Here is a 72,089-nt window from a genome sequence, read left to right as displayed (position 1 = left end):
CCCCTTAGACTGTGAGGTCTACAAGGAATGAAGACTGTGTCTGACTTTATTATCTTCTATCAACTCCAGAGCTTAATACAGTGTTTGGCACATAGTAATTGTTTAATAAATACCTTTATTATCATTATTATTATTTAGTAACCCAGGAAAATTTTACAGGTGTGCATAGGTCAGTCCATTAAACCAACCCACCCCCAACTACTCCCTAGCTTGCAGCTGGCCTTCCCTTGCTCCATTCAATAATAAAATGAAACCTAACTAATGATTTTCTTTAGAGGTGAAACATGAGGAAATGTGTTGTAAGATAGCATTGCTCTATGAACCTTTGGAGGAGATTTTGCAATCAGAATCCTACAAATGGAAAAGTGTTACATGTGAAAGTAATTTAGCTAGTTCTCTTCCAACAAGTTATATTCTTTCGGTTCACTATGTTAAGACAAGCTTATGTTGTATTATTCAACTTGTGTTCAATCTCACGTGCATGCACACAGCAAACAGTTTCTTCTGACACCACATTACACTGTTTACGGACAGACACATGTGGTCAGAAGAATATTTCCTAATTTCTGCCTTTATGTTCTATGCAATACATTTAATGAAAGCATGCATTATGGAAGAACTGACCATTTAAAAGAACCAGATTTGTATGTCTATCATTATTCTTTTTCTACCCCTTTCCCTGGCTGCCAGAAGAAGAGGGATGAATGATGATAATTGTAGTTTTTAAATAATAAATAATTATAATGATGGCATTTATTAAGCACTTACTATGTGCAAAGCACTGTTTTAAGTGCTGGGGGAGATACAAGGTGATCAGGTTGTCCCATGTGGGGCTCACAGTCTTAATGCCCATTTTACAGATGAGGTAACTGAGGCCCAGAGAAGTTAAGTGACTTGCCCAAAGTCACACAGCTGACAAGCAGTGGAGATAAGATTAGAAGCCATGACCTTTGACTCCCAAGTCCGTGCTCTTTCCACTGAGCCATGCTACTTCCCATACTTACTATGTGTCAAGAACTGTACAAAGTGATGGGGTAGATACAAGATAATCAGGCTGGACTTAATCCCAGTGACTCACAGTCTAAGTAGTAGGGAGTACAGGTGTTAAATACCCATTATACAGATAAGAAAACTGAACCACAGAGAAAACAAGTGACTTGTCCCTGGTCACACAGGAGACAAGTGTTATATCCTTGATTAGAAACCAGGTTCTCTGACTTCCAGGTCTGTGCTCTTTCAACTATTTCATGCTCTTTCTCCAACTTCACGGCAGCACGTTTATTTATGAAGCAATGGCAATTGCCCTGAAAAAGTATCACAAAATCAGAAGTGATAAACATAAAGTAATACCTAACTTTTCTACCTGGAGCATAGAAAGGATTTGAAGAAGGTAGGATCATAATTACCCCAGCATGGATTTGGTAAGTCAATTTGAGCTGGATACCTTTCTTTTTGACTAAAGCAGCTGGGAATCATTTAAGGATATACTCTGCTCACCTTTAGTGTTTATCTCTGACCCAATTTGAGAGCACTAAGAGGCTCTTGGATCAATGTTATGAGCTTTTCAATTACAAATTCTCCAATTACTGGCCTAAAATCTCATGTTTTATATAAAAAAAAATCTGAGGCGAAGTGCCACTGATTTTCACAGAGCAAATTTCTCATTCTTATTCAGCGATTATTGCGCATTTGCAGAATAAGCAACCTTAGAAGACACTGTGTCTAGAAGATAGTCCCTTCTGAAGGCAGGGCTGTTCTCTAGGGTAGAGTCACTTAGGTAACTACTTCCAGCCACATCCTGGAGTGTAGGACGATGGAGCTCCGCTGCAGCTAGGGAGGTTCATGGAGGATGGGCATTGTGGTGTGTCAAGTCACAGCTTCCTAGTGAACTGCTCTCCTTCCTGCTGTCCCATGTGACAGTACCTAGTTGAAGTTGCACTATCTCAACAGGGTGCTGTCTCTTAGGGTCTGTCCAGAGTCCCTTGGGGAGGGATGGGATGCTGATGGTGGCACAGTAATCAGGGAAGCGCAGGAGGAATTTAGAGCAAAACTGTTTCTTCTTAAACCACCTCTCTCTCTTCTTTACAGACTGCCTCCCTGAGTCTACTCTACTCTACTCTACTCTACTCTACTCTACTCTACTCTACTCTACTCTACTCTACTCTACTCTACTAGCTACTCTAGGAATGTTCCTGCCCAACAGAGTTCACTGGCTGTGCTCTTCTGTGGAAAGACCCCTTCCTATGGAAAACTCACCACAGAAATAGCTCTGGCTTATTCTTCTGATCCTCATTCTGAACCCGACCCAGTGTCACAATCTGGGAGACTTCACAAGATCACAGTACTAAGCAGAAGAATAAAACATTCATACAACCTTAAGTTGGCTTGGAAAGAGTTATACCTTTAGAATATGCCTATTCTAAATGTACCTTTAGAATATGCCTATTCATTACCCTATTTATTTTGTTAATGAATTGTACATTGCCTTGATTCTATTTAGTTGCCATTGTTTTTACGAGATGTTCTTCCCCTTGTCTCTATTTTTTGCCATTGTTCTTGTCTGTCCGTCTCCCCCAATTAGACTGCAAGCCCGTCAAACGGCAGGGACTGTCTCTATCTGTTGCCGACTTGTTCATTCCAAGCGCTTAGTACAGTGCTCTGCACATAGTAAGCGCTCAATAAATACTATTGAATGAATGAATACTATTGAATATGCATTGATTAGCAATTGTAAGTTTGGACTTGACAACTTGTCGCTGAGTCAATCTTTGAAATAATTTATGCCATCATGCAGCTTTATCCCTCAGCCAGACATCTATGTAAATAAGAGAGGTAGTGAAGTAAAATAGAAGGAAAAGTCTTCTTTTACCTACTGGATGATAAATTATCCTACTTTATATTCCCTGGGCAAGACTCAGTTTACTTCATAAACATTTTAGTTGTTCTACTTATATTAGTCGGTAAATCTCCCTTTAGAGTACAAACTCCTGAGGGAAGATATCATTTCTTTTACATTTACTGTAGTCTTCCAATACTTAGTTGTGTTTTTCACACACTATCAGGCTCATTAAATGTTATTCAACTAGTTAGTTCATTTTCTACTCAGGGACTGTAACTATAGTTGTATTGTACTTTCTCAACTACTTAGAACAGTGCTCTGCACACAGTAAGCACTCTATGAATACGAATTAACTGAATTAAATTGAATATCCTCCTATTTTCTATTGCAAGCATCAATCCTCACTACTTTGATTGCATAAATTGTCTCACTTCTTCCCACTATATAATGGAAACAATGACCTCTCCCTTCCATTCCAAGCCATAACATGACGTTTTTAGCCTACTTCTCTATCAGTATTCACCCATGTCAAAGAAGCCCTCCACAATAATCATATCAATCAATTGATCACAAATCAATCAATGATATTTATTAAGCACTTCCTGTATGTAGAGCACTGTATTAAACATTTGGGAGAGGACAGTCCTCAAGGAGGTTATGATCTAGTGGGAGTTTACAATCTAGTTTACTATCCATATTTCTTGATCATTTGTTTATTTGTTTAATACCTTTTATTTTAATCATGTTTTTTCTGTAAGCTCATTGTGAAGAGGGAACACGTCTACCAATTATGTTGTATTGTACTTTCCCAAGCACTTAGTACAGTGCTCTGCACAAAGTAAGTGCTCTAATAAATACCACTGATTTATTTTATTTATTTTACTCTTTTTATCTATTGTAGATGAAGAAAAGTTATATCTACTTAACTCTCCCTTTGGAATATGAATTTGAGAATAGAAGTTGTTGATGTGATTCATTTTTTATGTTCCTGAAACACTTAGAAAAGTGGTCTACAATCAAGCCATCAATCATATTTATTGAGTGCTTACTATGTGCAGAGTTCTGTACTAAGCACTTGGGAAAATACAACAGCATTAGCCCACACGTTCCCTGCCCATAATGAGTTTACAGTCTAGAGGGGGAGATAGGTATGGCTGCAAATAAATAATTTGAAATACATCATTTAAGATATGTATGTAAGTGCTGTGGGGTTAGGGGTGGGAATAATATTAATTATCCACTAAGTGCTCAAAAATATATATAAAAAATTGAATGGATTCATTCAATCATATTTATTGAGCTCTTACTGTGTGCAGAGCACTGTACTAAGCATTTAGCAATGCTCTAAGTCCTTTTGTGACCTTAGTGTAATATTTTGAAGGTGGAAATAGTGGTGGTCTGGCATATAGGAAGGGGGGAGAGAGTTCCAGACTAGGGGAATGAAGTGGGAAAGGGGTCGGGGTGAAATAGACTAGATCTGGGCACAGTGAGCAAACTGCCACTGAAGGAGCTGAGTGTGCAGGCTGGACTGTAGCAGGAGATTAGTGAGGTGAGGTAGGCATTCATTCATCCAGTTGTATTTATTGAGTGCTTACTGTGTGCAGAGCACTGTACTTAGTGCTTGGAAAGTACAATTCAGCAACAGAGACAATCCTTACCCAACAATGGGCTCACAGTCTAGAAGGGGAAGACAGACAAGAAAACAAAACAAGTTCTACCTGAGTTCTAATTGATTGGTAGGTTTGCATAGTGAGGAAGGTGAAGAATTAGCCACCTACAAGGAAATGACATTTTAGGGGGTCATTATGATGGGGAGGAAGGAAGAGTGCAAGGTGGAGTGAAGTAAAAAAAAAACCACCGCTAAATAGCAATAAGAATAATAATTATGGTATTTGTTAAGCATTTACTATGTGTCAAGCACTGTTCTAAACACTGGGGTAGATGTAGGTTATCTTACCGGACACAGTCCCTGTCCCCCATAGGGCTCACAGTCTAGATAAGACGGAGTAGGATTTAAACCTCATTTTACAGATGAGGAAACAAGCACATAGAAGTTAAACGACCTGCCCAATGTCACACAGTGGACAACTGGCAGAGCCTGGACTAGAACCCGGGTCCTCTAAATCTCAGGAGCATCATCTTTCATTCATTCATTCAATAGTATTTATTGAACGCTTACTATGTGCAAAGCACTGTACTAAGCGCTTGGAATATACAATTGGGCTTCAGATAGAGACAATCCCTGCCCAATGACGGATTTACAGTCTAATCGGGGGAGACAGAGGGACAAAAGCATAAACACAACATAAACACGATAAATAGAATAAAAAGGATGTACATCTCATTAATAAAATAAATAGGGTAATAAAAATATATACAAATGAGCACAGTGCTGAGGGGAGGAGGAGGGAGGTGGGAGGAGCAGAGGGAAAGGGGGTTTAGCTGAGGGGAGGTGAAGAGGGGAAGGGGGAGGGAGCAGAGGGAAAAGGGGAAGCTTTGTCTGGGAAGGCCTCTTGGAGGAGGTGAACTCTCAGTAGGGCTTTGAAGAGGGGAAGAGAGTTAGTTTGACGGAAGTGAGGAGGGAGGGCATTGCAGGACAGCGGAGGACGTGGGCCAGGGGTCGACGGCGGGATAGGCGTGAACGGGGGACGGTTAGGAGGTGGGCGGCAGAGGAGTGGAGCCTACGGAGTGGGCAGCAGAAAGAGAAGGGAGGAGAGGTAGGAAGGGGCAAGGTGATGGACAGCCTTGAAGCCTAGAGTGAGGAGTTTTTGTTTGGAGCGGAGGTTGATAGGCAACCACTGGAGGTTTTTAAGAAGGGGAGTGACATGCCCAGAGAATTTCTGCAGGAAGATGAGCCGGGCAGCGGAATGAAGAATAGACTGGAGCGGGGAGGGAGATTTATAAGAGAGATTAGAGAGAAGACTGACACAATAATCCAGCCGGGATATTATGAGAGCTTGTACCAGCACGATAGCCGTTTGGATGGAGAGGAAAGGGCGGATCTTGGCGATATTGTAAAGGTAAGACCGGCAGGTGTTGGTGACGGATTGGTTGTGTGGGGTGAATGAGAGAGCTGAGTCAAGGATGACACCGAGCTTGCGGGCTTGAGAGACGGGAAGGATGGTCGTACCATCCACAGGAAGATGACAGGGCTTGGGAGGGAATATAAGGAGCTCAACTTTGGACATGTTGAGTTTTAGGTGGCGGGCAGACGTCCTGGAGGCAGGAGATACGAGCCTGAAGGGAGGGGGAGAGAACTGGAGAGGAGATGTAGATTTGTGTGTCATCTGCATAGAGATGATAGTTGAAGCTGTGAGAGTGAATGAGTTCACCGAGGGAGTGAGTGTAGATGGAGAACAGAAGAGGGCCAAGAACTGACCCTTGAGGAATCCCTACAGTTAGAGGATCGGAGGGGCAGGAGGAGCCCGCAAAGGAGATCGAGAATGAATGGCCAGTGAATGGCCAGAAAGATAAGAGGAGAACCAGGAGAGGACGGAGTCCGTGAAGCCAAGGTGAGATAAGGTATGGAGGAGGAGGGGATGGTCGACAGTGTCAAAGGCAGCAGAGAGGTCAAGGAGGATCAGAATGGAGTAGGAGCCATTGGATTTGGCAAGAAGGAGGTCACGGGTGACCTTAGAGAGAGCAGTCTCGGTAGAGTGGAGGGGACGGAAGCCAGATTGGAGGGGGTCCAGGAGAGAATGGGAGTTAAGGAATTGTAAGCAGCGAGTGTAGACGACTCGTTCTAGGATTTTGGAAAGGAAGGGTAGTTGGGAGATAGGGTGATAACTGGAAGGGGAAGTGGGGTTGAGAGAGGTTTTTTTTAGGATGGGGGAGACATGGGCATGTTTGAAAGCAGAGGGGAAGGAGCCATTGGAGAGTGAGTGGTTAAAGATAGAAGTTAAGGAGGGGAGGAGGGAAAGGGCAAAGGTTTTTACAAGGTGAGCAGGAATGGGGTCTGAAGGACAGGTGGAGGGGGTGGCACTTGCGAGGAGGGAGGAGATCTCCTCTGAGGATACTGCAGGGAAGGATGGGAAAGTAGGGGAGAGGGTTGGGGGGTGGAAGCAGAAGGGGGAAGGGTGACTTCGGGGAGCTCAGACCTGATTGTGTTAATTTTCGTGTTAAAGTAGGTGGCCAGGTCGTTGGATGGTGAGGGATGGGGGAGGGGGAGGATCAGGGGGCCTGAGGAGAGAATTAAAAGTCTGGAACAATTGGCGGGGGTGATGGGCATGGGTGTCAATAAGGGAAAAAAAGTAGTTTTGCCTGGTGGAGGAGAGGGCAGAGTTAAAGCAGGAAAGGATAAATGTTAAATTGATAAGGTTGGCTTGGTGCTTGGACCTTTGCCAGAGCGCTCAGCAGCTCGAGCATAAGAGCGAAGGAGGCTCTTTCCACTAGGCCATGCTGCTTCTCAGATAAGAGGTAAGGTTTCTGATCAAAGAACCGCTTAAAGAATCTCAGGTAGTGAATAGATTCAAGTAGGAAACCTGAAAATATCTGTCTAGTGGGAGGTAAAGACTGCAGTGACTCCTGAGTTGACCAACTTGGCAATCTCCTGCTGTTCTATGTTGCTATAGCACAGAACTGATATTATGTTCTAGTTACTCTGATTATAAATTGGTTTTGTAATGATAACATTGGTATTTGCTAAGCAATGAATATATGCCATACATTATACATAGCAATGGGGTAGATAGATGATAATCATGCCTGGCATAGTCCCTGCCACATAGCCTAAGGGGGAGAACCTATATTAAATGCCCATTTTACAGATGAGGAAACTGAAGCCCACAGAAGTTCAGTGATTTGCCCAAGGTCAAACATCAGATAAATGACAGAGTGGGAATTAGAACCATGAATTTCTGACTTCCAGGGAAATGATTCTTTCCAGTAGATCATGCTATTTCTTTCTTCTTGTCTATCAACTTCTACAGGTGTGGTCTAACTCCTACTTACCTGCTTGTTGCACCAACTGCAACACCTGAAACAAGTTTGACAGGGAAGAGAGAGTGAGAGTGACTCTGCAAACCCCATTATCACTATAATCAGTTCCTTCCTGCAGTTTTTCAGTATAGAAGTTCTCAACACTGGTCCAAGACTTGTCTGCCATCTAGATGTAGACACAAGTCTTTATTTTGATAAAAAGAAAAGGAAGGTTTTTGAAGACATGATAAGATGGTCTGTTTGAAGAAAGTTGGGAATACACCAGCTCTCTTCCTCTGTACTTTCTGGTTCCATTTTGATGAAAATGGGAAGAACAACAGGGATCCAAGCCCTTTTTCCATGACTGCCTCTTCAGTGTGGCTTCCTGCTGCTTGGCTGATTAATGGCTGGACCTCCCACAGAGTTTATGTAATAGGTGTCAGCAAGGTGTTTACTCTCTGCTTTACACCCGGTTGTCATGAAGGTCAAAGCAATAGGGCGTCTCCCCCATAGGTTAAGCATTCTTTTGACAGAGCACTCGAGTTATTAGAGGTACCTTAATGATTTTCTTCCCAAATACCCGTCATTATGATCAGGATGGTATTCCATAAAGGCTAGGAGGCACACTAGGTAGTTGCCTCAGCAATCTGCACATCTTGACTGGGTTTCAAAGGCCTGCTGAACATGACCCTTGATCTCTAGTTAACCAACACACCTGTGCACCTGGAAGCATGTGTCTGCCTTTCAAAATGTTTCCTTAAAACACTTCAAAATGAAAACACCGTAACCTCTATAGGTCTTTTCCATGTAAGCACACTCCATAAAAACCAGTTCCTTTGATAGAACAAAATTCTTTTGAAATTAAAAATTCTTACTTCAGCATGGCAGGAATACTGACCTTGGACTCAGCTAATTGAAACACACACACATACCAGCCCCAGGTAGAATTTTAAAAGTTGACAGCCAAAGAATTCCACAGGTTGAAAGATTTTAACTCTCATCTGTTATTCGGCTTTCCTGATGACCTTTCTGACTCCATCTGAGGAAGGGGAAGGAACACATTAAGGGGATTTTCCTAAAAGGCGGTCCTTCAAAAGTGTTGCCTTATGTTTATCAATACCTGTAGAAAAGTCATCTAAAACAAATTTTTGGTGTACTGCTTGATTAAGGACTTCTGAGTCCACCGGTACAAAAAAGCTAAGCAGTTTGGAAACTGCAAACTAATGTATATTTTAGAGGAGATCTAATTTTTCCAAATTAATAAAATGTGAAATTCCTTTTTTAATCTGGAGAAAAGGCTAATGATAACTTGTTGGATTCTAACAAGTTGTTCTGTAAAATGGGGATGTTATTCCTTCCCTTCATGGGGGCCTGTGAAGATTAAATGTAATAAATCACTTTGAAATTGAAAATAGAATAGTATTATCATTTTCACAACAGCTAAGGAATATAATGAATTGTAGCAACATTTGTTATGGAAATGAAAACTTTCAAGACCACAAAAAACCCCTGTGTGTACCATTCTAATCACTATATAATCCCCTTCGTTGGGGGCTGTACGATGAGATAATTAACCTTTACGTCGTTATGTGCCTTTGCCTTCAGCTCTGGATGCAGGACTCAGAATTATCTCATTCTACATACCCTGGTGGCAGGAACCATTGTTTAATTAAAAAGCATTAGGAAAAATACTACTGCATACGCAGCAGTGGATTAATTTTGAACTATTTATTTCAAAGATGTGTTGACTTTTTATACTTCAAGTACTTAATAATCTATGGCCTATTGGATACCCCATTTCCTTTTGTAAAGCCAAACACATGGAATGCCTACTCCTATTACTTAAAATTGATTAAATTTAAGGTATATTTTAAACCAGCTAGTTGTAAGGATATCTCTCTCCTTATCTGTCCTCATTCCCTAGCTCAGTGTTAGACTCATAGAATTGGAAGAATTCTCAAGAATTCATTTGGTCCAATCTTTTGCCCAGTGAATGAATTATCCACAGGAATTGGTTGTCTTTCCTGAGTACAGCTTTCCCCTTTGAGGAAAAGCCCTTCAAAGAACAGAATACTGTCCATTATCATGTATGCACACAGCCTTGCTCCAACATTTAAAGCTTCAACAACTGCAAATAGAGCCATGAAGCTTGGTGGAATTTTTGGACCCAAGACTATCCTTTAAAAAACACTCACCCTTGTTTACAGAACATTCTATTACAAACCACTCTTCCACAGCACTCAAAGGTCTGTGAACTGATAACCATAAAAACGTTTATACTATACATATTTGGATTCTCCCCTCACCTGATTTAATAATAATAATAACTGTGGTATTTGTTAAGCGTTTACTATGTGCCAAGCACTGTTCTAAGTACTAGGGTACATATAAGCAAATTGGGTTGGACACAGACCCTGTCTCACTTGGGGCTCACAGTCTCAATCCCAGTTTTACAGATGAGGTAACTGAGGCACAGAGAAGTGAAATGACTTGACCAAGGTCACACAGCAGACACACTGTAGAGCTGGGATTAGAACCCATGACCTTCTGACTCCCAGGCCTGTGATCTATACACTATATGCTCCTTCTCAACTACACCATGCTGCTTCTGAGGATGTGTTGTCTCACTGTTGATAAACTGTATGCATTACAAGGACTCATGCTTGTTGTTCCTATCTTAGTAATTATAATGATATTTTTTAAGCTGTTACTATGTACCAGAAACTGTATAAAACACTGGGATTGATAGAAGAAAATCAGGTCTCAGGAAGAACTGGTATTAAATCCTCATTTTGCAGATGAGGGAAGTGAGCACAAAGAAATGACTTGCCTAATGTCACACAGCAGATAAGTGGCGGAACTGAGGTTATTCATTCATTCATTCAATAGTATTTATTGAGCGCTTCCTATGTGCAGAACACTGTACTAAGCACTTGGAATGTACAAATCGGCAATAGAGACAGTCTCTGCCCATTGATGGGCTTACAGTCTAATCAGGGCAGACAGACAAAAGCAATAGCAATAAATAGAATCAAGGGGATGTACATCTCATTAAAACAGTAGCAAAAAATAGAATCAAGGGGATATACATCTCATTAACAAAATAAATAGGGTAATAAAAATATATACAAATGAGCGGACGAGAACAGTGCGGAGGGGAGGGGAAGGGAGAGGGGGAGGAGCAGAGGGAAAATGGGGGGAAAGGGGCCTTAGCTGAGGGGAGGTGAAGGTGGGGTAGAGAGGCAGCAGAGAGAGCAGAGGGAAAAGGGGAAGCTCAGTTTGGGAAGGCCTCTTGGGAAGCCTGGAGTGAGAAGATTTTGTTTCGTGTGGAGGTTGATAGGCAACCACTGGAGTTTTTTTGAGAAGGGGAGTGACATGCCCAGAGCGTTTCTGCAGGAAGATGAGCCAGGCAGCGGAATGAAGATTAGACTGGAGTGGGGAGAGACAGGAGGAAGGGAGATGAGAGAGAAGGCTGACACAATAATCCAGCCAGGATATTATGAGAGCCTTTACCAGTAAGATAGCCATTTGGGTGGAGAGGAAAGGGCGGATCTTGGCGATATTATAAAGGTGAGACCGGCAGGTCTTGGTGACGGATTGGGTGTGTGGAGTGGTGAATGAGAGAGCTGAGTCAAATATGACACCGAGGTTGCGGGTTTGAGAGACGGGAAGGATGGTCGTACCATCCACAGTGATAGGGAAGTCAGGAAGAGGACAGGGCTTGGGAGGGAATATAAGGAGCTCAGTTTTGGACATGTTGAGTTTTAGGTGGTGGGCAGACATTCAGTGGACACGTCCTGGAGGCAGGAGGAGATACGAGCCTGAAGGGACGGGGAGAGAACGGGGCGGAGATGTAGATTTGTGTGTCATCTGCATAGAGATGATAGTTGAAGCCATGGGAGCGAATGAGTTCACCAAGGGATTGAGTGTAAATGAAGAACAGAAGAGGGCCAAGAGGTTAGAACCCAGGTCCTCTGACTCTTTCCACTAGGCCATGCTGCTTCTCTGGCACTTTACCATTTGCTGATTACTGCAGACTAAGGGTAAAGTGATGGAGTTAAGAAGTTGGATGGGATTTCTATAGCACGTTCAGATCACACAATCACAAAGAAGTTAGAGAATTTCACTTGTCTTATAGATTTTGGACAAAATCTAAAAGTTGGTCTGAAGTATGTAGTCATGTTGACAAGGTAGTCTTCATTATTCCATTTTATGCTTCTTTTTTTTTTCTTTAGCCTTGCACCACCACATTGAGTGTAGTATTTGAGTGGCCTTCGAGCTTTATTTCACTGATGGAAATATGAACCAGTATGTTGGCAGTTTGAGTGGAGATGACAGGTCAGATTCTGGAGACCTTGTGAAGATAGAATCAGGGGGATTTAGTAATAGAGTGATAGACTAGGAGGTTAAGAGAAGCAACATGGCCTAGTGGATAGAGTAAGAGCCTAGGAGTCAGAAGGACCTGGGTTCTAAGACCAGCTCTACCACTTGCCTGATGGGTGACCTTGAGCAAGTCGCTTCACTTCTCTGTGCCTCAGTTACCTCAGCTGAAAATGGGGTTTACGACTGTGAACCTCATGTGAGACAGACTTTGTCCAACCTGATTAACTTATATCTATCCCAGCACTTATGACAGTCCCTGGCACCTAGTAATCACTTAACAAATACCATAATGAAAGAGAGAGATAAATGGTCAAGGCTAAGATTTTGTTTTTGATATATTGGAATGAGATGGTGTTGTCAACTATGATGGTAAAGCTGAGGTGGTGAAGAGGATCTGCTGGGGATCATTTCAGTGTCACAAATAGTTGTAATACTAAATGCATGATAGGGTGGACAGCACAAGGGTCTAGAAGTTAAACGATTGAGTTCTAGGCACAGTTTTGGTGGTATTCTGGTGTGTAACTTGGACATGTTAACCTCTCTGTGCCTCATTTCTTCATCTGTAAAATTGGGAATATTTACCTCTACTGCACAGGGGTAATGAAAGGATAAAATATAAAGGTCATTTGGAAAAACAAAAGGTATTATGATTCAAGTTCTGCTACGAATAATAAGTGCATGCTCATATCTCTCCTATTCTAATAGGAAATATGTCCATGTCTCCCTTATCCTAAAAGAACCCTTGCTGGACCCCTCAGTTACTCTCCAGTTATCGTCCCATCTCCTTCCTACCATTCCTCTCCAAACTCCTTGAGTGAGTCATCTAGACCTGCTATCTAAAATTCTCCTCCAATTCTCTCCTTGACCCCTTCCAAACTGGCTTCCATCCCCTTCACTCCACAGAGACTGCCCTCTCAGAGGTCACCAATTATCTCCCTCTTGCCAAATCCAACAGCCTCTACTCCATCCTAATCCTCCTCAATCTCTCATCTGCTTTCAACACTGTGGACGACCCCCTTCTCCTGGAAACGTTATCCAACCTTGGCTTCAGTGACTCTGTTCTCTCCTGACTCTCTTCTTAGCTCTCTGACCACTCATTCTCAGTTTCTGCAGAGTCCTCCTCTGCTTCCCACTACCTAAATGTGGCTGTCCCTCAAGGTTCAGTTCTGGGTCCCCTTTTATTTTCCATCTAAACCCCTCCCTTGGATAACTCATTTGCTCTTGTATCTTCAGCTACCACCTCTATGTAGATGATACCCAAATCTACATCTCGAGCCCTGATCACTTTCCCTCTCTGCACTAACATTTCCTCTTGCCTTCACATCTCTACTACCCCAAATCTCTCCTCCCTTTCCTCTCCAAACTCCTTGAACAAGTCTTCTATAGTCACTGCCTCAAATTCCTCTCCTCCAGTTCTCTCCTGGACTCCCTCCAATCTGGATTCCGTTTGCTTCACTCTAATTAAATCACCCTCTCAAAGGTCACCAATGACCTTCTTCCCAAATCCAACGGTTCCTACTCCATCCTAATCCTCCTCGACTTCTCAGCTGCCTTTGACACTGTGGACCATTCCCTTTTCCTGGTTACCTCATCCAACCTTGTCTTCACCGACTCTGCCCTCTACTGGTTCTCCTCTTGTCTCTCTGGCAGTTCATTCTCAGTTTCCTTCATGGGATCCTCCTCCCCCTCCCATTCCCTAACTTTAGGGGTCCCTCAAGGTTCAGCTCTGGATCCCCTTCTATTCTCCTCTACACTCACTCCCTTGGATAACTCATTCACTCCTACAGCTTCAACTACCCTCTCTATGTGGCTGATACCCAAATCTACATCTCTTCCCCTGCTTTCTCTCTCTCTCTCCAGACTCGCATCTCCTCCTGCCTTCAGGACATCTCTACTTGAATGTCCTCCCACCACCTCAAACTCAACATGTCCAAAACAGAGCACCTTATTTCCCCTCCCAAACCCTGTCCTCTCCCAAACTTTCCCATAACTGTAGATGGCAAAGTCATCCTCCCCGTGTCACAAGCCCTTAACCTTGGTGTCATCCTTGACTCCGCTATCTCGTTCAACATACATATCCAATCTGTTACTAAATTCTGTCAGTCTCATCTTCACAGCATTGCTATTTTCCTACCTTTCCTCTTCATCCAACCTGCTACCACATTAGTACAATCACTCATCCTATCCCACCTAGATTATTGCATCAGCCTCCTTTCTAACCTCCCAACCTCCTGCCTCTTCTCTCTTTATCCATACTTCACTCCGCTGCTTGTAATATCTTTCTACAGAAACATTCAGGGCATGTCACCCCCTCCTCAAAAATATTCAGTGGTTGCTTATCCATCTCCATACCAAAACACTTCATTATTGGCTTTAAAGTTCTCCATCCTCTTGCTCCCTCTTACCTCACCTCCTTTCTCGCCTTCTACACCCCAGCCCACACACTCTGCTTGCATGTCTTCCTGCCTTCAGGACATCACCTGGATGTCCTCCCACCACCTAAAGCTCAACTTGTCCAAGACTGAGCTCCTTATCTTCCCTCCCAAATCATGTCCACTTCCTGATTTTCCCATCACAGTGAATGGCACAGCCATCCTTCCCATCTCACAAGTCCTCAACCTTGATGTCATCCTTGCCTCCACTCTCTCACTCAACCCGTGTAGCCAATCCGTTACCAAAACCTGCTGGTCTCACTTTCACAATCACCAAGATCCTCCCTTTCCTCTCTATCCAAGCCACTACCAGGTTAGTAAAATCACATACCATCCCGACTAGATTACTGCATCAGCATCCTTTCTGATCTCCCAACCTCCTGTCTCTCCCCACTTCACTCTGCTGCCTGATTATCTTCCTACAGAAATGTTCTGGGCATGTCACCCCTCTCCTTAAAATCACCAGTGGTTGTCTATCAACATCTGTATCAAGCAAAAACTCACTATTGGCTTCAAAGCTCTCCATCACCTTGCCCCCTTCTACTTCACCTCCCTTCTCTCCTTCTACATCCCAGCCTGCACACTCCACTTCTCTGGTGCTAACCTCATTGTGCCTCGTTCTCACTTGTCCCACCATCCACCCCTGGCCCACATCCTACCTCTGACCTGGAATGCCCTCCCTGTTCAAATCCACCAATCACACTTCCCCCCTGCAAAGCCCTACTGAAGGCACACCTCCTCCAAGAGGCCTTCTGAGATTAAGCCCCACTTTGCCTCAGCTCCCACTCCCTCTGCATCACCCTAACTCTCTCCCTTTGCTCTTCACCACTCCCCCTACCCCACAACTCCCAGCCCCGGGCTCAATCCACTAAACCATGCTGCTTCCCCACATACTATGTGTACTATGCATTTGGAAGAGTACAAGAGACTTAGCTGACACTTTATCTGCCCGTAATGAGTTTACAGTCTAGAGGAGGGGACAGACATTTAATCTAAGTAATATAGAATTTACTATGTGTATACTTGGGATTGTGGGTGGGGTGAATATCAAATGCCCAAAGGTCACAGATCCAAGAGCATAGCTGATGCAGAAGGGAAAATGAGCTGGGGAAAAAAGGGCTTAACCAGGGAAGGCCTCCTAGAGGAGATGTGAACTTAATAATAGTTTAAAGGTGGTAAGAGTTGTGGTCCAATGTATATAGAGGGGGAGGTAGTTCAAGGCTAGGAGGAAGATGTGGGAAAGGGGTTGGAGGTGACATATACGAGATCGGGACACAGTAAGCTGGTCCTAAAGGAGCAGAATGGACTGTAGTTGGAGATCAGTGAGGTGAGGTAGGATGCCAACCTCTGTACTAACCACTGGAAAAGACACAAGATGATCAGGTCCCACATGGGGCTCACAGTCTAAGTAGGAGGGAGAACTTTTATAGATGAGGTAATTCAGGCACAGAGAAGTTAAGTGATTTGTCCAAGGTCACATGGCAAGTAAATGTTAGAGCAGAAATTAGAATCCAGGTCTTCTGACTCCCAGTCTCATTTTCTTTCCTTTAAGCCATGCTGCTTTTAAGAGCATGTGCTGTGTTTGCCTCCTTTAGCCAATTGTAGGCAGAATCAAGACTAGAACCCAGGTCTTCTGATTCCTAGAACAGTGCTCACTCCACTGAACAAAAAGCAGAACTAAAAACAGTGAGCACTGCCCTGGCAGGGAGTAAAGAGAATGGATTTATGTTGTAGTGGATGATAAGGGTAGATTAATCACTCAATCAATGGTACATATTAAGCATTTACTGTGTACTATCACTGATGTCAGATAAGATAAACTAGAAAGAATATAGATTGTAAATTCCTCAGAGCAGTGATCTTGTCTGCTTGCTCTGTGTAAAATAAGGTGGCTTCAACTACAGTTATCTGAAGCAACTAGGTGTACTGGAAAGAGCCCAGCCCTGGGATTCAGAAGACCTGGGCTCTAATCATGGTTCTGCCACTTGCTTGCTGTGTGACCTTGAGCAAGTCACTTAATTTCTCTGTGCCTCAATTTCCTCATTTGTAAATTGGGGATTCAATACCTGCTCTCCCTCCTACTTAAACTGTGAGCCCCATGTGAGATGGGTGTATCTAAAGCTTAGAGCAGTGTTTGACACAGAGTAAGTGCTTAACATATATCACAATAGCAGTAATAATAAAAAAACAATAATTATCCTCAAGTGGACCTCTCTCAGAATCCACACTGCTTAATCTTCTTAGTTGACCATCCATCTACCCCTCGTTTTCTCATGAGCCAGTGCCAGATTCCATGTGACTTCTGCCCCCTACTATCTACCATCATGCACCAAGCTCTCCAATTTCCAGGTGAGTGAGAAACATCTCAACTGTGGAAGAAATGACATTTCAGTTCTCAATCCCTCCTGGGCATTCATTTTTATGCCTCTCTCGGTTGCTTGAAACAGTTTTCTTACTTGTGTAGAGTAAGCCGGCTCATTCTCCTCCTTCAAAAGCCTCCTTAAAAAACCCATCTGTTCTGGGAAGCATTTCAGCTACAGTAACCACTCACCACCCTGTATTGCTCATATTGTATTGTATCTGTTTGCATTGTCTCATGTGTCCCCTGTGTGCATTTACATTGTAACCTCCCTCAAGGCAACATTCTGTTCTGTCTGCTGTGTGGTATACAACCTGATGTCAGCTCCACCTGCACTTTTGGCACTATATAAATAATGGATAACAACAATAACAACAACAACAACAACAGCACTGCATTTTCCCATTGAAGGTTAGCGAACATTTCCCGTGGTATCACAGCAACACTATATAATTCAATGAGGAAACTTTAGAAAATACAATTAATTATTTAAGTAGGAGCACCCATTAATTTTAAAGTAATTTGAATTATTTGGAAAGATATCCAGTGTGGTTAAGGAAAATAAAAAGTATCAGTGACTGCCCATCTCTAATTACAGCTCTGTACAGTATAAAGTTGAATAGACTACTGAAACAAAATAACTACTATCACCTCATTACAGTATAACCATCACCACCTTCTACAGTGAAAGAGAAATCAAGTGAGAAGCACAGGATGGAAAATTAGCTTTACGTGTGGTAAATAAGCAGTCTAAGTTCCTTGTGCCCTCAAACATTTGACAAATTCTTGCGGTTGTCAAAAGATCAAGTTGACAAACAGTGAGTCACCTACTATTCCTCCTTGCTCAATAAAAGAAGCCCATGTCAGGAGGATGTATTTCTTTGTAGAATGCTACATCTGGAGATATTTCCATTTTTTCAAATGTGTTTACTGCTACCTGCAGGTCCCATCAGCTCTTCAGTGAATGTTCGAAGGGAAATGACTTCCTGGAAAACAACTCTTCTTTCTTTAGCATTCTCTTCACTCAAATCCAACTAATAGAATCTTTTTTACCCCCACACAATTTATAGCAAAGATTATCTGATATGTGACTACTTCTATGAAGGCACAGTGTTTTTAAAAAGTACAGTTCAGGACCTGAAAATTTATAAATTTAATCAATTAGCCAATCAATCATAGTTATTAAGTGCTTATTGCATGCATAACACTGTTTTAAATGCTTGGGAGAGTGCATTATAACAATATGACAGAGTTGGCTGATATATTTCCTGCCCACAATTAGCTTATAGTCTAGAGGAAGAGTTTAATTTAAGTTTAATAGAATCATTAATGATCAGCAGATCAATGTCGTCTCTCTAGCTCTAACCCACATATTTGGATTCCTGGCTTTTGACAGGTACAAGCATTTTCATAAGCTGAAACTCATGGCAACTCACAAAAATCATACCTCCTCTCGATTCATTTCCCCAAATCCAAAGGTTGATTTCCTAGGACACAGATACTCCAAACTATGTTAGGAAAGAGCTTCCTATGAATCAGAACAAAGAATGCTCTGTTGGTGAAGATGAAGAGAAGGTTCTTCTTAAGGGAAGACATAAAATTTTTCTTTTTTTAACTTGAGCAATCTATCTTAACCTGCAATTGCAAGAAGAATGGCTGAGATGGAACTGACTGTAGAAGCAGTTTATCTTTAGAATTATACTAAAAATAGTCCTACTCATCAATAGCTGATCATTTCTGGATCTCTTTAGAATCCCAGAGCAGCTAAAATGATAGCTGATAAAGGCCATATTCATTCATTCATTCAGTCGTATTTATTGTGGGCTTGCTGTGTGCAGAGTACTGTACTAAGTGCTTGGGAAGCACAATTCGGCAACAGATAGAGACAATCCCTACTCAACAACGGGCTCACAGTCTAGAAGGGACTCGGGAAGTTGCACTAGCTCATCAACCTTTAACTTGGACAAAACTTTTTAATACAAAACAATGGTGTCCCATGGTTCTTTGGCTCATGATCAGTGTAGAGGTGGCTGTGCTGTTGATTTCATCATTCGTGTGTGTGTGTATGTGTGTGGGTTTGCATTGAGCAACATTAAAGCCATGCTATAAAAGCTTTGCAGAATCCATCTATGTCTTACTACTGCCATGGTCCCTGATTAGTTAGCCATCTAGCTAACCACGATGATTTCAATCTGTAGCTTTCTACTATCGCCTGTGTCCACCTGCCTCTGGATGACAGGGAACAAACTGTCTAATAACCTGTTCTAGTCATATTAGCCTTTGAAAGTCAATTTGTGTTTATTTTTGCTTGATAAATTAAACCTAATGGATTGTGCTTTCAAGGCACTCATTTTTCTAACCATAGGCACCATGCTGTATTTTTCCCCATCTTGAGGCACTTCATCAACCATCCACAAGTTTTCCAAACAGACAGCCTTTCATCCACAATGACCTAAACCAGCTCTTGAGAGTTCTGATGTACAAGCAGTCAGCACCACCACCAATTTGAAAACACTGGGAACATTTGAATATTTTTTCCCTAGAATCCTGCCTCAGGTTAATTTCCCATTTTCTTAATCAATGCATTGTCAGTCTCTGTCATCCATTTTTATTATTTTTCACTTCTTTTTGGAGCAGAGCTTTGAAAGATATTAGAGCCACATATTATCAACTTTTCTTCCTGATCTCCTTAAAGGGTTTACATTTTTTTCTCATCTAGTTCCTTTCCTTGCCTTTAATTTAAGCACCATTTTTCAATTTTCCTTTATGTTGTTTGTAAATTAGATCTCACTTCATTTCACTTTCCTGTCCTTACTCAGATCAATCAGTCAATTGTATCTATTGAGTGCTTACTGTGTGCAAAGCACTGTACTAAGCACTTAGGAGAATACAGTGTAACAGAGCTGATAGACACATTTCCTGTTTACAAGGAGCTTACAGTTTAGCTTACAGTCTAGTTTACCATCCTCATCATTTGTATTAAGTATTACTCTTCTCTAGGCAGAGCATCGTTCTAAGCACTTGAGAGAGTTCTCGAGAAGCAAATGATTCTGGGCTTAAACTCAAGGAATTTACAATCTAATGGTTGTAGAATCTATTAAGGGAGAACATGGTAAAGTTCTGAAGGATTAGAACTTCCAATCCTGCATTCTGGGGGCTTAGTATGGTTTGGATTTTTCATAAAGGGAGCTTCATGGGAACATAACCCCTGCATTAGAGTGGAATGAGGTGTATGTGTGTGACCTAGAGGCTAGAGCGTGGGCGTAAGAGTCATAGGATCTGGGTTTTAATCCCTTCTCTGCCACTCATCTGCTGTGTGACCCTGGGCAAGTCACGTAGCTTCTCTGTGCCCATTACCTATCTGCAAAATGGGGGTTAAGACTGTGAGCCCCATGTGGAACAGGGACTGTGTCCAACCCGATTTGCTTGTATCTACCTCAGCGATTAGTACAGTGCCTGGCACATAGTAAATGCTTAACAAATATTATTTTTTAAAAAACGTGTTTATAAAGGCTTGAGTCCTAAAGGTGACTGTTTAGTTGATGCAATTTTGGGTGTGGAGAATTTACCACCCATTACAATCTCTTTATTTTCTTTCTTGGTAACTGCACCTACTTTAATTCTTGTGCCAGCACTTAGTTCAGTTCCTGGGTTCATACTATTTATATGTGGAATTGACCTTTTTCTGAGGTCTCAGTGATGAGCTGGGTAACCTCTTGTCCCTTCTGAACACATACTAGAGCTGAACAAAGGGAACAGCTTCCCTTTTTCCAATTCTGGATTTTCCATTTCATTTCCAGACTTTGTCTGGTTTGAATGGAAAATTACTGCCCAGGTGCCAGGAATATTCTTATTGCTGCCCTGCCTCTGGTGGAAATGTTGAGTGAGACTTTCTTGTAGCTTGACTTCTAGATGACTGTGCTGTTGATGACAGCTGGGCCTTATGACTGAAAAGCAGCATGGTCCAGTAGAAAGAGTATGGGTCTGGGAGTCAGAGGGTCTGGGTTTTAATCCCAGCTCTGTCAATTGTTTGCCATGTGTCCTTGTGCAAATCACTTAATTCCTCTGTATCTCAGTTTCCTCAACTGTAAAATGGGGATTAAGTGTCTGTTCTTTCAGCTACTTGGACTGTGAGCTGTATGTGGGATAGGGAGTGTGTCCAACTTAATTAACATGTATCTATCCTAGTGCTTAGAAGAGTGTTTGAGACACAGTAAGCACTTAAATACAATAGTGTTAATAATAATGATGATGATGATGATAATGATAATGTAGAAATAATAATAATAATGTTGGTATTTGTTAAGTGCTTACTAGGTGCCGAGCACTGTTCTAAGTGCTGGGGTAAACACAGGGGAATCAGATTGTCCCACGTGGGGCTCACAGTCTTAATCCCCATTTTACAGATGAGGTAACTGAGGCACCGAGAAGTTAAGTGACTTGCCCAAAGTCACACAGCTGAGAAGTGGCCGAGCCGGGATTCGAACCCATGACCTCTGACTCCAAAGCCCGTGCTCTTTCCACTGAGCCACACTGCTTCCCGAAGGATAGACACCAATCTATATCCCACAACAGACTGTTCCAGGATCAGGCTTTTAATGTTTTATAATATGTATAATTATTATAGAATTTGTTAAATGCTTACTATGTGTCAATAATAATAATAATGATATTTGTTAAGCGGTTATTATGTGAAAAGCACTTTTCTAAGCACTAGGGGGATACAGGGTGATCAGGCTGTCCCATGTGGGGCTCACAGTCTTAATCCCCATTTTACAGATAAGTAACTGAAGCACAGAGAAGTTAAGTGACTTGCCCAAAGTCACACAGTGGAGCCAAGCCAAGCAGTGGAGCTGGGATTAGAACTCATAACCTCTGATTTCCAAGCCCGTGGTCTTTCCACTGAACCACACTGCTTATCTACACTCAAGCACTATTCTAAGTGCTGGGGTAGATACAATCTAATCACATTGTCCCATGTGCAGCTCACAGTCTTAATCCCTGTTTTACAGATGAGGTAACTGAGGCCTGAGAAGTTAAGTGACTTGCCCAATGTCACACAGCAGACAAGTGGTGGCACTGGGTTTAGAATCCATATCCTCTGACTCCCAAGCCTGTGCTCTTGTCACTACACCATGCTGGTTCTCAAAAATAATTATGGTTTTTGCTAAGCACTTACTATGTGTCAGGCACTGTTCTAGGCACTGGGGTAGACACAGTCCCTGTCCCACAGGGAGCTCACAGTCTCAATCCCTATTTTACAGATGAGGTAACTGAGCCACAGAGAAGTGAAGTGATTTGTCCAAGGTCACACCACAGACAAATGGCAGAGTCAGGATTAGAACCCATGACCTTCTGATTCCCAGGCCTGTGCTCTATCCATTATGCCATGCTGCTTCCCTTTATCATACTGGATGCCCAGAGTTTTTTGTTTTTTCATGATATTTGTTAAGCACTTACTATATGCCAGGCACTGTGCTAAGCACTGAGATAGATGCAAGCTAGTCAGATTAGATACAATCCAAGTCCCATATGGGACTCACAGTCTTAATCCCTATTTTACAGATGAGGCAACTGAGGCACAGAGAAGTTAAGTGGTTTGCCCAAGGTTACTCAGCAGACAAGTGGCAGAACTAGGATTAGAACCAAGTTCCTTCTAATTACCATGTTTGTGCTCCATCCAGCAGGCCACAATGTTTCTCCAAGTTGCTGAAGTTGGTGAGGAGGATAGGGAAAGACAGATGAATGGAATAGTTACTGCTTCTAATCCATATGTCCACTGCCAAGAATGGATTGATGATTGATCAATCAATAACACCTAATTCCTCATTGTATATTGCTTTGAAAGAATGCTAGGATCTTTAGAGAAATGCATCTAGAAAGGAAAATATAATTTTGCTCAGTGTTAGAAAGTCCTGACACTCAGTTTGGCTATTCAATTTGTAAAGGACAAGTCTCCAGAAATGTGTATTTTCCTCCCTTTCCTACATGAACTCAGCACTTTAACCCAAATAAGTTTTCAATTTCATAAAAGGCTTTGTTCTGAAGTGGAATGAAGGAGGTCTTAGGAAAATGGAAAGAAGGATGAGACCTATTTTTTCTGATCCATTTGTCAGCATTAGTACTTGCTTAGGTATTAGAAAAAGCATTCCTGTACTTCACCTCTTGCCCACAAGAGAAAGTAAACTTGACTTTAGAAAACATTCCATCTGCTCCCCTTTACCCTCCCACTTCAATCAGTATACAATCCTGGGAAAAGATCCCAGGTCTTGTGGAGTGGACTCTAACTGTATAAGTTGCCAATAAATATTGCATAAAGCCAAAGCTTCCAAGCTTCCTGAAATGCCTCACTGGTGGATAAAAATGTAGTTGATTCTCTTTCTGCTACCTGTTACAAATGTCATATTTTTATTTCTAGAATTTCCAGTAGAGCTGCCAGGTTTATGGCTTGCTCACAGTATGATTGGGCTTCTTCTTGGTGCCTCAGTTACCTCATCTGTAAAATGGGGATTAAGACTGTGAGCCCCACGTGGGACAACCGGATTCCCCTGTGTCTACCCCAGCACTTAGAACAGTGCTCGGCACATAGTAAGCGCTTAACAAATACCAACATTATTATTATTATTATAACTGCTGAAAAATTTTTACAAAGCATTCCATCACTTGAGGCAAAAGTCTGCTTTCACCTTCACCAAAAATGACCTTGTGCTTCTGTTTCATCTCTTAGAGCACCAACCTCTTACTCACACCTTTCCTTCTGCCTGGAAGTCCTTTCCTATCACATCCCACAGACCACTACTCTACCATCTTCAAAGCCTATCACCCGGGAAGTCTTCCTTTTTCCCCCCATTACTGTCACTTTAGCACTTCCATTTTTATCAATCAATCAATGGCATTTATTGAGTTCTTACTGTATACAGGGGACTATATACAACTCTTGGGAGAGTAAAATATGATAGAATGTTTGAAATGAATTCTAGACATGAGAAGCAGTGTGGTTTAGTGGAAAGAGCACGGGCTTGGGAGTCAGAGGACATGGGCTTAAATCCCGGCTCTGCCACTTGTCTGCTGTGTGACCTTGGGCAAGTTACTTAGCTTCTCTGTGCCTCAGTTACCTCATCTGTAAAATGGGGATTAAAAGTGAGAGCCCCTTGTGGGACAACCTGATTACTCTTTATCTACCCCAGTGCTTAGAACAGTGCTTGACACATAGTAAGCGCTTAACAAATACCATTATTATTATTATTATTATTACTACTCTTGAGAAGTTTACAAACTAGTGGGGAAGGCAGACATGAAAATAAATTAGAGGTAAGAGAAGTGGCAGAGTATGAGGATACACACATAAATGCTGTGGGAGTGGGATGAGCATCAAAGCGTTTAGGCAATACAGACTCAAGCTTGTAGGTGACAGAAGGGAGGGAGAATAGAGTGAAGAGATAGGGAGACTTTTGGTCTGTTATATATAAAGGTGGAGGGAGTTCCAGGCAAGATGTGGGATTTGAGCCAGGGGTCAGTAGTGAGAGAGATGAGATCAAGGTAAAGTAAGTAGATAGGTTGTTAGTGGAATAAAATTGTGAGATCTGGGTTGTGATGAGAGAGGAATGAGATTAGGTAGGAGGGGAAGGGCTGATTGAGTGTTTTAGGAGATCATTGAGGAGGTTGATGCAATAGTTGAAAAAGGTATGATTTGTGCTTGGACAGTATGGTAGCAGTTTGGATGGAGAGAAGCAACATGACCTAGTGAACAGAGCATGGGCTTGGCAATCAGGAGGTCCTGGGTTCTAATTCCAACTCTGTCACTTGTCTGCTGCGTGACCTTGAGCAAGTCACTTAACTTCTCTGTGCTTCAGTGACCTCATCTGTCAAATGGGGATTAAGATTGTGAGCCCCAAGTGGGACATGGACTGTGACCAAACTAATTAGCTTGAAACTACCCCAGCAGTTAGTACAGTGCCTGACTAATAGTAAGTACTTAACAAATACCATAAAAAAATGGAGAGGAAGTCACTGACTCTGGGGATGTTGTGAAGATAGAACTGACAAAATTTGGTGAAGCATTCAGTATGAAGGTTGAATGGGAGAGTTGAGTTGAGGATAATATACCAGAGTTGTGTGCTTCAAAGACAGACTGGATGAATTGTCTATAGTGATGGGAAAAGACAGGAGGGGAGGACGCGGGTTGGGTGGAGAGATGAGGAATTTAATAGTTGACAGATCATCCAAGTAGAGATTTCACCCAAATATTTGAGAACCCATCCCCAATCCCGTAGCATTTGTGTGTATAAATTTTGTTGCTTCCTCCTACCTGCAATTTTTTTTTTACTTTCCTTCACTAAATTGCAGCTCCTTGAGGGCAGGAATGAGATCTACTAATTCTAATGTGCTTTCCTCAGGGCTTAGTACAGTCCTCTGGACAGAGTAAGAGCTCAATTAATAGTATTACTTATTGATTGATTGATTAAAATAAGTAAAATGGTTGAGCCTGGTAAGTAGACATGGCACCAGAGGAGGAACAATATCCCCATGTGCACATCAAGTAGGAGTAGCAACACTATAGCTCTCTGGTGCCTGCAGAAATCTCTGTCAGGACAATAATAATAATAATAATTATGTTATTTGTTAAACACTTACTATATGCCAAGCACTGTTCTAAGTTCTGGGGTAGGTAAAAGGTAATCAGGTTGTCCCACGAGGGGCTCACAGTCTTAATCCCCATTTTACAGATGAGGTAACTGAGGCACAGAGAAGTGAAGCGGCTTGCCCAAGGTCACACAGCAGACAAGCAGTGGAGTCGGGATTAGAACCCATGTCCTCTGACTCCCAAGCCCGTGCTCTTGTTGCTAAGCCACTCTGCTTATCTAGAAAGTTACTGAATGCCATGTACCTCAGGTGCTGTCACACTGGTATTTATAAAGTGCTTACTGTGGGCAGAACACTGTACTAAGTGATGCTGTAAGATTTCCAGAGCTTTGATTGGTCTAAGATAGCCTTTGCAGAGTCCAATCCCGGAGCCACAGTGAGTCTGGGTTGAAGTCCAACTCCAGGTTGGGAGCTTTCTAAGGGTCAAGGAACCCCCTTTCCAACTGTATATTCAGATTTATTCCAGAGAGATCCCTATACAGTCTGGACTTGCCAATTGGGATACCTATCAGAATCCCAGGGAACCCTTGGCCAGGTGATGGAGAGGGGTTGGGTATAGGCTGGTCACAAACTAGGTAGTATTCCTCACCAGAGCCTTCTCAGGGAATGTGTGATGTGACAGAGTGCTCTGCACACAGTAAATGCTCAATAAATATGATTGAATGAATGATTAAATTAATAGTGTTTGGAAATCACTCTGGACTACTGTAAATCTTTGGGCTAGTCCTTAGGGATCTCTAAGATTTCACAGGGTTTGTGGTTGTCAATCTCAGCAACTGGAAAAAATTCAATCACCCCACATTTGGACCCCCTGTGAAGTTTCTCGAGGCTCTTCATCCTAAATTCTGGCTAAAATAGCCTCCGGGATGACTTTGGGAGCTCCTAGAACTCCATTAGCCTCTGTTGGTTCCTAAAGCCCTCTCAGAACAGACAGATTCGGGAATCTATCTCCCCCTGTAGGTTGTAAGCTCTCTCTGAGCAGGGATCATGTTGTATTACTTACTGTATTGTAATACTTACTGTATTGTACTTTCCCAGGAGCCTAGTACAGTTCTCTACACTTGGTAAGTGCTCAGTAAATACCACTGATTGACTGATTGATTGATGGAATGTGAAATTCATTCATTCATTCAATTGTATTTATTGAGCGCTTACCATATGCAAAGCACTGTACTAAGCACGTATGCAGAGCACTGTACTAAGCACTTGGAAAGTACAATTCGGCAACAGATAGAGACAATCCCTACCCAACAACGGTCTCACAGTTTAGAATGAAACATCTTGAGATGCTGCTAATCCTTGGAAGCCTTTGTTTGCTTCTGGATCAAATGCCAGGAGTTTGAGATCATTCTGGAATGAATCCAGAGAGGAACAGGCCAGTTTCATAGATGGAGTCTAGTCTGAACCAGGGAAGGAGCCAGAGTTGTTTATTCTTTTGTGGACTATGTGTCCAATATTGTTCTAAATTCTGGGATAGGCAAGGGTCAATTATGTCAAACACAGTCCCTGTCCTACATGGTTCTTCTGTCCCTGGAACCGGAATTGAAGGACATACAACCACCACCATATGCTGGATTTACTTAGTGCTTTTCATGGGCCCTGCAGCATTAACCATCCTTAAGCCCTATAAGCCCTTGGTGTCCTGGGAGCAAACCTAGAGTTTTTGCCAATCAAGACTGTTTATTCCATTTGGGAGGGAGATTTGTCAAAATGAGATGACATCAGAATACAATTCTAGAAGCAAGGAATTTCCAGCTCAAGTTTTGGCTTCAAATATTACCCAAGAGTGATAAAGGCAACTCATATTTATGTGCTTTCTTTTCCTGAGTGGAAAATAGAGGAATGGTATTTTTAATGTCAATCTATGTACAAGGAAGATATTAAAAATATATTTAAAATAAAGTCCTCTGCATAATCAGATACAAAGTGTTCATTTTAACATTTGGACAGCCAGTGAACCTTGCCTAGGCACTTGGCTGAATGACTCCTTAAGCATTTGGTATTTACCGCAACCCCACGGCACTTATTTACATAGCCCTATACTCTACTATTTCCCTTATCTGAAATGCACTATTTCCCTTATCTGATTAAAGCACTTAATCACCTTGCCCCCTTCAACCTCACCTGGCTACTTTCCTACTACAACTCAGCCCACACACTTCATTCTTCTAATGGTAACTTTCTCACTATGCCTCAGTCTTGTTTATCTCGCTGCTGACCTCTTGCCACATCCTACTTCTGGCCTGGAATGCCCTCCCTTCTCCTATCAGATAGATAATTGCTCTCCCCCAATTCAAAGCCTTATTGAAGGCTCATCTCCAAGAAACCTTCCCTGATTAAGCTCTCCTTTCCTCTTTTCCCACTCCCTTCTGCATCACCCTAACTTGCTCCATTCATTCATCCTCCCATCCCCACAGCACATATGTATATATCTGTAATTTATTTATGTATATTAATGTCTATCTCCCCTTATATACTGTGAGCTCACTGTCGACTGGGAATGTGTCTGTTGTTATATTGTACTCCCAAGTGCTTAGTACAGTACTTTGCACACAGTAAGTGCTCCTCTGGTGCTAACCTTCTCAATGTGCTTTGACTGCACCTGTCTCACTGCCAACCCCTGGCCCATATCCTACATCTGGCCTGGAACACCCTCCCTCATCAAATTGCCAGACAATTACTCTCCCTTACTTCAAAGCCTTACTGAAGGTACATCTCCTCCAATATACCTTCTCAGACTAAGCCCCACTTTTCCTCATCTCCCACTTCGTTCTGCATCGCCCTGACTTGCTCCCTTTGCTCTTCCCCTCCTCCCCGCACCAAAACACTTAAGTATATATCTGAAATCTTATTTATTTATATTGATGTCTGTTTATTTGTATTGTTGTCTGTCTTCCCCGCTCCAGACTGTAACCTTGTTGTGGGCAGGGATTGTCATTCTTTATTGCTGCATTGTACTTTCCCCAGCATTTAGAACAGTACTCTGCATCAGTAAGTGCTTACTTGGACAACCTGTTTACTTTGTATCTACCACAGCGCTTTGAATAGTGCTCGGCACATAGTAAGCGCTTAACAAATACCATAATTATTATCAGGATTGGGACCAGGTGTTCCACAGTTTAGAGGATATTTTGGATTAGAGGAAGACCCCCAAGATCAAGGGAGGAGAAATGGGTGGTGACCATAAATGGGCCAGAAAAATGAAAGATCTGGTGAATATTTCTCATGGACCACATCAGTCCATGGCCACTTACACTGTTAGACCGTAAACTGCTCAAGGATAGAAGTTGTGTCTTTTAGCTTCTTAGTACATTTACCAAGCACTTATATGCTCTCATTACTGACCCCAAACGTATCCTTTATGTAAAATCTAGCCAATCAAGCATCACTTCTTTTTATGTGCTTTCTGTCAAAATTGATCAATCAATCAATCAATCAATCAGTGATAATTTTTGAGCACTTACTATGTGCCAAGCACATACTAAGTGCTTGGGAGACTACAGTACAGTAGAATTAACAGGCACGTTCCCTGCCCATAAATGAGATTACAGTCTAGAGGGGGAGACAGACGTTAATATGAATAAATAATTTATAATATATAATTTAAAGATATATAGATAAGTGCTGTAGCATTGGGGCAATTATCAGTGTCCAAAGGTCACAGATCCAAATGTATAGACGATGCAGCTGAAAGAATGAGCTGGGGAAAAGAAGGTTTAATCAGAAATGACGTTTTGAAAGTGAGGAAAGTGGTGGTGTGGCATATATGGAATTGTACTTTCCTAGCACTTAGTACAGAGCTCTGCACACAGTAAGCACTCAATAAATACAATTGAATGAATATATGGAGGAAGAGGGAGTTCCAGACTAGGAAGAGGATATGGGAAAGTGGCCAGTGGAGAGATAGATGAGGTCGGGGCACAGTGAGTAAGCTGTCACTAGAGAAGTGGAGTGTTTAGCCTGGGCTCTAATAGATCAGTGAAGTGAGGTAAAATGGGCGAGCTGACTGAGTGCTTTAAAGCCAATGGTAAGGAGTTTCTGTTTTATGCAGAGGTGGATGGGCAGTCTTTGGAGGTTCTTGATAAGTGAGGAGACTTTGATTGAATGTTTTTGTTGATATATGATCTGCACAACAGAGTAAAGTATGGAGTGGAGTGGGGAGAGACAGGAGGCTGGACAGTCAGCCAGGAGGCCGATGCAGTAGTCACTGAGGGGGATAAAAAATAGAAAATGTTGACATTTCTGTCAGGGTGTGATAAGCCAAGGCTTTTCCTTATGTGTAGAACATAATGATTAATCCAACATCAGCAGCAAGCTAAATGAGATGTCTACTGACTTCTTTTTAATGGTGCATTTGGCAAAGCAAAAAGTATAATAGAAGTTAATTTATCTATATGGTAGTGATAAGATGATGATGATGATGAAAAAAAAGAACCAAGGTGCTAGAATTAAAGATTTTTCCACGATTGTAGCTCTGTTTCACTGCAGACTGTCCAAATATTCTCAACAGGAAAATTTCCAAGGAATTTTTCCTAGGTTTTGTCTTGCTTGGTATTTCTCTAGATTTTAAGGAGGGTTAAAGATGAAAGGAGATGTTCTGTTACAGGAGAAGTGTCTTACCTATTTGCAAAGCTTTTTCTTATTTTTTCATTGTAGATGCTATTGTGTGATAATTATTATGTATTAAAACATCCAATTTTGTAGAGTAGAATTAATAACCAGTTTTAAATCCAGTAAATAAACAACAGCTTCAATCAGTTTAATATACCCTTTTACAAGGAGTGTTTAATTTCAGGGATTAGCAAACAGTTACTCTCTTCATTAGCTTTCATGTTTCTAGACAGAAACCGGTGGAAAATTCCTAGTTTTTACCTTTAACATGCGGATGATACCAATGAAAAATCCAGTGGAGAGACTGAAAGGCCATTATAAATGGCTGAAATAACATCTCCCAGAAACAGATGCTCTGTAATCTTGCAAATCAAATTAAAAGCAAAACAAACTATTTCCTTTTAACTATGACCCAAATCAAATGTCCTTCTGGCATTAAAGAAGCAAAACAGCCTTAATTGTTTATTGATTATTCAAATAATATTACCCTGAGATGTATTAGTGTGTGTAAAAGCTTGCCCATTTGGTCATTTTTCATGGACACACCATACTTTGCACTGCGCCTTTAGGGAAAGACTCTCTTGAGATTGGCATGTCAGGGAATGGGGCTAGGTCATGACTACATTTAGACCCTAGGAAAGTGAAGGCATAGTAAGAGAATCTCTAAAGATACCTTTAGTCGTACAAAACTGAATTTGGCCTTTTTTGATGGGAGAAACATTACACCAGGCAGAACACTGCTTTGGGATAAGAGAATGGGTTGGCAGAGAGTAAAACGATGTTACCAAGTCCTGAACTCCGCTGCTCTAATTTTTAAGGGTTACACATTTAGAAAATCCACCCCTTGCTACAATGTAACACAAAAAGGAAAGAAGACAACTTAGGAAACTGGTACACCCAATAAAATCAGCCTTTGTGTGTTGCTCTAGCACACAAGGGCAGGCGATCTGAGTTTAAAATAATATCCTTCGAGGTTGAACTATCGCAACATTACTCTCAGTGGTGATTCCTGCGAGTATCATAGAGGAAACTATCATAATTTGGCATCTGTATTAGAGGAAGTAATTGATTAACTGTTTTTTGAAACCACTAGGTGGAGATGTAGGTTTACCAAGCTGTATTCGTTTTCTACAAAAAGAAAAAAGAAAAACCTACACAATGGCTGTAAAAGCCTTTACAAAAATATCAGAAAAAGTACAAGATTGATAAATTATGTATCTAGTTGGTTGCAAATCCCAAACAATCTTTCAAAGAGGAAAGAAAAAAATACACACCATACAACACAAATAACACTAAATGCTCAGTTGCAAAATTGTCCAAGCAAATTATTATTTTTTAAGCCATAAATTCTGATGTTTAAGTCTCTGAGAGAGTAATCGTTCCTTGTTATAAATTGTCTGCTGCTAATACACACATATTTTCCTTTATTCTCACACCAGCTGCTAGCTCATGCCATCAGTGGTCAGGAACAAACAAACAGAAACTAACCCTAAAATTTTTAGAGCTTCCTTTCCAACTTCACCCTTGGAAATGTGCCAACCACTAGCAAATTGCAGAATCATTTGCTCAAGTTCAGGAATTGTTTTCAAATGTAGTGCTTTGGGAACCCCCTTCCACACATTTTCATGTGTTCAGTGGCTTAAGAAAAGACCTAAGCTTGTCAACTTTCTAAGCTTCATAAAATTTCCGAGGGCATTGTATAAAGATGGTATTATCAAATGAATTTTTGATATGTTTTGACTGTGAAGTCCATCTTTACTTCACCCATTTCCTTTCACAGATACCTTTCTATGTTCATCGATAAGTTGAATAAACTATCACTCTACCTCAGAGCAAATATGAAAATCAGTGTTAATTCTAGCAAGGCCAACAGTCTTTTAGACTTTCTTCTATTTTTCTGATAAAAACGCTCTAAGATGCCCCCTCCCTATTCTACCTCACTTCCTACCCGTATACAAATAGTTATGTGCATACACACACACACAAACAATAAAGGAATATTGGCTAAAAAGAATACCAAATAAATTTCACCTAAAATTTGCTCTCAACCTATAAATATAGTTCTTTCCAGCAGTTGTATCCCACATTACTTTCCTCAAGAATTTCTGATCTAAAATATACATGTTATCATAATAATATAACAACAAATGTCTTGTATTTCTAAAAGTCTCTCTTGTAAGCTTGTTGTGGGCAGAGACATGTCAGTCAGAGTCAGTTTACCACACATGCTAGTTGGATATGCAATTCTTTCCCCCTGGGTATTGTACTTTTTTTATGGCATTTATTAAGCACTTACTATGTGACAGACACTGTATTAAGTACTAGGATAGAAACAAGCTAATCAGGTTGGTGGACACAGTCCATGTTCCACATAAGGCTCACAGTCTTAATCCTTATTTTACAAATGAAGTAACTGAAGCACAAAGAAGTTAAATGACTTGTCCAAGGTCACACAGCAAATGAGTTGTGTAGCTGGAATTAATACCCAGATCCTTCTGAGCCCCAGATCTGTGCTTTATTCACTATGCCATGATGTTTCTTATACTTCTCAAAAAAAGATTACCACTCCTGTTCTAGTGGAGTTAAAACATGTTTTTATTTCATGCCTTATTGTATAACCATGTTCATAGCCCCTGTTAGACTGCATAGCAATATGCATCAGCAAGCCATGTCTTTCAAATTTTCTATTCAGGTAGAAAAGCGCCAATTCTAGGACACATAAATGTGAAGAAGTAGAGCTTGATATAAAGTCTTCATTTATGTTTTCTGTAAAGTCATTCCCCTGTTTTTGTGTATTACAAGTGATTATTGGTTTATTTGTAGGTGGGATTATTTGAGAAATCTTAAATTTCAGTCACAGAACCTATTAGGTTATGACTAATTGAGCTGTAACAGTTTTGTTATAAAAGAAAATTTCAAAGAAATGCATTGTTGCAAACCAAGAGTTTTAACACTCATTTTTAAGGGATAAACATGACCATTTGATATTTCTGCCATTTGAATGTTTGAATGACATATTATAAACCTTATTGTGTAACTTTCCTATATTTTGAAGTACACTTCAATTCACCTCTGGGGTGTTAAGAGTATCAGTGGTAGCCTCAACACCCCAAACAACAACCCCACATTCTAGTATATAATATGTAGGTCCCCAAAAACTTCTCATATCTGAGCCTACACTCCATTCAATGTGGGAGACTCCCATTTAGTGGAGTAAATCCTTCCCAGGAACAGGAGTTGCCAACCCACCTCCACATCAAAGAAAAACTCCTTACCATCAACTTTTAAGCACTTAATCACCTTGCCCCCTCCTACCACACCTCACTACTTTTCTACTACAACTCAGCCCGCACACTTTGCTCATCTAATGCTAATCTTCTTACTATACATTGAGCTCATCTATCTCACTGCCAATACCTTTCCCACAACTTGCCTCTATCCTGGTATGCACTCCTTCTTCATAGCCATCAGACAATTACTCTCCCCACCTTCAAAGCTTTACTGAAGGCACATGCCTTCCAAGAGTCCTTCCCTGACAAAAGCCTCATTTCCTCTTACTCCACTCCCTTCTTTGTCACCCTGACTTGCTTTCTTCATTCACCCCCTTCCCCCAGCCCTACAGCACTTATTTATGTATCCTAATTTATTTATTTATATTAATATTTGTCTCCCCCCCTAGACTGCAAGCTCATTTTGGGTAGGGAATGTATCTGTCATACTGTGCTGTACTTTCCCAAGTACTTAGTACAGTGTCCTACACAGAGTAAAACACATGTGGTTGGTCGATTGATGGCTTGAAAGTGAAAGTGAAAATCGACTGACCTCGGAAAAGGAGGTTGAGACTGCAGGAGGCAGAGGCTTATAGCTTCTATGAATGTCTAGCCTTTCCCATACCAGAGGGGCAGAGAAAGCTGAGATAAGGCGTAAGTCGGTAGTGACAGTGGCAACCAGAACTTCTCTGAATCACCTTGTACCCTACTGAGGATGAGATGTCCAGGCCAGGCTGTAGAATATATCCCGTTGGTTGATAGAGCTGAAATGGTGTGAGCCGACTGTCAATCACTCAATCATACTTACTGACCACTTACTGCATGCAGAGTACTATACTAAGAGCGTAGGAGAGTACAATATAACAGAGTTGGGAGACATGGCAGGCTCAGTGGAAAGAACATGGGCTTGGGAGTCAGAGGTTGTGGATTCTAATCTTGGCTCCGCCACTTGTCTCTTGTGTGACTTTTGGGCAAGCCACTTAACTTCTCTGTGCCTCAATTACCTCATCTGTAAAATGGGGACTAAGACTGTGAGCCCCACATGGGACAACCTGTTTACCTTGTTCCTACCCCTGTACTTAGAATGGTGCTTGTCACATAGTAAGCACTTAACAAATACCATAATTACTATTATTATTTTTAATGCGCTTCTAGTCTAGAGGCTTCCCCATCCTCACCCTGAAGTTTCCACTGATGCCTCTCCTAGTGGCTAGCCACCTGCAGCAGGACCTGACAGTGTTACTGGGGGCCAACTGCCAGGCCCTGGGTGAGGGAGGCCTGGCATGCCACCAAGACTAGATCTGTTAATGTCACAAGCATCAATGAGAGACAGCCTGTCTCAGCACCTTGTGGGCTCTCTAACCCAAGTGATGAGAATGAAACATTCCTTCTTTGAATAATAATAATAATGGTATTTCTTAAGTTATTACTATTTTCCAAGTACTGTACAGAGTGATGGGGTGAATACAAGCAAATCGGGTTGGACACAATCCGTGTCCACATCGGGCTTACAGTCTCACCCCTTATTTTATAGATCAGGTCACTGAGGCACAGAGAAATGAGGTGACTTGACCAAGGTCACACAGACATGTGGCAGAACCCATGACCTTCTGACTCCCAGTCCTGTGCTCTATCCACTTTGCCTTAATCTAACCAGAATGGGCAATCTAGCATTAATCCTTTCCCAGGTTCTCCATTCCACACTGTTGTGGCTTACTTTCACCTTTGCCCAAGAAATGTCCCCTTGGAGAATTTGGTTGAAGACAATTTGTCTAAAAAAGAGATAACTCCCAGGAAACCTTCTCAGAGACAGACACCCTAGGGATAAAGGAAAAAAGTTCAAATTTTCTAGAAGGATGGTTCTCACCAGTGTGCCAAATAAATAATAATATTTTCAGCCCAAAGAACCAGGTTTCCAATTTTTTCTTGCTCTTTTAAAATTACTTTGAAGAAACACTTCTAATAATAATTATTATTGTGGTATGCATTAAGCACTTACTGTGTGCCAAGGACTGGGCTAAATACTTGGGTAATAATGTTGGTATTTGTTAAGCGCTTTCTATGTGCAGAGCACTGTTCTAAGCGCTGGGGTATACAGGGTAATCGGGTTGTCCCACATGAGGGTCACAGTCTTAAACCCCATTTTACAGATGAAGTAACTGAGGCACAGAGAAGTTAAGTGACGTGCCCACAGTCACAGAGCTGACAAGTGGCAGAGCCGGGATTCGAACCAATGACCTCAGACTCCCAAGCCCAAGCTCTTGCCACTGAGCCACGCTGTAGATACAAGATCATCAGGACAATCCTGACAATTTTGTAAGGATATGTCAGTGGTCTATCACCAAGGTTGGCTTTGCAGGGTTAGGGAGGAAGGAAGTAGGAAGGACAGTTGTCTGAGGCCCTAACCATGGAGAGGGCTTTGATATGCTTGCCTAAAGCCACTAATTTAGGAGGGGAGGACCATCTACTGGGGAGAAATCCCATGAAAGATTATCAGATCCCCAGAAATAAGAGGTCCAGCCAGAATGGTTAGACTGTAAGCCCGTCAAACGGCAGGGACTGTCTAGAAGCAGCGTGGCTCAGTGGAAAGAGCATGGGCTTTGGAGTCAGGGCTCATGAGTTCGAATCCCAGCTCTGCCACTTGTCGGCTGTGTGACTGTGGGCAAGTCACTTAACTTCTCTGTGCCTCAGTTCCCTCATCTGTAAAATGGGGATGAAGACTGGAGCCCCACGTGGGACAACCTGATTCCCCTATGTCTACCCCAGCGCTTAGAACAGTGCTCGGCACATAGTAAGCGCTTAACAAATACCAACATTATTATTATCTATCTGTTGCCGACTTGTTCATTCCAAGCACTTAGTACAGTGCTCTGCACATAGTAAGCGCTCAATAAATACTATTGAATGAATGAATGAATGAATGGTTTAAAGAACAGAATTACTGAACAAGCAAATAGTTCCACTCCTTAAACCTCTCCTTTTTCCCTTTTTTTCCCTGCTAGCTGGACACACTCTCTCCCTTACCAACTCTGACCCTGATTCCACTTCCATACATGGTTGTGGAAACTGGTACTTTTTCAGAGTTGGAAGAGATAGAGCCCAATTAAATGATCCCCTCAGAGTAAGAATGAAATAAAATTTGAATGAGAGGAGTTTTTCAAATTGAAGCACTTCTCACTTGTTTGGGGAACCAGAGATTCCATTTAAGTTTATGTCCACAGGACAATTTCTTTTCTCTGGGTCAGAAGAGCTTACAGGGCTAATCAGAGACAGCTTTTAGAATTGTGAATACTGATGAAGAGCAGTAGGTTCTGGGATAATCTGAAAGCCAAGTCTGTTTTTCTAATCCAGTTCCGAGCTATGCCTAACTAACCCTCCACCACCCCTCAGCCAAGAATCTGCCCATCTTTCATCCTACATTAGCTCTAAATACCTCCTAATCAGTTACAGATTGGGAAGAAAAACAGAGTGCTCACATAATCAGTTTGCGCCTTAAATGTGAAATGTTAAGACTGCACAGAAAGCTATTTTTGCTAGGACAATATTTCCATCTGGGTATCGATATATGCACATAGATATAAATACACCTACAACCCAAACTTCCAAGGCATCAATTATTGCAAAGTAAGAGTATAATAATGATTCTTTCACTGCTCATGGAAAGAAAACTCTCTCATAAAAGGGAGAAAAAGAAACCAGTTGGAGGAGGGTTTCCTAGTAGCCAATGGTCTTACAGCTTTACTCTTTATTTATCATGCTTTTTCATGGCCAAAGCCACACCTTTTCAGACCCATAATGAGAGGGTACCCCATGAATAATCTGCCTGCTGCAATCACCCAGAAGAAGCGGAGCTCAGTCATCTGGCTCTAAAACTTATTTGGCAGCACAAAGAGTGGAGAACATAGGCTCACAATATGTCACATTTATTTTCGATGAATCCACAGAGGAGTCGTCAGGCTAACAGTATTTGATTAATGCCAAACTGGAGTTGAAATGCCTTTTCTTCAAATTTTTCCTTTTAATTTCTTGACAACCTGCCCACTATAACAGGGAACAGTTGGGGGATGTTGTAACCTCTGTGGATCAAATCTGAGCAAAAAGAAATCCCCATCTTGAAAGTCTTCGGCGCTGACAGAGAATAGATTTGGCCAAAATACGTCATTCATCTTATGTGTCTCTTTGTCGATCATAGTTGCGGGAAGGATAAGTCAACCCCATAAAAAGACATTTATCTAAATTATCCTGATAGAACGTTATCCTTCTTGGTAAAAGGAAAAATGAGGGCAAATCCTTTTAACATAAATACCTCACAATCACCTGAATTGGGAAGTGGATGAAGATGTTACCTTATAACGACAGTCTTTTCAAGTTCAAAATATAGACTCTCGGAGGAACTTAACATTCAAGTTGAAAACTTTGAAACTGGATATCTGGCTTCAAAATATTCCATATTGTCCACATCATATACTGAAGTCTGGTGTAAAGTGCGGATCTTAACTTGTCCAACCGATAAAGGCATGTAAACAAATAGAGTTAGTGTTTGTAGCTCTGCGTCTGACAAGTAGATAAGAAGATAAATGCATAGTTTCTCTTAATTAGCCTTTCTTAATTAAAAACACCAGAGGTATTGTGATCATAATGAACTCTGGTGAGAGGATGGTCACTTGTTCTTCTGAGTGTCACTTCTGGAAAATTAGATTTTTTTTTCTAGGACAAATTCTGCATGGGAGAAGGAATAAATGATGTCTGCAAGCAGTGTCCCTTTAGTTTTTATCTGAGCGAGATGGATGTGCATCTTGCAGTTTTTAGAATGGTGTGGGGCAGTATTAGCCATCATTAGCACCCCGGTATGGATCCAATTCACTAATTACTTATGCTGTCTTGGTTCACTGAGATTTAAGTACCAAGTCAATCCCATTATCTGCAGTCTTCCAAGCTTGCCAGAGTCATCCGTCTTTTATGGAAAAGAAGCACAAGGGTTATCAATAGGACTCTGAAATTCTTGGGATTTTCCCACTTCAGGAGGGGGCAAGATTAGTCCTGACTAAAGTCGCAGCTTCTCTAAGCTGCTACTTTGGATGTGATAAAAGTAAATGGTGACAATTATCCATAACTCTATAAAAAAGCTAGAGAGAGAGAGAGGGTGGCAGTGTTGGGGGGTGGGAGGTGGGAATGGGGAGGGGGGACAGAACCAGTGAAGAGAGGGAAACGACAGGGAAGAAGAGAGGAGAGAGGAAGAAAAAAGAAATAAACCTGACACTTTCCCACAGCTATCCTATGGCTTCAGAAAGCTTTTCATATCACCTCAGAGCTACAAATTACAATTCGTCTGTTACAAACACATGATAATATAGTCAGAAATCAGAAATTAAAATATTCTAAAGGCCCCAGGCCCCCTCAGAGAGAAAGGGAGGCAGAGGGAGGGGGAGAGGAAATTGGGGGGGGGGGGATTGAGTCTGAGAGTTGCCTGTGTTTTTCGTGCTCTCCCTCTCTCTTCTTGTTCACTCTTCCTCTCTCCCTCTGTTTCTCTCTCTCTCTCCGTTCTCCATGTTTAATGTCTGCGGCGGTACTGAGGCCTGGTCTGTTTGGGATGGTTGATTGACATCTGCTCTGCCGAGAGGAAGGAACTGGTGGCTATTGGCAGCACTGTCACGTTCATTTGCACACTTTCTGAAGCAGCAGTGTGGCTACTAATACAAAAAGGAATCTTCTAAGCAGCATGACATCTCTTGAAATGGAATATTTGTCTTTACAAATGATTGCACTGCTGCCAGCACTTGACATAAAGCTCGCAAACATGTGTAATTGTTGGAAGTGTAATGATGATTATTTGCATATTTAATGTTCAAACAGTACTGGAGAAGCAACTTAGACGAAACCTTCTATGGAAAGATTTAAATATGTTCAGCCTGTTTCCAATGAGTCCCAGAAAGTAAGACAGGAACTAGGGGAAAGTCACCGACTGGTAGTGCCTCTATTAGGTTGAACATAGCTGCCAGCTTGAACCTTTTAAAATCCCTTTGTTCCTTAATAGTTTGAGATGATTCCTTTGGATCTTCATCTGGGTCGGTATCTATATCACTCATCCATGCAAGTTTGCTTTGCTTTCAATAAACCAATTGTGAAATCTGAAAAAAATAGAAGAAAATCAGGGATGTGTTTGTGAGGAATATCATCTGTAGCAACCTGGTGAATGCATTCCAATTACATTTTTAACCTCTTAGGGATAGCTAGAGGATGACAAATGATGCCATAAAGGTTGCTACCAATGTCCTTCTGCCCGCTGAATTAATTGATATTAGAATTCATTTTAAATTCTGTATTAAAATGTTTTTTTTTAAAAGCAGGGTTGCCACCTGAATGGTAAGTGAGAAAAACATAATTTTTCCAAGTGTGGTGGAGTTCCCTCTTGTGATTTTTCAGCTGTTGCTGAGATGGACCCTTTTTCCAATTCAATTTTCTCTTCTCATAGAGTTTCTTTGAAGTAGGCTTGGGTGAGCCTATCCACGTGAAATTAGAACCTTGTCCCTCCTTCAACCTTGGTCCATTCCTAGACTCTCAGTGACCCCTTCTGGGACTCTGAAATGCTGGGTTAAGTGTTTTGGCGTTTCTTGCTTCCAGCTATGTCTGAATCTGAAAGGTCCCAAATACTGTGAGAGGCTATTCCTGCCTTAAAGTATGCCTAGATTGGAGGCACTGGCAATCTGAAGGAAAAAAGCAGGCCTCCAGAGGGGACCACAACTAAAGGCTCAGTCTGTCCAAACTTTTTTTTTTTTTTTACACTTTACACAAGACTATCCCGAGCCTTTAGGGGATGCTCCTGATTCAGTCAAATGTGTCAGCCCTGTAGTTATTCACAGATTCTTTCCCTAGTCTCTGTTTACTGGGGGAAAATGGTTTGGAAGGAGAAAATCATCTCAAAGAAACTATAAGCCTTATTTTAATCAATAGAATTATTTTTGATAAGGTAATCAGTTGACCTGATAATTTCACCCTTTGCAGGCAGTGAAATGCTTAATACAAATCCTTCTCCAGCTACTACTGGGGACTAGTCCCAAGACTTTCACTAAAGCATGTTAAACTAATTAGCATTTGTTTTCACCTCATTATCCTGTTCTTTGCTTTACTTTCTTCTCTCTGTTTTACTGTTCTTCTAGTTTACCTCTCCTTTCCTCGCCTCCTTCCGTTTATATTTTCATTCCTCCGTTTATATTTTGGTTCCTCGTTCACCCCTTTGGTAACAATCAATTGATAATCACCAAAGACCTAAAGTATTTGAGGGGCAGAAAAATAAACTTGACTCAATTATCATCTGTAAATGGATTAAAAAAAACACTGAAGAAACTGATAGATGAATAGAGACTGAACATATCCATCCATGATCCTTTCATCTCAGCAGCGATTTTCTGGCAGGCAGCTGGGCTGATTGACAACACCTCTAATGAGCATTGTCTTAAACTGTGTAATGATTTACCTGCAACAAACAAGATTTGGAAATATCACCTTTGCTCCTCTGCATAGTGGAACCACCTTAAAAATATTTTTTTAAAAAATGATTGTCCATACAGAAGAATACGGCTGGGACAAAATGAATAAAAATACAGTAGTGAGGAGGAAGACATTACTTCAGTGACTGAGTTATCCGTTCCAGTTGTCCCACTGGTTTTAAATAATAGTAACTACTACTATACTACTATTAATAATTACAATAATTACAGTTGTCTTTAAGTGCAGTATCTTAAGCACAGTGATAGATAAAAGATAGATCAGGTGTAGTTACTGTCCCACATGGGGCTAATAGTCTAACAGATAGGGAGAACAGACATTTAATCCCCATTTTACAGATGGGGAAACTGAGGCACAGAGAACTTAAGTGAGCTGCTCAAAGTCACACAGCAGGTGAGTGGTGGGGTTGGGATTAGAATCTAGGTTTTCTGCCTTCTAGTCCTGGGCTTTTTTCACTTTTTTCATTTATTATTATTATTATTATTAAGTGCCATCAAGTCATTTCCAATTCATAGTGACTCCATAGTTATTCTTTCTCCAGAATGTCTTGTCCTCTGCCATAATCCACAGTCTTTCTGGTGGTTCTTCCATTATTGTTATTATGGTCTTTATCCATCTAGCTGCTGGTCTGCCTCTTCCACATTTTCCCTGGACTTTTCCTAGCATAAATGTCTTCTCCAGAAAATTAGTACGGATTATGTGTCCAAAATATGCTAATTTAAATCGAGTCATTTGGCCTTCCAAAGACCACCTTGGTTTAATTTGCTCCAAAATCCATTTGTTCATTTTTCGGGCAGTCCATGGTATTCCCAAAAGCCTTCTCCAACACCTCATTTCAAAAGAATCGATGTTCTTTCTATCCTGTTTTTTTTACTGTCCAGCTTTCAGGAATCCATACATTGTCATTGAAAGCACCATAGAACTTTTTGCACTAGGATATGTTTAAATTGAGGGTTTTGGGTGTTTATTTTTTGGACTGAGAAATCAACCAAATTCTTCATGCATTGCATCTATGCACTCTTTCCAGTATCTAGTGTCTTAATAGCCATTATTTAACTGTTTAGGAATATATCAACACTGATACTCATGTATACCGATAATTGCTTTTGCACAATATGGAATGAGAGGTGACAAACTTTATTAATAGCGCTAAAGCAACATGAGATGTAAAGTTGAATCTTGATACTTATTAAATTCTTTGAAGAGCAAAGTATTTAAAAAACATATGACAATAATTAAGTAGCATTTCTTTAGGGATTTGTTGGTTTGACCTTAGCCTTTTAATCTGTCAAGTATGCTAATAAGCATGACAGACAGAAAGATAAAATACAGAGACAGATGAAGCAGTTAGAGAAAACATTAGAATAGTAGTGAATGGGTTTGTGGGAAAAAGAAAGAAAGGGAAAGGAACATAAGAGTAGTAAAACAAAATGAATGTCTTTTTTTATTGTATTTGTTAATTGCTTATCATATGCCAGGCACTCTAATGAACTCTGGGGTAGATGTAAATTAATCAAATTGGCCACAGTCCATGTCCCAAATGGAGCTCATAATCTTAAATCCCCATTTTACAGATGAGATAACTGAGGAACAGAGAAGTTTAAATGATCTACCAAAGTCACACAGTAGACAGGTGTCAGAGCCAGGATTAGAATCCAGGTCCTTTTGACTCCCAGGCCTGTGCTAAACCCATTATGCTGTGCTGCTCTCCATTCTTAACTGATGGCAAGACTCTAATAAATCTAATGACGATAATAATAATCACCAGTATTCATTAAGTGCTTACTGTGTTCATATCATTATACTAAGCATTTGGGAGAGAACAATGCAACAGAGTTGATAGACATTTCCTGCCCACAAGGAGCTTATGCTATAACAGTATGATAATAATAAAAATAATATTGAGGTTTGTTAAGTACTTACTATAATGTCAAATCCTGTAGTAGGTGCTAGGATAGATATAAGATAATCATATTGCTCACAGTCAAAGTGAAGAGAGAATAAGTATTTAATCCCCATTTTACAGATGGGAAAACTGAAGCACAGAGAAGTTAAGTGCCTTGTCTCAGGTCACACAGCATTCAAGTGGTTGAGCCAGGATTAGAACTAAGGTTTATGACTTCTGGTCCTGTCACCTTTCCATTAGGCTACGATGCTTCTAGACCAACACAATGAATCATGAAATAGACTACCACGTTTTAAGACTGACAGAACTCTAGGAAGATACAGCAAGAAAAAAATCAGAATGCTTTCCCCATCCTACCTAATCTTGCTCATCTTTCACTAAAACCCAATCCTCACATCTAATACCAGCCTAATCAGCATGTCTCACTCTCCTCTTAATAATGTTGGTATTTGTTAAGCGCTTACTATGTGCCGAGCACTGTTCTAAGCACTGGGGTAGACACAGGGCATTCAGGTTGTCCCACGTGGGGCTCACAGTCTTAATGCCCATTTTACAGATGAGGTAACTGAGGCACCGAGAAGTTAAGTGACTTGCCCAAAGTCACACAGCTGACAAGTGGCCGAGCCGGGATTCAAACCCATGACCTCTGACTCCAAAGCCTGTGCTCTTTCCACTGAGCCATGCTGCTTCTCTTTCTCACCTTCTACCCCTTGTTCCTGTCCTCCTCTTGCCCAGAATGCCCATGCCCTTCATATCTGACAGACCACCACTCTCCCCATCCTCAAAACTACTTTAATCATATATCTTCCAAGTAGCCTGCCCTAATTAACCTCTCATCTCCCCAACCTATTAACCTTCCCTTCCACATTGCCTATGACACTTTAGTTGTAGTAATAAATAATAATGTTGGTATTTGGTAAACCCTTACTATGTGCCAAGCACTGTTTTAAGCACTGGGGAAGATTCAGGATAATCAGGTTGTGCCATGTGGTGCTCACAGTCTTAATACCCATTTTACAGAGGAGGTAACTGAGGCCCAGAGAAGTTGTGACTTGCCCAAAGTCACACAGCTGACAAGTGGCAGAGCCGGGTTAAGAACCTACGACTTCTGACTCCCAAGGCCATGCTCTTTCCACTAGCCACGCTGCTTCTACCTCTCATGCACTTTGATTCTCAGTCCCAAAGTACTTATGTATATATCCTTATACTCTACTACTACCTCTATCAGAAATATGTTTTAATGTCTGTCTCTCCCACTGAATTGCAAGGTCCTTGGTGGGCAGGAAATGTGTCTACCAACTCTGTTATATTGCACTCACCCAACACTTAGGAGAGAGCTCTGCACACCGTATGCACTCAGTAAATGCCACTGATTAAAAATGTGTGGCTCAGTGGAAAGAGCACGGGCTAGGGAGTTAGAGGTCATGGGTTCTAGTCATTCATTCATTCATTCAATAGTATTTATTGAGCGCTTACTATGTGCAGAGCACTGTACTAAGCGCTTGGGATGAACAAGTCAGCAACAGATAGAGACAGTCCCTGCCGTTTGACGGGCTTACAGTCTAATCGGGGGAGACGGACAGACAAGAACAATGGCAATAAACAGAGTCAAGGGGAAGAACATCTCGTAAAAACAATGGCAACTAAATAGAATCAAGGCGATGTACAATTCATTAACAAAATAAATAGGGTAACGAAAATATATACAGTTGAGCAGACGAGTACAGTGCTGTGGGGATGGGAAGGGAGAGGTGGAGGAGCAGAGGGAAAAGGGGAAAAGGAGGCTTTAGCTGCGGAGAGGTAAAGGGGGGATGGTAGAGGGAGTAGAGGGGGAAGAGGAGCTCAGTCTGGGAACGCCTCTTGGAGGAGGTGATTTTTAAGTAAGGTTTTGAAGAGGGAAAGAGAATCAGTTTGGCGGAGGTGAGGAGGGAGGGCGTTCCAGGACCGCGGGAGGACGTGACCCAGGGGTCGACGGCGGGATAGGCGAGACCGAGGGACGGTGAGGAGGTGGGCGGCAGAGGAGCGGAGCGTGCGGGGTGGGCAGTAGAAAGAGAGAAGGGAGGAGAGGTAGGAAGGGGCAAGGTGATGGAGAGCCTTGAAGCCTAGAGTGAGGAGTTTTTGTTTGGAGCGGAGGTCGATAGGCAACCACTGGAGTTGTTTAAGAAGGGGAGTGACATGCCCAGATTGTTTCTGCAGGAAGATGAGCCGGGCAGCAGAGTGAAGAATAGACCGGAGCGGGGCGAGAGAGGAGGAAGGGAGGTCAGAGAGAAGGCTGACACAGTAGTCTAGCCGGGATATAACGAGAGCCCGTAATAGTAAGGTAGCCGTTTGGGTGGAGAGGAAAGGGCGGATCTTGGCGATATTGTAGAGGTGAAACCGGCAGGTTTTGGTAACGGATAGGATGTGTGGGGTGAACGAGAGGGACGAGTCAAGGATGACACCGAGATTGCGGGCCTGCGGGACGGGAAGGATGGTCGTGCCATCCACGGTGATAGAGAAGTCTGGGAGAGGACCGGGTTTGGGAGGGAAGATGAGGAGCTCAGTCTTGCTCATGTTGAGTTTTAGGTGGCGGGCCGACATCCAGGTGGAGACGTCCTGGAGGCAGGAGGAGATGCGAGCCTGAAGGGAGGGGGAGAGGTCAGGGGCGGAGATGTAGATCTGCGTGTCATCTGCGTAGAGATGGTAGTCAAAGCCGTGAGAGCGGATGAGTTCACCGAGGGAGTGAGTGTAAATGGAGAACAGAAGAGGGCCAAGAACTGACCCTTGAGGAACTCCAACAGTTAAAGGATGGGAGGGGGAGGAGGCTCCAGCGTAGGAGACCGAGAATGATCGGCCAGAGAGGTAAGAGGAGAACCGGGAGAGGACAGAGTCTGTGAAGCCAAGGTGAGATAAGGTATGGAGGAGGAGGGGATGGTCGACAGTGTCAAAGGCAGCAGAGAGGTCAAGGAGGATCAGAATGGAGTAGGAGCCATTGGATTTGGCAAGAAGGAGGTCATGGGTGACCTTAGAGAGAGCAGTCTCGGTAGAGTGGAGGGGACGGAAGCCAGATTGGAGGGGGTCTAGGAGAGAATGGGAGTTAAGGAATTCTAGGCATCGATTGTAGACGACTCGTTCTAGGATTTTGGAAAGGAAGGGTAGTAGGGAGATAGGACGATAACTGGAGGGGGAAGTGGGGTCAAGAGCGGGTTTTTTTAGGATGGGGGAGACGTGGGCATGTTTGAAAGCAGAGGGGAAGGAGCCCTTGGAGATTGAGTGGTTATGACTCCACCACTGGTTAGCTGTGTGACTTTGGACAATAACTTAACTTCTCTGTGCCTCAGTTATCTCATCTGTAAAATCTCACCTGTAAGACTGTGAGCCCCACGAAGGACAACCTGATTACTTTGTATTCCCCCCCCCCCCCAGTGTTTAGAACAGTGATTGGCACATTGTAAGTGTTTAACAAATACCATTATTTTATTATTATAATTCTCTCTTCATGAACTTATAGACACTTCTGAGATGGAGAGATATATTAGGGATTTTTATTTTCATTTCTTTGACCAGTGGGTTTGCACTGTTTACATACAAAACCACACATCATCCATTGAGGGGTCAGTCCCTCAGTGATAATTTATCAAAACCTAAATCTGAGTTTTGGTTATGTCAGTGCCTCATCCAAAATAAGTACCATTTCACCTTATGTGGTACTGATTTATCCAGTTCTGTTTATTTTTACCTATTCTTATGCTATTTAAGTGCTTACTATGTGACAGACACTGCTCTAAGAACTGAGATAGATGCAAGCTAATCAGGTTGGACACAGTCCGTGCCCTATATGGGGTTCATACTCTTAATCCCCATTTTACAAATGAGGTAACTGAGGTGCAGAGGAGTGAAGTGACTCATCCAAGGTCACACAGCAGGCAAGTGGTGGAGCCAGGTTTAGAAGCCAGGTTCTCTGACTCCCAGGCCCATAGTTTGACTCTCAGTTTCTCAACTGTTGAGTGTTTATCATCTTATGCTTTCTCTCCCATTAGATTGAAATAATAATGATGGTATTTGTTAAGCCCTTATTATGTGCCAAGCACTGTTCTAATTGCTGCAGTAGATGCCGGGTAATCAGGCTGTCCCATGTGGGGCTCACAGCCTTACTCCCCATTTTACAGATGAGGTAACTGAGGCACAGAGAAGTTAAGTGAGTTGCCCAAAGTCACACAGCTGACGAGTGGAGGAGCAGGCATTAGAACCCACGACCTCTGACTCTCAGGCCTGTGCTCTTTCCACTAAGCCACACTCTGTCAATTTATTTTATCCAGTATTTTCCCTCGGTGCATAGTACTGGAGGACTGGGTTCAAACTGTAGACTGGAATAAATTACTGAGAAAATAGGTGGAATCATCATTTCTGGAGACTTTTACAAATGGACGGGACATCCAGCATGGTTCACAGGTGTTTCTGGAAGCAGTGGTGTTGAGCTCAGGACTACTGAATGTTCCTCTGACTGTAAATTCCCCTCTCTGAATTTGATTTTAATGGCTGACTCCCCCTGTAGTCTGTGAACTCCTTGTGGCAGGGATTGGATCTACCAACTAGTCTCCCAAGCGTACAGTGCTTCTTTTGCCTTAAACACAACTGATAGATTGATTGATGTCTTTAAAGATACTTGTTGAACCCTTTGTGCCAGCCCCTGAACTAAGTGCTGAGGTACATACAAAATAATCAGGTTGAATACAGTTCTATTCCACATGGGGTTTCACAATCTAAATCACCATTTTATAGAAAAGGAAACTGAGGCACAGGGAAGTTAAGACTTGCCCAGGGTCACTTGTCCAAGGTCAACAGCTGACAAGTGGCATAGCTGGAATTAAAACCCAACCCAGGCCTTCTTACTCCCAGGCCTGTACATTTTCCACCAAGTCAGTTGCTTCTAGCATACTTTAGGTCAATGATCATGACCCACTCAACCCATCTGTGTTTTGGGAATATTTTGGGGAAAGTGTGATGGGGAGGTTTGATGAAGTAGTCCTTTGGAAATTAAACTGTGATTATTATTTTCATGTTTGTCTTCAATCTTGAAGAAATAGAAGAGTCCTTCAGGTCCAAATGGAGTTACAGAAAGCCATAAACTGGAACAAAATCTGTTTTTTTTGTTTTTTTTTTTTGATGTGACAAACTGTTGATGTGACTAATACTCCACCCATATTTTGCCCTGCCTTCCATTTAGGTAGTCAACATCTTCAACACTGCCCTCAAAGAATCCAAGCCTCAAATTATGTCTTTCTTCTCTTAGTCTCTTGGCATGAAGTAGTCACAAAAAAGGTACTAAATCAAGTCTTCATATATCAACATTTATTCACTGACATACAATGGACAATTGGTTCAGGACTCCTGAAGTGTTCCTTTTTGCAACTGTCTTCTGTCCCCTACCAAGGGGCTAAACATATTGGCAAGGTGAACACTTTTCAGAATTAAGTAAATAAAAAATTAAAATGGTAATGACTGTGATCCTTAATGCCTTCATTCAATCTAGACCCCTTCCATTTGTCTGGATCCAATCACATCCTCATTCTCTCTCTATGGTTTCTCTTGCCTTGAGTTAATTATCATTCAGCTATGGATCATTACTTGAAAAATATATGGTAGAGACTAAATTGTCTTTTTTTGACAAACCTACCAATTTTTACATGCTCAAATGAACCACGCGTTGTAATACAATTCACCATTAGTGCTTCCAAGTTTTTAACCTAAAAGTTCTTAGAAATAAAATACCAATATCAAAATGGCAGCCAAGATCTGGACGCAGTTCAGATCACTCAGTTAATCCTCCCCAACTCTTTGCAGTTAAATCCTGCCTCCTGTTTGGACAGGTCCAACATTTTCCAACCAATCCCGGGCCATTCATTCTTTCTGGATTCTTTGTCAGCCCAAAAACTTTGAGGACAAGGGAGAACCACATTCCCATCTCAGCTTATCCCTCCTGTGCTCACTCTTTTCATAATCATACCTATCAGAGTTTCCTTTGCAATTTACTTTTCTCCTGCCCTCAAGCTAAAACTTGTAAAGGACAGTGGTAAAATGTTCGATGAGCAAGTCCAATAGGGGGACATAGAGGGTGAAAGTCCCTTTCTTCCCGAAGCAATATTGTAGAGGTGGGCTTTCAGAGAATCTGAAAGATCTGAAGTTTTGGGGACTGAATGAAAGAAACACTCAGCTAACAAAACAGTGAGCCACAGAAGCAGCTTCATCTGCTCTGGCCAAATCCCTCCTTTCTTTCCATCCTTTCTCTTCTAATAACAGCTGCCCTCTCATTCCCTGTTACTCTGCTGTGAAGAACAAAACCTCCCTCCGACTATCTGTTTTTCTTTTCTTCCCCAGAGTAGGTCTCATTACTGGTGATTAGCAGATGATTAAAACCAATTCAGCTTCCCCCAGTAGATATTTTCTCCCTGTTTGTGACTAACGCGTCAGTCTTCAATGAACGTGCTCCTAAGCTTATTAACAAGCTCAGAGGATTAGCCGCCACCGAGCTTCTCTGCGGCCTCGATATTGGGATGCAGCGAGTGACATGGAACTGTTTGTTGAGTGCAGACAGGACCACTGGGACAAACTATCTAAATCACAATTTTATGTTCCATGTAGAGCACGATAAAAACAACAGCAACAAGAATCACAAAAATCAGACTTTCAGACAAGTCTGAAAATACCCTGGAATCTCAAGGATAAATCAATCAGAAGGGCGCCTATTTGTGTGTAAGTGTTGGGTGATGATTTGCATACACAAATCCATATCCTCAGAGCAGCCTATGTGTGTGTGCGTGCATACATGCACACACATACACACCACACACAGTCCCACCAGGTTGTCCCTTCAGCTACTTTATTCACTAAATGCATATAGCACATAAAACCTCATGAGAGAAGTGGGGAGCCATTTTTATGTATAATCTAGATGGAGACAACAGCATTTGTTAATAGGAGCCAAGCAACATTTAAAACTGTCGCCTTGAATAAAAGCAGTAAGTTCAGTGGAACAGTTCGATTTAGAACTCAGTAACATAGACAAAGAAACTCCCCATAACTGATTTCTCATCTTTTTTTTATTGTGCTGAATAACCTATATAATTGAAAATATTTTCCCAACTACAAAGGGCTTCCTTTATTTTATTATTGTGATGGCGATAAAATGAAATTCTCTTATCAAAGACCTAGATAATCAAACGGAGATTAATATGCGGAAAGAATAACCCTTTTCAACAAAGTTCTGAAAAGGCAAGCTTATGTTCCAGCTGTGGTTGCTACATTAAAAAAATAGAGATTTGAGGGCGTTTGGTTTGGTTTTTTAAAATGGTCCCTTATTCCAAGTCTTTAAGTTTCTCCCATTTACATTTTATACCATTTTTCCTTTCAGTGCAGCTTAACTCTGAGTGTGCGGAAGCTCATAGACCACCAGCTTCCGATTCATAATAGCAGCAGGGCTAGCTGCAAATGTCAACAAATCCTCCACCACCAGAAAAAGTAGGAAATGTTAAAAATAAATCACAGCAATTTCTCCTGGATACTTGGTGGAATAAGTCTGAGCCCGAGGAGAGTGAAAAACAAAAAGCTATACAGAAAACCAGAATCTAGCCATGTTGCTAGCAAAGCCATTAAAACTCAGCACAATTTGGTCACAATAGGGAGGTAATGAGGAAATGAAAGAAGATTTCATCAAATACCAGGAAAAAAATGAAACAAGGCACAACACAATTTTTATTTGGAAAATGTAAGAGCAAACTGAAAACACCAAAAGCTAGGAATTCCTTTTGGTTTACTTTACCAGCCTTAAAAAAAAAAAAAATCCAGTCACACCTCTGACCTCAGTTGACCTCAATAAAGAGGTAATTGCTAGAGGATCAACTCCCTTCTCATGTAACAATAGTCCCCAAATAAATGCAATATATGCAATCAAATAGTAGAATTAGACCAGGATTTCAGAGTTAAAAAATAGGTAGATTTAGGGATAATAAAGTACAAATACCCCAACAACAGACAAGAATAAAATATTTCCTCTTTCATACTCTCTCAGTGAAGTATAATATACAGCTGGAAAAATATTGCTGCGGTTGAAAAATGAACACTACTGAATGATGAAACAATTCTGCTAATAAAAGGGAACTCGTGTTTTAAGTAAAGGGCTAATAGAACCTACTGATTTGCCTCTAGGCATCTTTGCAGACAGCTTGAGAAGTATGACAACATCAGTTCTATTCAGTTGAACAAAGTAGCAGTTCTAAAAAGAAAAAAAAATGTACAGAAAGAAGTGGCTTTCCCTTCTACACTCTCTTTGCCTAGTCCCACCTAGCTCATATGAAGAGATGGCATTGTGAACATCTGTCTTGTGAATGTCTGTCTTCCAGTTTTCTTTGGCACACCTACTCTGTACTTGGAATGATTTCAGAGAAGATTTAGCATGACCTCTACACTAGGATGACATGCAAATTCCTTGAATGATCCATGTTTCTCTCTACCAACATTCCCCATTTTGTATGTTGACTCTCTTTGCCTGTCATTCCCCAGTTCACAGTCTTTAATAATAATGTAATAATAATGTTGGTATTTGTTAAGCGCTTACTATGTGCCGAGCACTGTTCTAAGCGCTGGGGTAGACATAGGGGAATCAGGTTGTCCCACATGGGGCTCACAGTCTTAATCCCTATTTTACAGATGAGGGAACTGAGGCACAGAGAGATTAAGTGACTTGCCCACAGTCACACAGCCGACAAGTGGCAGAGCTGGGATTCGAACTCATGAGCCCTTACTCCAAAGCCCGTGCTCTTTCCACTGAGCCACGCTGCTTCTCTTTACCCCCTCCCAAGCTCACCCCTAACTGAATTTCCCACTTTGGAAACTTTGCTCTTGCCATCTCTCCCACCTGGAACTCTGTCACCCCATCCCCAAATCCACAAGACCACCAGTCTCTCCATCTTCCAACTCCTCCAGGAAACCTTCTGATTAAATCCCAGTACCCTATGTTGGGTCAACCAAGCAGCCATCATTTATAGTGACGTATCTGCCTGTCCCCCCCCGCCCCCCCTCCCCGCCATCTGTGGAAAACACACTCCTTGAATAGTAATAATGGTATTTATTAAGTTCTTACTGTGTGCAGAATGCTGTACTAAATTCTGGGACAGAATACATAGGTGGGAATTAGACATGGTCCTGTACTTTGAGGAGCTTACAGTTGAAAAAAGGTGAGGAATCTGATTTTATCTGATTTTATCTTCTGGCTTACACTCTCAAACATTTCATACAATGTTCTGACTACAGTAGGTTCTCAATAGATAACTTTGAGTGAGTGATTGGGAGTCAGAGGTCATGTGTTCGAATCCCTGCTCTGTCACTTGTCAGCTGTGTGACTGTGGGCAAGTCACTTAACTTCTCTGTGCCTCATTTACCTCATCTGTGAAATGGGGATTAACTGTGAGCCTCACGTGGGGCAACCTGATTACCCTGTATCTACCCCCAGCGCTTAGAACAGTGCTCAGCACATAGTAAGTGCTTAACAAATACCGTCTCCTCCCCCTCCCATCCTTTAACTGTTGGAGTTCCTCAAGGGTCAGTTCTTGGACCTCTTCTGTTCTCCATTTACACTCACTCCCTCGGTGAACTCATCCGCTCTCACGGCTTTGACTACCATCTCTCCGCAGATGACACGCAGATCTACATCTCCGCCCCTGTCCTCTCCCCCTCCCTTCAGGCTCGCATCTCCTCCTGCCTCCAGGACGTCTCCACCTGGATGTCGGCCCGCCACCTAAAACTCAACATGAGCAAGACTGAGCTCCTCATCTTCCCTCCCAAACCCGGTCCTCTCCCAGACTTCTCTATCACCGTTGATGGCACGACCATCCTTCCCGTCTCTCAGGCCCGCAATCTCGGTGTCATCCTTGACTCGTCTCTCTCGTTCACCCCACACATCCTATCCGTTACCGAGACCTGCCGGTTTCACCTCTACAATATCGCCAAGATCTGCCCTTTCCTCTCCACCCAAATGGCTACCTTACTATTACGGGCTCTCGTTATATCCCGGCTAGACTACTGTGTCAGCCTTCTCTCTGACCTCCCTTCCTCCTCTCTCGCCCCGCTCCAGTCTATTCTTCATTCCGCTGCCCGGCTCATCTTCCTGCAGAAACGATCTGGGCGTGTCACTCCCCTTCTTAAACAACTCCAGTGGTTGCCTATCAACCTCTGCTCCAAACAAAAACTCCTCACTCTAGGCTTCAAGGCTCTCCATCACCTTGCCCCTTCCTACCTCTCCTCCCTTCTCTCTTTCTACCGCCCACCCCGCACACTCCGCTCCTCTGCCGCCCACCTCCTCACCGTCCCTCGGTCTCGCCTATCCCGCCGTCGACCCCTGGGCCACGTCCTCCCGCGGTCCTGGAACGCCCTCCCTCCTCACCTCCGCCAAACTGATTCTCTTTCCCTCTTCAAAACCCTACTTAAAACTCACCTCCTCCAAGAGGCGTTCCCAGACTGAGCTCCTCTTCTCCCTCTACTCCCTCTGCCATCCCCCCTTTACCTCTCCGCAGCTAAACCCTCATTTTCCCCTTTTCCCTCTGCTCTTCCCCCTCTCCCTTCCCATCCCCACAGCACTGTACTCGTCCGCTCAACTGTATATATTTTCGTTACCCTATTTATTTTGTTCATGAATTGTACATCGCCTCGATTCTATTTAGTTGCCATTGTTTTTACGAGATGTTCTTCCCCTTGACTCTGTTTATTGCCATTGTTCTTGTCTGTCCGTCTCCCCCGATTAGACTGTAAGCCCGTCAAATGGCAGGGACTGTCTCTATCTGTTGCCGACTTGTTCATCCCAAGCGCTTAGTACAGTGCTCTGCACATAGTAAGCGCTCAATAAATACTATTGAATGAATGAATGAATGAATTATTATTATTATTGATTTCCAACTTGAATTACTGTGCACATGCTGTGGGAAGGGAAGGTGTCTGTTATAATAATGTTGGTATTTGTTAAGTGCTTACTATGTGCAGAGCACTGTTCTAAGCGCTGGGGTAGACATAGGGGAATCAGGTTGTCCCACGTGGGGCTCACAGTCTTAATCCCCATTTTACAGATGAGGTACCTGAGGCACAGAGAAGTTAAGTGACTTGCCCACAGTCACACAGCTGTCAAGTGGCAGAGCTGGGATTCGAACTCAAGACCTCTGACTCCAAAGCCCATGCTTTTTCCACTGAGCCACACTGCTTCTCTGTTATATTGTTGTGTTGTACTCTCCCAAGCACTGAGTACAGTGCTCTGCATTCAGTAAGTGCTAAATAAATATGAAATTGATTTAGTTCCATATAGTATAGGCAGGGTCTATATCATGGACTCCAGAGCTGAAAGAGACCTCAAGAATTCAATTCAATTCATTCATATTTATTGAGTGCTTACCGTGTGCAGAGCCCTGTACTAAGTGCTTCATGGAAGAGTACAACACAAGAAATTATCTACTACTGCCCTATGCCTCGAGGAAGGTGATTGTCTGAAGTTAGTCACTTGTATTAATTGAGCAGTTAGTGTGTGTACTAAGCACTTGGGAGAATACAATACAACAATAAACAGACATCCCCTACCCACAATAAGCTTACAATCTAGAGGGGGAGTCTACAACCTGTCTCAGTGTTTCATCACATCCCCATCCTTTTTGTCCATCTAAAATCTCTACTTCTTTCATACAATCCTATTTCTTCTTTCTTGGCCTCAGGAGATATGCAGAGCAACAGACCTGCATACTTCTCACAAAAATCCTTCACCTGTTTGAAGATAGTAATTTAAGCATTCTTACTTCTTTGAGGGAACCACTTAAGTTTGCTAGTCACAAAATTAATCAACTCATTATCCTATAGCACAGGGCCCAACACCATGGGTGCAACAGGGGCTACTGCCTTCCATACCTGTTTGACTGGGGCTGTCATACTAGGTCATCCCACGTCTATGACAAAACCTGAGAATTTCCAAACAGCCTAACAATGCCCAAAACAGTGGCTTTCTAGCTTGCTTGAAGTTTTTTCCATTTCCAAGCCCCTCCCCTTAAAATCCCTGCGACCATTCCACCACCATACTTGATAAAGTTAATATTTGTACCCTATGATCCAGAGTACTCTAATCTAGGAAAATTATAATTAGAAATTTGGGTCAATACATTTGTATGCATGGATAGATATCCAGTGCTTAGAACAGTGCTTGGCACATTGTAAGCACTTAAATACCATTATTATTATTAGGATGGCATAATTATTTACTGTCATTAACTCCCTTCTATTCATTCAGTCGTATTTAGCGTTTACTGTTTGCTATGTGCAGAGCCCTGTACTAAGCAATTGGAAAGTACAATTCAGCAACAGAGAGAGACAATCCTTATCCAACAATGGGCTCACCGTCTAGAAATGAGATGATTGCACATCCTCTCAGGATCCAGAACTGTCCTTCATAATGCAGAGATGGGGCACAAAGTTCCCTCTGCCCTGAAACAGTTTTGTTGTTGAGACACCTCTACATCTCCTTGCATCTCCTTGGTAAGGGCCAATTGGTAAGGGGCCAGGAGAGGTTGAGATAGTTTTTTGGAGCAAATACAGGACCTACAGATGATCCCCAAGTCAGGAGTCATTCCAGTCTGGCTTGAATCTCCCTCAGATGATTAGAGGCCATAAAATCAAACATTCTGAATATTCCCACAGTGCTTCATAGGTATTCGGTCAACACTTGATGATGATGAAGAGAATATCACGAGGAGGAGAATGAAGCAGCTTATTATACACCCCGTTATCATCCCAAACACTAGCTCTAGTATACTGTGACATGCTAAGATTTAGAGGAGCTAGGAGTGCAGAAAGAGAGTCTCTGATTCCTCCACAGCACCCAGTTGTGTGTTACTGAGCCCCCTGAAACAGTGTGCAGGCGGAACAGGCTAATTACTATTAATTATTAATGATAATGCCACTTGAAATCCCCGCCAATTTAACCCAGCCATTTGGAAGAGCTGCATTCCTCTATTATCCAATTGGTAATTTTAGGGTTTCATTCACAAGCACAATCGTAAGAAAAACAAGGAGAAGGCCGTCTCTTAGTTGTGTACATATGCATAGACTTTGCCTTTTGAGGACTTAATTGAGAATGAGGGTTACAAAGAAAAGATCATTAGGAGTTACAAAGGAAAAACCATATTGCCTCCTGCCATGCGCCAAGCACCATGAGATCTGCTCCAGTTTCTATTGATGAGAGAGAGCCAAAAGACAGCAAGAGAGAGAAAGAGATAGAGAAAAGCGGGTAGGAAATGACAGTGGTTCTGCGTAGGGCTTTTGGAACCATCAAAAATAGGAACAAATGGGAATCGGTGGAAGGATAAGAAAAAGGCTTCCTGGAACCCTGGAAATCTCAGTTGCAGGCCCAGTTCTGCCACCAGCCTGCTGTGTGACCTCAGGCAAGTCAATTAATGTTTGGTGCCTCAGTACCCTCATCTGTAAGATGGAACTAAGGACACCTGCTACTCCCTAGCTTCTAGGAATGTTGGGAGGACAAACAGATAATTGGTGTGCAAATGCCTTGGAAAACCATGAATACTCTAGCTATTCAGTACAGTGATTTGCACACAGTAAGCACTCAATAAATACAATTGAATGAATTAGAGGCTATAACTTCAAGGAAGTAGGACGTGTACCTTTACATAAGTAAAAATATTTGCCACCACTGGTGACCAAAAATAGAAATGAGTTTGAAGACCACATTATTACTAACCATAAATGAACTGAACTAAAACCTATGAACAAACCATTGCACAGATGCAAGTTAGAAGGTGCTGTCTGAATAGTCCTTTAAATAAATCAGCTCTTTGAAATCATTCCATCCATTCAATGAATGAAGTCATTCAACAAAGGATGAATATATCTGGTCATCCCAGGAGCCACCTTTAACACGTATGGGAATGTTGATTTATGCATTCTGTTTGCTTACCCATGTATTTAATCTTTTTCTTCTTACTATGGTTGCTTTCAATTGTTTTCCTCTTGTTTCAATTCTATGTAAATATACTACACCAACCTGTCTTTCTATTATATTTCAAGCTCCTAAAATAGAGACAGTGCATACCTTCTACTTTAATTGTATGATCCCAAATTTGCTCTACAGAAAGTAGGCACTAAGTAAATAATGATGACTGACTGACATTTATTGGTGCACTATGGTATTCATTGAATGAGAAACTATGCTTACATTAAACTTGTAATAATGCATTCTATATTGGCCACTTGTCAGCTGTGTGACTTTGGGACAACCTGATTACTCTGTATCTACCCCAGCACTTAGAACAGTGCTTTGCACATAGTAAGCACTTAACAAATACCAACATTATTATTATTATTATTGGAGAGAGGGATATTTTTAAAGGATTTAAACTGAAAAATTCTCCCTGTAACAAAAGCAAATAAATAACTCTGGATCTAAATAGCCCATGTAGAGAGATCATACTATAGATAGGGTAATGTTTTTTGTGTCCTGTGCTCATCCTATCTGCAACTGGTCTTGAATGGGAACTCCTGATATCAATTTATCTGACAGACTGACAGATAATTTGTTGTTTGGTTTTTTTTTTCAGCTCACTGTTCTCTCCATTCATACTTTGTTACTGTGGAGGGCCTCCAGTCAGTCCTTGGTGTTTATGCAGACTGTCCAAGGGTTTTTTGGGTTTTTTTTATGTGTGTGGTATTTGTAAAGTGCTATGTGTCAAACACTGTTCTAAGAGCTGAGATATCTACAAGTTAATTAGGTTGGCAAAAGTTCCTGTCCTATATGGGACTCACAGTCTAAGGTGTAGGGAAAGTGAAATAATGATAAACATAATGATCATAATAATCATCATCAGTATCCAGTAATGTTAATAATAATAATGATATTTTTTTAAGAACTTATTATGTGCCAAGTACTGTACTAAGCACTTGGGTAGAAACAAGATAATCATGTCAGACACAGCCATAGTCCCACATGGAACTCATAGTCTAAGTAGGAGGAAAACAGCTGAGTGAAACACCTGATGATTTCTACCTCATCTCTCTGAAGACCTTCAGTCCCCTTCCATCGCAACTGAGAAACTCTCTGCCTGCTCCCAGTATTCAAATTCATGTCTGTCTTCCCCTCTAGACTGTGAGCTTGTTATGGGCAGGGAATGTACTTGCTACTTGGGTTGTATTGTACTCTGCATGTAATAAGCACTCAATATCTTTGATTATGTATATATCTGTGATTTATCTATTTATATTAATGCCTGTCTTACCTTCTGGACTGTAAGTTCATTGTGAGTAGGGAATGTGTCTGTTTATTGTTATTCTGTACTCTCCCAAGCACTTAGTACAGTTCTTTGCACATAGTAAGAGCTCAATAAGATTGAATGAAAGAATGAATGATTGATTGATGCTCTGTGTTCCAGACACACTGCCTCTCCTGATACTAGCACCTGCTCCACTCCACACCATCGAGAAGACCCATCCCACCCTGCTTTCTAATACCCTGGTGGGAAAGAGATCAGCTCTCTACTTTGATATTTGTTTATATTCTGTGCATTTGTCTCTAACCCTATGCTTTTTTAATGCTTTATTGCTCTGACGTGCCTGCCTCAAGTCCTCTTCCTCACCTTTATTCATAGATTGTCAGTCCTTCTAGGGGCAGGGTCCATGTCAAATTCCCACTCAAATATTCTTTTCCAGGGCACAGTGCTTTGACCACCATAAGCACATAATAAATACTGTTATTGTTACTCTCTCCTATGAATCAATATCTTATTGCGGCTGGAGAGTTTGCATATGCCAATGAAGCATAGACCTATGACACAGATATTCTCTCACCAGAGTTACCCATAATAGAAAGGTCTAAACTGAAGTGTCAGACAAAGCTGATTCATCTGTGCTGGGCAGCAGTATCACGGTAAAAAGTCAAAGGCAGGTGATGAAGTGATCAAAATGTTGATCAAAGACAATTGCAGAGACTTAAGTTTTCATTGTGTGAAAGAAGACAATGGTAAACCATTTCCATATTATTTTTTAACCAAGAAAACTACTCTGTGGATAAAGTCCATAAAGTCACTATGAATCGCAGTGTGATTCAGTGGAAAGAGCACAGATTTGGCAGTCAGAGAATGTGGGTTCTAATCACCGCTCTGCCACTTGACTGCTGTCTGACCTTGGGCAAGTCGCTTAACTTCTCTGTGCCTCAGTTACCTCATCTGTAAAAGGGGGATTAAGACTGTGAGCCCCACTTGGGACAAACTGATTACCATGAATCTACCCCAGCGCTTAGAACAGTGCTCGGCACATAGTAAGCGCTTAACAAATACCAACATTATTATTATTACTAACAGGTATTTAATCCCCAGGATGCACATGAGGAAACTGAGGCACAAATAATTAAAGGTCACACAGCAGATAGTGGCAGAATCAGGATCAGAGCCCAAGCCCTCTGACTCCCAGATCTGTTGTCTTTCCATAGGCCAGGCTGCTTTATTCATTCAATCGTATTTATTGAGCGCTTACTGTGTGCACAGCATTGCACTAAGTGCTTGAAAAGTACAATAAAGCAAGGAAGCAGGCTTCCAGTCTAGAGGACAGGCTTACCACAGACAGTGGTTCATTTTTGAGCAGAGTTTTGGGCCACAATGAGAGGCCTTTACGAGTCTATCATCTCATCCTGTTACATGTTGGCCCAGATCTACACCAATAGCTTGAAGCCCATCCCCAAAAAGTTTGACAAAATGTACTCTTGTCCAGTAGCAACTGTTCAGTTCCCACAGCCCACAGAGTCTTCCTAGGACACCCTCCTTGCCCAGGATCAAAAGGATCACATTTTTCAGCATGTCCCAGGCAAATTTGGTAAGTTTTGTGGGCATGACAGAGCCAGGCTTCAGTCGTTGATCTCCACAAAATAGGGTCACTGATGTCAGAGCAATTCTAGATCACCTGGCTGTTTCCCAGCAAATTGGCTAAAAGGGTGTGATTGGTTCTTCCCAAAGGGGATGGGAAAGTTTGGGGGGATGGGTTTCAGGCAGCCCTAGTGTCAAGGAATCCAGTACTCATTAGCCCCACTCCTTGTAAGAGGAAGCAGCATGGCCTAGTGGATACAGCACGAGTATGGGAGTCAGTAGGTCATAGGTTCTAATATTGGCTCCACCACTTGTCAGCTGTGTGGCCTTAAGCAAGTCAGTTAAGTTCTCTGTGCCTCAGTTACCTCATCTGTAAAATGGAGATTGAGACTTTGAGCCCCACATGGAACAGGAACAATTGCCAACTCAGTTTGCTTGTATCACCCCAGAAAATAGTACAGTGCCAGGCATATAACAAGTGCTTAGTAAACAATTATTATTATTATTACAAATAGTCTCCAGGACAAATGTGCTCAATGCCAAGGAGGAAACCGGTTTCTAATCCATAGAGCGTTCACTTGAAAATGAGGCCACAAACTACCTACCTTGAAACAGCAGGCAGGATACTTCTTCTCAGCTGGGAAGTTTGACTAGTATAGACCCAATCACATGTGCATATTCCACTTGAGTGCTTCACTGGTTTTCTATGATACATTCAATGTAAGTCGGATCTCTGGAGGTTTAGAGCTTGGAATGATTACACTAGCAATACCTTGTTCCTAAAGAAGACTTAGAATACAATAAAAACATTTCCACTAATGATTGGACAAATTGAAAAATATTCCCCAGGAAATAAATATATCTATTTTCATGAAGGAATAATTACCAACCTTTAGGTCAAGAATTATGTCTTATACTGCTTTTGTATGCCTTCTAAATGCTTAGGTCAAAGTTCTACACACAGTAGGTGGCTAATCAATACTGGTGATGATGAGAAAGAATACTAATGCTTTCTTTTTGGAATACTGAATCAGAGAATTCTAAAGATAGACGTATCCTTGAGAGATTATGTGGTACAGACACCTGCTCCTAGAAAAATAACTGAACCAACCAGGACAGATGGCTGTCTATTATTTTCTTAATGATTTCCAGGAAAGAACAACTATTTCTTTAACTTGCCATGGAGATGCTCTTGCATTATTTTTATCCCTCCTCTTGGGACTGTGTCTATTTTCTCCACATCTTTTAAAGATGAAGTGACCACTACTGGACTGGACATGCAAATAATGGATTGGGCTGATGTTGAGGGCAATAGAAAAATTACTTCCAAATCCTTAATTGTCACTGTCCTGTTAGTAGCATTCTATAGTGTTTATTAACTATAGTTTTTATTATTCCAAGATGGCAGTTGCAGTACCAGGAGCATGAGAAGCAGCAGCGCCATCAGCCTTCTGAGGTGGGGCAGCCCCTCCAGAGCAGTGCATCAAGGGGAAGGGACACTGACCCTCCCAAATCCCCACTTCTAGTCAGTCAAATCATATTTCTTGAGCACTTACTGTATGCAGAGCACTGTAGTAAGCATTAGGGAGAGTACAATAGAAAAATAAACAGACATATTTCCTGGCCACAACAAACTCAAAGTCTAGAGGGGGAAGCTCTGGAGCCTGAGACTGGGGAAAAGAATTCCCCCTGCCAACCGTTCTTTGGCTTGTTGGGGTCTGAGGCCACACCTAAGGGAAGGCATGCTGACTCCTCCACATTCCCCCTTCCTTGCAAACTGGAGACCTGGTCCTGGGCCAAGGTAAGGGTACATTGACTTCTCCTATCCCTCTTCCATACTCAGAGGGCTTGGGATCGAGGTAAGAGGATGGTCACCTACTCCCCTCCCACAACCCTACCCCCTCCTTCAGCAGATCGAGGGCCTGAGACCATTCATTCATTCATCCATCCATCCATCCATCCATCCATCCATCCATCCATCCATCCATCCATCCATCCATCCATCCATCCATCCATCCATCCATTCGTATTTTCTTACTGTTACTGGCTCTGGTAATATCCTGGCTAGATTACTGTGTCAGCCTGCTCTCTGATCTCCCTTCCTCCTTTCTCGCCCTGCTCCAGTCTATTCTTCACTCCGATGCCCGACTCATTTTCTTGCAGAAACGCTCTGGGCATGTCACTCCCCTTCTTAAAAACCTCCAGTGGTTGCCTATCAACCTCCGCGCAAAACAAAAAATTCTCACTCTAGGCTTCAAGGCTCTACATCACCTTGCCCCTTCCTACCTCTCCTCCCTTCTCTCTTTCTACTGCCCACCCCGCACACTCCGCTCCTCTGCCGCCCACCTCCTCACCGTCCCTCGGTCTCGCCTATCCCGCCGTCGACCCCTGGGCCACGTTCTCCCGCGGTCCTGGAATGCCCTCCCTCCTCACCTCCGCCAAACTGATTCTCTTCCCCTCTTCAAAACCCTACTTAAAACTCACCTCCTCCAAGAGGCCTTCCCAGACTGAGCTCCCCTTCTCCCTCTACTCCCTCTACCGCCCCCCCTTCACCTATCTGCAGCTAAACACTCTTTTCCCCCCATTGCCCTCCGCTGCTCCCCCTCTCCCTTCCCATCCCCTCAGCACTGTACTCGTCTGTTCAACTGTATATATTCTCATTACCTTATTTATTTTTTTATGAAATGTACATCGCCTTGATTCTATTTATTTGCTATTGTTTTAACGAGATGTTCATCCTCTTGATTCTATTTATTGCTATTGTTCTTGTCTGTCCATCTCCCCCGCTTAGACTGTAAGCCCGTCAAAGGGCAGGGACTGTATCCGTTACCGATTTGTACATTCCAAGGGCTTAGTACAGTGCTCTGCACATAGTAAGCGCTCAATAAATACTATTGAATGAATGAATTTATTTAGCGCTTACTATGTGCAGAACACTATATTAAGCGCTTGGAATGTACAATTTGGCAACAGATAGAGACAATCCCTGCCCAATGAAGGGCTCACAGTCTAATTGGGGGAGACAGATGGCAGAGCAAAACAGAACGAAACAAAAACAAGACAACATTATCATGATAAATAAATCAAAGGGATGTACACCTCATTAACAAAATAAATAGGGTAATAAATGATATATACAAATGAGCACGGTGCTGACGGGAGGGGAAGGGGGACGGGGAGGAGCAGAGGGTGGAGGGGGAGCAGAGGGAAAAGGGGGGAGCTTAATATGGGAAGGCCTCTTGGAGGAGATGAGCACTCAGTAGAGCTTTGAAGAGGGGAAGAGAGTTAGTTTGGCAGAGGTGAGGTGGGAGGGCATTCCAGGACAGTGGTAGGACGTGGGCTAGGGGTTGACAGCGGGATAGGTATGAACGGGGACAGTGAGGCGGTGAGCGGCAGAGGAGCAGAGTGTACGAGGTGGGCAGTAGAAAGAGAGAAGAGAGATGAGGTAGGAGGGGGCAAAGTGATGCAGGTCTTAGATGCCAAGAGTGAGGAGTTTATGTTTCTTGTAGAGGTTGATAGGCAACCACTGGAGGTTTTTAAGGAGGGGAGTGACATGCCCAGAGCGTATCTGTAGGAAGATGATCCAGGCAGCGGAATGAAGACTGGAGTGGGGAGACACAGGAGGAAGGGAGGTCAGAGAGAAGGCTGACACAATAATCCAGTCAGGATATTATGAGAGCTTGTACCAGCATGATAGCCGTTTGGATGGAGAGAAAAGGGTGGATCTTGGTGATATTGTAAAGGTGAGGTCGGCAGGCGTTGGTGACAGATTGGATGTGTAGGGTGAATGAGAGAGCTGAGTCAAGGATGACACTAAGGTTGCAGGCTTGTGAGATGGGAAGGATGGTCGTACCGTCCACAGTGGCTGGGAAGTCAGGGAGAGGACAGGGTTTGGGAGGGAAGATAAGGAGCTCAGTTTTGGACATGTTGAGTTTTAGGTGGCGGGCAGACATCCAGATGGAGATGTCCTGTAGGCAGGAGGAGATATGAGCCTGAAGGGAAGAGGAGAGAACAGGGGAGGAGATGTAGATTTGACCACACTTTGATGAGGAAGGACGCTGGTCCTCCATTTTCCCCACACAGGTGGAGTCTGAGGCCACACCATAGCAAGGGGATGCTGGTCCCCTTGGACCCCACCTCTGTGCTCCAGAGCCTGAGGTTGTAGGGATAGGACAGAGACCCTTCTCCCCAGACCCCCCAAACCCCTCACCTACGTGTCAAGGACCTGAGCCCGTGCCAAGAGAAGCAACACCAAACCCTCCTACTGACCCTAACCCTGTCTCCCACTGCCACCCCCCAGCCCCGCATGCACGCGCACACACACACACACACACACATACACACATGCACACACAGGGATCTAAAGACTACAGAAAAGATATAAACTTGTGAATGCACCAAGGAGAAAGGACAAAGAGGACTCTGCACATCAACCCAACTATCACCAATGTGTTAACAATCGCTCACTAGCAGTTAACCACTAACTAGGGTTTGTTCACTTATTCTGGTCAGCCGCTAACCACCTAACATTTGAATATTCCCTCTGGAGATTTCCTTAGCTGGGAGTTGATGGGCCCCCACCCAAAGAGGAACCTGTGTTTATCACTGGATGATCCCAACTGGCTGCTGCAGCTCCAGACTTTCTTTCTTAAAGGCCTTAGCTACCCCATGTCCTCAAGTCCCCTTCCTCTGGTCACCCTGCCCCAGCCCCTATCACCATCATCCAATTCATCACCTGTTGGATCTCCTCAGCTCACTCCCATCCAACCCTTCCCCACCCCTTATGCCATCCCCAACTCCGTACCCTGCTCCATCTCTGTCTTTTTTTCCCCAGTGCTTCCCCTCATCCCCCTCTATCTGCATTAGCCCCTATCAGCTCACTCCCTTCCAACCTCTTCCTGCCACTCATATCATCCCCTCCCCCTGCACTTCCCAAAGCCTCAGCCATGTTGACCTGTGGAACTCCTGCTCCATTATGGGACAGCTTCCTTTAATCCCTGACCTGTTCCTTACCCAATGACTCCTCCTCCTCTTCATCAATGAAAACTGGCTCCCTAAATAATAATGATAACTATTATGATATTCATTAAACATTTACTATGGCAAGGCACTGTATTAAGCTCTGGGGTGGATACAAGCAAATTGGGTTGGATATAGTCCCTGTCCCACTTGGGACTCACAGTCTCAATCCCCATTTTAAAGATGATGTAACTGAGGCACAAAGAAGTAACTTGCCCAAGGTCACAGAGGAGACAAGTGGTGGATCTGGGATTAGAACCCACGATTTTCTCATTCCCAGCCCCACACCATGCTGATGGCACTTTCTCCCCTGCCACTCTCTTCATATGGTCATCTTCTCTTACTTCCCCAAACTCACTTGGAAAAAGAGAGGAATTGCTTTTCTTCTTGCTTCCCAATGCCACTTTTGCACCATCCCACTTCCTCAATCCCTTCCTTTGAAGGCTATATTTTCTGTCTCTCACCCATTCCAGTCACTAGACATATTCATCTACACCCCTCGGCACATCCTCCAATTTTCTGAACCATTTTGATCTCTTTTTCACATTCCTCTTCACATGGCTTCTCTCCCACACACCCACTACCTGTAAACCTGCCCTGTTGCCCCACAGAGACAACAAATCTTTTGAACCTTTTAAATTTTCTGAAGTCATCATGCCTCTTTTGATCTCCACCTCAAAACTATTCATTCATTCATTCAATAGTATTTATTGAGTGCTTACTATGTGCAGAGCACTGTACTAAGTGCTTGGAATGAACAAGTTGGCAACAGTTAGAGACAGTCCCTGCCCTTTGACGGGCTTACAGTCTAATTGGGGGAGACAGACAGACAAGAACAATGGCAATAAATAGAGTCAAGGGGAAGAACATCTAGTAAGAACAATGGCAACTAAATAAAATCAAGGCGATGTACATTTCATTAACAAAATAAATAGGGTAATGAAAATATATACAGTTGAGCAGACGAGTACAGTGCTGAGGGGAGTACAGTACTGAGGGGACTACAGTGCTGAGGGGACTACTAAAACTACCTTCTCTTAATGCAGAAATTGACATCCTAAACATCACCCTCTTCATTTCATTCATTCAATTGTATTTATTAAGTACTAATTAAGTACTTACTGTGTGCACAGCACTATAGTAAGTGCTTGAAAAGTACAATACAACAATTACAACAATAAGCAGACACATTCCCTGCTCACAAGGAGCTTACATTCAACTCCCTTCCCTCCTTATACCTCTGCTGATGCCATACACTAGTCTGCAATTCTGGTTCACCTCTACAGTACCTTTCTTTGTTCCTGTTCTCAAACTGCAGAGCCCTACTGGTAGAAATACAGACAGACACTAGGCTGACCTTGTCTCTCTAAGCTTTATCCTCACCTACTTTAATTCTGCCCTCTCTCTCTGCCAATACTCTAACCTTACTGACTGTTTCAGACATTTAAATTCCTCCCCAACATCCACCGGCCTCCTCATCTCTTTCCTTAATGACCTGACCACATACTTCATTGCTAAAATTTAAACCATTTTGTATGACCTTCCTACAACCTCTCCTACTCCTTTCCAGTCCTTTCCTTCTCCTGTCCTTATTCAACTTTCTCAAATTTCATTCATTCAGTCGTATTTATTGAATGAAAAATGGGGGTGAAGACTGTGAGCCCCAGGTGAGACAACCTGATCACCTTGTATCCTCCCCAGCGCTTAGAACAGTGCTTTGCATATAGTAAGCACTTAACAAGTGCCATTATTATTATTATTATTAAGTGACATGCCCAAGTCACTCAGCAGACTGGTGACAGAGCTGGGATTAGAACCCAAGTCCTTCTGATTCCCAGACCTGTGGTCTATTCACTAGGCCATGCTGCTTCCAGTTCCTCTCCTCCAATTCTCTCTTTTACCCGCTCCAATCAGGTTTCTGCCCCCTTCACTACACAGAAACTGCTTTCTCTAAACTAACCAATAAAATTCTTATTGCCAAATAGAATGGCCTCTACTCTATCCTAATTCTCCTCGACCACTCAGTTGCCTTTGACATAGTGGATTATCCCCTTCTCTTGGAAACATTATCCAACTTTGGCTTCATTGGCATTGTCCTTTCCTATTTGTATATCTCAGATTGTTCCTTTTCAGTCTCTTTTGCAGGCCTCTGCTCTCCCTCCAACCCTCTAACTGTAGGGTTCCCTCAAGGCTCAGTTCACTTTCCCTTCTATTCTCTACCTGCATCCATTCTTTCAAAGAACTCATTCCTTCCCAATGCTTTAACTACCATGTCTACGTGGATGATTCCCAAGTCTATGTCTCCAGACCTGACATCTCTCTTTTTCTGCGATGATCTTGCATTTCCTCCTGCATTTATGACATCGGGTTGGATTTCCCACTGATACAAACTAAACCTGTCCAAAACAGAACTTCTCATCTTCCCATCCAAACCCTCTCTTTCTATCTTTAGCAACAATGTGTCAACACCACTATCCTCTGTGTCTCACAAGCACATAACCTTAGAATTATCCTTGACTCATCTCTCTCATTCCACCCACACATTCAGTCTTTCATGAAATCCTATAGGTTCTACCTTCACAACATTACTAGAATCTATCCTTTCCTCTCCATCCAAATTGCTATGTTGATCCAAGATCCTATCATATCCTGTCTTGATTACCACATCACCTCCTTGCTGATCTCCTTGCCTCCTGTCTCTCTTTAGTCCTTACATGACTTTGATGCCTGAATCATTTTTCTAAAAAAAATTCAGTCCTCATTTCCACACTCCTCAAGAACCTCCAGTGATTGCCCATCCACTTCCATATCAAACAGCAACTCCTTACCAACAGCTTTAGAACATGCAATCAGCAAGTGCCTCCTATCTTAGCTCTTTGATTTCCTACTACAACCCATTCTGCACACTTCATTTTTTTTAATGCCAATTTACTCACTGTTCCTCAATCTCATCTCTTTCATCATTGACCTTTTACCCTCATCCTTATTCTGGCTGGAACTACCTCACCCTCAATATATGACAGACCACCACTCTTTCCACCTTCAAAGCCTTTATGAAAATTCAGATCTCGTCCAAGAGACCTCCCCTGATTAAGCCCTCTTTTTCCCTAATCCCTCTCTCTTTTGTGTCCCCATAAACTTGGATCTGTATCTTTCAAGTACTTGATAGTCACCTCACAACAAGTATGTACATATCCACTTTTTTTTTAAATATCTGTCAGCCCTTCTAGACTGTAAGCTCCTTGGGGGCAAGAAGCATGCTTACCAAATCTGTTGTATTGTTCTCCCCAAATACTTAGTACACTATTCTGCACATAGTATAGGCTCAATAAATACCATTGATTGATTTGCAACACTACATTTCTGATTCACATACAGCTTGAGGTTGACTATGTTCTCCATTTACACTCACTCCCTTGGTGAACTCATTCGCTCTCACGGCTTTGACTACAATCCCTACGCAGATGACACGAAGATCTATATCTCTACCCCTGTCCTCTCCCCGTCCCTTCAGGCTCGCATCTCCTCCTGCCTCCAGGATGTCTCCACCTGGATGTCGGCCTGCCACCTAAAACTCAACATGAGCAAGACTGAGCTCCTCATCTTCCCTCCCAAGCCCGGTCCTCTCCCAGACTTCCCTATCACCGTGGATGGCTCGACCATCCTTCCCGTCTCTCAGTCCGGCAATCTCGGTGTCATCCTTGACTCGTCTCTCTCGTTCACCCCACACATCCTATCCGTTACCAAGACCTGCCGGTTTCACCTTCACAATATCGCCAAGATCCACCCTTTCCTCTCCACCCAAATGGCTACCTTACTGCTACAGGCTCTCGTTATATCCCAGCTAGACTACTGTGTCAGCCTTCTCTCTGATCTCCCTTCTCCTCTCTCGCCCCGCTCCAATCTATTCTTCACTCCGCTGCCCGGCTCATCTTCCTGCAGAAACGATCTGGGCATGTCACTCCCCTTCTTAAACACCTCCAGTGGTTGCCTATCAACCTCTGCTCCAAACAAAAACTCCTCACTCTAGGCTTCAAGGCTCTCCATCATCTTGCCCCTTCCTACCTCTCCTCCCTTCTCTCTTTCTACTGCCCACCCTGCACACTCCACTCCTCTGCTGCCCACCTCCTCACCGTCCCTCGGTCTCGCCTATCCTGCCGTCGACCCCTGGGCCACGTCCTCCCGCGGTCCTGGAATGCCCTCCCTCCTCACCTCTGCCAAACTAATTCTCTTCCCCTCTTCAAAACCCTACTTAAAACTCACCTCCTCCAAGAGGCCTTCCCAGACTGAGCTCCCCTTCTCCCTCTACTCCCTCTACCGCTCCCCCTTCACCTCTCCGCAGCTTGACCCTCTTTTCCCCCCATTTCCCTCTGCTCCTCCCCCTCTCCCTTCCCATCCCCTCAGAACTGTACTCGTCTGCTCAACTGTATATATTTTCATTACCCTATTTATTTTGTTAATGAAACGTACATCACCTTGATTCTATTTAGTTGCCATTGTTTTTACGAGATGTTCTTCCTCGTAACTCTATTTATTGCCATTGTTCTTATCTGTCTGTCTCCCCCGATTAGACTGTAAGCCCGTCATATGGCAAGGACTGTCTCTATCTGTTGCCGACTTGTTCATTCCAAGCACTTAGTACAGTGCTCTGCACATAGTAAGCGCTCAATAAATACTATTGAATGAATGAAGTATGAACCTCAGGACTTTTTCACTTCAGTGGGCCTCTAGACAGTCTTTCCCAACCCGAAGTTTGAGTTTGTGTTCACCCACTATGGGTGGAACAATTCCCTTGTTCAGGAGTGTGGCTTAGTGGAAAGAGAATGGGCTTGGGAGTCATAGGTTTTGGTTTCTAATCTCTGCTCTGCCACTTATCAGCTCTGTGATTTTGTGCAAGTCACTTAACCTCTCTGTGCCTCAGTGACCTCATCTGTAAAATAGGGATTAAGACTGTTAGCCCCACATGGGACAACCTGATAACCTTGTATCTACCCCAGTGCTTAGAACAGTGCTTGGCACATAGTAAGTGTTTAACAAATATCATCATTTTTCTAGCACTTGGAACAGTGTTTGGCCATAATTATTATACATGAAATTCAATCTTCAGTAATAGGACCATTTCCCAAAATATCAAGGTCACTTAGAATTTTAATCTTGTTTTCCAATGTGTCCTCAAACTTCCAGTGCTATATCATCTACAAATTTAATGAGTACATGTTCTTGATTTCTTCATCCAGTTTGTGAAGATAAGGAGTCAATCCCTGGGAAACAAAAAATCAAAGCAATTGGATGAGAAATTGTGTTCCCTTTCCCCAAGAAGGCTTGATCTTGCCCACTCTGGATTCGGGACTAATGAACAGTAGTCCCATGAGACACATTTTGAAGGATGAAGTCTCAAACGAGTCTCAACTGTGAAGACAAAAGCCAACTGAAGATTTTTGTGTGTGTGGATACATTGAGAACATATAGAAATATGGCCAAAAATAAACCATGAAGAGTAGCAGATTACCAGGAAGGGAATACCCATAGTTCACATAGAAATCTGAAAGTCCAAGATGGGAACTGAAAGTGGTCTCCATGGTTAAAAGAAATGTCATCCATCAGCTGACAGTTACATTATTATGGAAAGCCATTATTAATGGTAACTCATTTAAGGTTTTGACCCACTTATAAGATGCTAGGCACAGGCATTCTCATTCAGTGAAGCTGGACCCCGATGCTTTGAGAGACATTTTGGGGTATATTTTTAAAAGAAAGCCCTAAATTTCTATTTTTATGTGATATCTGGAAATTTTATTTGAAATAAAACTGGTGAAGGCCACTGTTTTCCACGCTGGTATTGGAAGCCTATGGATTCTGTGTTGGACCTCTGGAAATGGCTTCCCCTTGAAGTGATTCCCTGTTCTGTCTTTGCTTTAACAAGTTCAAGTTCAAACCCCCAGTAGTCTAGCCCCTCTTAGTTCCTGCAGCTTTTAGCCTTCCTGTCTACCATTCCCACATCAAGAACTCTCAGTCTCTTGCCTTTCTGGCCTCTCACCTTCCTCCATTTTATATAGTTGTTCTTTCTAATAGTTCCAGTGCTACTTTGTCACATCAGTGCTACTTTGCCCTCCTGACCCTGCTGCTCCTGTGGATGTCAGCAGGTCCCACCTGCTGAAGCCACAAAGTCTAGGGATGAGGGCTGGATCTCAGTCAATTGGAAGAGAGTGGGCAGCTATGGTGAAGGAAGAGGAAGGGAATGGGGAGTACTGATGAAATGTGTGAACTGTCTCCCACTTTCTCTTTCCTTCTCCCCATCAGCCGCAGTAGTGAGGAAGGACACTGATGGGACCCAGGAGAGTTGGAATCAATACATAAATACGAAGGAAAACTGGTGAAAAAGGAGGATAGGTTTGAGGTGTGGGGAGGGGCCAGGCAAAAGCTGAAATACGGGAACAACCAGTTATGGGGATCAATACATGGGGATGGGTTTTGTGTCTCAGAGGAGGCAGGGCTAGTTTACATATTTCCAGAAAACAAGCCATGTGGGTTACTTCTGAGTTTCTTAGAGCAATGATTAGCTGTGCTGATGAGTAATTATCCCACACTGACCAGTCTCCAGGAAAAACAAGTGAAAAGCAAGTCATCCTAGACAAAACACTAGATTCCTTAATGGCACATACTTCTCTAGAAGTCTGTTTTGTTCAAAATGAAAGAAAAGGTTGGCTAATCTGAAATAGTTTGCAAACTACAGTTAAAATAGGTTATGTCATCCCTGCACTCAGACTCCCAGATTAAAGTTTCACTCCGGATTTAAGCATTTGACCACTTAAATTGTCTTTTAGACATTCAGATAAAGCAAACCCAGATAAACCAGGTCTGACCATTCCAAGGGGATTCAGTTTAGGAGGTGGGTAGGTCTCTACCCCTACTAATTTAAAATGCTCTGCATGAAGGAGAGAACCAGGGGTTCTGAGTTCAGAGTTTGATTCTGGAAAAGCTTCATGAGCTTAACTGAAGATAAACATCTTTGAATTTACCTTCCCAGAAAGACTCTTTTTTGCATCAAGAGAATTGAAAGTCTCCTTTTGGAGCAATTTGACTAAATCTGGCCCAAACACCCTTCTTTAAAACCAGATTTTCTTAGAATGGGGTACAATCAAGAAATTATTGGATCTGGCAGACTAGTTACGTGGTGGATCTATTTCTCTTTACCCACATATGTCTCCTTATCTTGATTCCTATTGTCATAACAATAATATCTTTAAAATTTGATGGATTATAGGAGACCTCTATTTCTGGTAAAGACATCTTTCTGTGTCTTTACCAGAAATAAAGATCATCAAGGAGATATTGGTCAT

General features: G+C 42.4%; 1 long non-coding RNA gene and 1 other non-coding gene across 2 annotated transcripts; one reads left to right on the top strand and one right to left on the bottom strand.

Moving 5' to 3' along the window:
• Positions 1 to 38,668: 38,668 nt before the first annotated feature.
• Positions 38,669 to 60,506, bottom strand: LOC114809212. Its single transcript, XR_003756973.2, has 3 exons — positions 60,336 to 60,506; positions 40,556 to 40,719; positions 38,669 to 39,581 (listed from the first exon to the last, which is right to left on the bottom strand). It is a non-coding gene; the product is annotated as an uncharacterized LOC114809212 (long non-coding RNA).
• On the top strand, positions 51,243 to 51,348 carry LOC114809413. The gene has a single exon (XR_003757198.1). It is a non-coding gene; the product is annotated as a U6 spliceosomal RNA (small nuclear RNA).
• Positions 60,507 to 72,089: the final 11,583 nt, after the last annotated feature.

This window comes from Ornithorhynchus anatinus, chromosome 2 (assembly GCF_004115215.2).
Source record: "Ornithorhynchus anatinus isolate Pmale09 chromosome 2, mOrnAna1.pri.v4, whole genome shotgun sequence".
NCBI classification, from domain to species: domain Eukaryota; kingdom Metazoa; phylum Chordata; class Mammalia; order Monotremata; family Ornithorhynchidae; genus Ornithorhynchus; species Ornithorhynchus anatinus.
This window is presented reverse-complemented; position numbering and strand designations above follow the sequence as displayed.